This window comes from Canis lupus, chromosome 10 (assembly GCF_048164855.1).
Source record: "Canis lupus baileyi chromosome 10, mCanLup2.hap1, whole genome shotgun sequence".
NCBI lineage: Eukaryota > Metazoa > Chordata > Mammalia > Carnivora > Canidae > Canis > Canis lupus.
In genome coordinates, this window is record NC_132847.1 from 399,468 (window position 1) to 471,556 (window position 72,089).

Genomic DNA, 72,089 nt, shown 5'->3' on the forward strand with positions numbered 1-72,089 from the left:
TTATCTGAGTTGATTACAGTGACTTCAAACGGCGTTTTTCAAAGAGTGTAGCTAGTTTCTAACTCCCATGTACGAGTGGGTAGCAGACATCTGCCTCCCAGGCATACACACTTTTGAGATTTGAGCTTATGGCCTCCATTTCCCACATCCTGTCTGCAGGTAAACTTCACTGCAAACAGGCCTAGGCTCGATGGGTGACTGAAGCATTGTGAGAAGTAAGTCGAAATTCCCGGCACAGAAGACTAGTGCCTCCAAGCTCAATCCAGCGATTTCCTAGTAATTCCTGTCTTAGACAGGTGCTACATACTGAGTTCCATACATGAGAAGCTAGTTGAACCCCGTGTCCAAAAGCATCTCTCTTCTGAGAGTTGAGCTCACAACCTGTCCCTCACAGTTCCACAATGCCTGCAGAATGAGTTTTGAACATCTTCCGTAGAGACATTTGTCAGAAGCTTGTGAGAAACAGTGGAATAATGCAAGCTTCGTAGGTGTCTCCAGGTGCAGTAGAGTGGTATTCTTCGAAGGTCCTGTGTTAGAAGACTGCTATGGTCTCACGGCCATTAGAATGAAGCTAGTGGAAAGCTGGCTTCTAGGCTTGCTCACTTGTGAGAGCTGAGCTCAGGGCAGAACCCTCCCGAATCCTGCCTGCCCATAGTCATAGCTGCTAACATCCTTAAGTGAGGTGCTGGGAGAGGTTGGAGAAATGCAGGTGGAAGTGTCAGGACTGTACTCATGTGTACTGAGTTCAGTACAGGGATTGCCAACGTCCTTGTTCAATTAGAGTGTAGCTCGGGTATACCTCGCCTCGATAAGTGTCTAGCAGACATCGGCCTGCAAAGCATACACACTTCTGAGAGGTGAGCTTATGGCCTGTACCTCCACCATCCTGACTGCCTTTACGTTCCGCTTCCACAGCATTTCTTTGTATGCGGGACAGTAGCGGAGTGAGAACCAAGTGTCTGCCTTGTCAATTTCGTGCCTAGTGGACAGCTGCCTCCAAGGCATGCACACTCCTTTGGATTGAGCTTAGGACTTGAACCTCCCACATGCTGACCGCCTGTATGCTTCACTTCCAAAGGATTCCGTTCGATATGGGACGCATGTTTTGCAAGAGGCAAATCTGTCCTAGTTCAATCCAGCAACCTCTGAGGAATTCCTCCCTCAGATGGGATCTATATACTAACTTCCAAACCTGAGTGCCTAGCTGAAAGCTCTCTCTCTGGGCAACTTCCCTCTTGGAGATGAGCTGACACGCGGTCCTTCCCAGTTCCACACTGCCTGCAGATTCAGTTACGTGCATCCTCACTAGACATGTTTGTCAGAAGCACATGGGATGCAAGGGCCAGCTGCAGGCTTCAAAGTTGTGTCTCCAGGTGCAGTAAAGTGGTATTCATGGAACATCCTGAATTACAATGCTGCCACGTTCTCATGACTATCAGAACCCAGTTAGTAGAAAGCTGGCTTCGAAGTATGCCTCCTTTTGAAATCTGAGTTCAGGGCAGGACCCTCCTGCATCCTGCCTGCCCATATTTGTTGCTGCTATCATCCTTATGTTAGGTGTTGGGAAGGTTGGAGAAATGCAATTAGAAGTTTCAGGACTGTACTCACGTGTATCTGAGTACAATACAGCGATTGCCAATGTCCTTGTTCATTTAGATTGTAGCTGTGTATACCTAGCCTCGATACGTGTCTAGCAGATATTAGCCTGAAAAGCATACACACTTCTGAGAGTTGATCTTATGGCCTGTACCTCCCCCATCCTGACTGCCTGTACGTTCTGCTTCCACAGCATTTCGTTGTATGTGGGAGTGTAGCAGAGTGAGAACCAAGTGTCTGCCTTGTCAATTTCGCTCCTAGTGGACTTCTGCCTCCAAAGCATGCACACTCCTTCGGATTGAGCTTAGGACTTGAACATCCCACATGCAGACCGCCTGTACGCTTTGCTTGAAAAGGATTTCGTTCGATACGGGATGCAAGTTTTGCGAGAGGCAAATGTGTCTCCAGGCCTCCTCTCCGGGCCTCTGTGGTCTGACCACTTGGTGGCAGCGAGTGGTCTGTGTGAGGTCTGGGAATGGGATGTGGCCATGATTGTCATATGCACATCTGCGTGGTAGGTGCACCTGTGGGGATCAGAGATGGGGTGGGCGTCAACACCTCTGGCCTCCAGCGGGCAGTGCTGTGCTGCTCCCTGAGACTCGGGGCTGATGGGGGGAGCCCGGTGGGGACGCTGGTTCCTCTGGCCTGGTGCTGAGGATTCCGCCCTCTAGTCTGCACGCTCATCACAGAAGAGCTGCCAAGCCCCCGGGTCTCTGCTGCTTCTCTCAGAACCCTGCTTTCACTCTGCCCGTGTCTGAGTTTCTTTTGGTTTTGTTTTTATCTCAGACTGTTGTGCCCAAATTAGCGAATATGAGAAACCACCAAGAAGCTGATTCCGATGCAAACACACAAGGGATTATTTACAAGCTTGATCTTGTGTCCAAGTATACCCAACACAGCAGAGCAGGGACTTGGACCCCGAGGTGGGTTTTAGCTTAGTTTTAAGGGCTGGTCTGGGGACCTCCAGAAGGGCTGGAGCAATTCCTCAAGTTCTGTTTACATTTTGATATGGGACATTCAAGGACATTGAGCTCTGTTCTCATTCTAATAGGGGCTTCCTGCCCTTGGCTCGGGCTCAGTTTTGATTCAATTGTGGGGCTTTCTAGGACATTAAGCTGTAAACAGCAAAGGTTCCACACCTGGAAGGGGGACGTCACACTGTCCCTATTTGCTGAAGACGCGGTACTAGAAACAGGGAACTGGGGAACTTCCCTCTCAGAGATGAGCTCAAACGTGGTCCTCCCCTGTTCCACACTGCCTGCAGATACGGTTATGAACATCCTCACTAGACATGTTTGTCAAAAGCTCATGGGACGCAAGGGGCAAGCTGCAGGCTTCAAGGTTGTGTCTCCAGGTGCAATAAAGTGGTATTCATGGAACATCCTGAATTACAATGCTGCCATGTTCTCATGGCCATCAGAACGCAGTTAGTAGAAAGCTGGCTTCGAGGCATGCCTCCTTTTGAAAGCTGAGCTCAGGGCAGGACCCTCCCGCATCCTGCCTGCCCGTAGTCGTTGCTGCTAACTTCCTTATGTTAGGTGCTGGCAGAGGTTGGAGAAATGCAAGTGGAAGTGTCAGGACTGTACTCACGTGTATCTGAGTTCAATACAGCAATTGTGAACATATTGAACAATACGTTCCACCAAAACCTGTTAGAACTAAGGAGTGAGTTCAATAGTCACGGGACACAAACTGACCCTACAAATCAGAGTAGCCTTGGTGTGTCCTGACAATGAGCAGTCAGGAAGGAAATGAAGGACATGACGCCCTTCTCAGGAGCATCAAGGACAATAAATAATGAGACTGAAACAAAGGAGCACGAGTCTTGTCCACCGAGCCATACGAGGCTCTGGGAGGCCGGCCTGGGCTCGTGGGGTGGGAGCCTCATCTTGTGAAAATGTGCACAGTTCCTGAAGCCGCCCTCAGTTTCAATGTCATTCCTATCAAAATCATGGTGGCAGATCTTAGAAATAGGAAAAAAAAAACCGCATAACATCCAACCCCCACAACAAATGACCCCGGACAGCAAATCAGTACTGGAGAAGCATGACAGAGTGGGACGCAGCACTTTCCTATTTCAAAAGATGTCAAAGAGACACAGGATAAAGCAGTGTGGTTCTCGGGCCCCTGGCTGGCTCCGTCGGTTAAACATCCAACTCCTGACCTCACCTCTGGTCCTGATCTCAGGGGTCGTGAGTTCTAGCCCTGTGCTGGGCCATGGACGAGGCATGGAGCCTACTTAGACAAACCAAACCCACGGGGGGTGGTCCCGGCATAAGCTGAATGAGCAAAACAGAGTCCAGAAGGAAATGTGCTCTGATAGAACTGATTTTTTTAACTTAATTTAAACCCAATTAATTAACGTATAGTGTATAATACTTTCAGAGGAAGAATTCAGAGATTCACCAGTGGGAGACAACAGCAGTGCTCGTGACATCACATGAGCTCCTTCATGCTGTTCCCCTGTTATCCGCCCCCTCCAGCTACCCTCAGTTTGTTTCCTATCATTAAGAGTCTGTATTTCCTGTATCTGTTTTCATCTTATTTGTTTTTCCTTCCCTTCACAGTTGTTCATCTGCTTTGTTTCTTTAATTCCACCTATGAATGAAACCACACGGTCATTCTCTTTCCCGACTGACTTACTTCACTTAACATGATCCCTTTAGTTCTATCCACATCATTGCAAATGGCAAGATTTCCTTCTCTTTGATAGTTGAGTTCCATTCCTCTCTCTATGACCATCATCTATCTCCCATCCTCTTTATCCATCATCTGGCAGAGGGCACCGAGGTACCTCCCACAGTGTGACTACTGTGGACCCAGCTGCTGTGGACATTGGGGTGCAGGTGTCCTGAGTCTCACTGCATCTGTATCTTCGGAGTGAGCTCCAGGCCATTCACCTGCTGGTCGCAGGGCGGCTCTATTTGTAACTTCCTGAGGGGCCTCCACACTGTTTCCAGGGCGGCTGCACCAACCCGCGGTCCCGCCCACAGTGGAAGAGGGTTGAGTGAGTTTTGCAGGACGTGGTAAAAGTCTGATCCACATTTAATTTCACATCCTGTGGGCTCCAATTCCTTGTCCTTAAGTATTTCTGGGGAAGCCGGGTGTTGGGCTCCTTTTCAGTGAGATGTTTCCGAAGCTAACAGGCCCCAGCTGGAGCCTGAAAGGAGGCAGGTGTGGCCCCTAGAGCACCCGCTGACTCCTGCACAGTCTCCTGTAGCGCTTGAGCATCCCGCATGGGGCGCCCGAGCTCAGGCCCCGCCCATGGCATGCGCATGTGCAAGAGGCCTCCTCTGCCTGCACTAACAGGAGCCAGCCTGTGCTGGAGAGGCCTGTGGAAGACATGAGGATGCGTCTATGCTGATGAGCTGCAGCCTCCTCAGGACCCGTGGGGAGGCTTCAGGAAGAAGTGGGCCCACATTCACCCTGACAGGAGCCCTGAGCACCTCAGGACCCGCAGGGAGGTTTCAGGAAATTGTGGGCCCGCATCCACGCTGACAGGCGCCCCTGAGCAGCCTCACGACCCGCGTGGAAACTTCAGGAAGATATGGGCCCGCACCCACGCTGACAGGAGCCTCTGAGCCACCTCAGGACCTGTGGGGAGGCTTCAGGAAGATGTGGCGATGCGTTCACTCCGGCAGGAGCTCCCGGGCCCCTCAGGACATAAATTGAGGCTGCTGGAAGCTGGGGGCCGCATTCATGGTTACAGGAGCCCCAGCCTCCTAAGAACCCTCGGCAATGCTTTGGCAGGACTTGGGGCCACATGGACACAACAGGACGCTGAATTCCTCAGGACCCCTGGTGTAGACTTGGGGAAATATGTGGATGCGTCCATGTGGACAGAAGACCCCAGCCTTGTAACGGCCTGTGGTGAGGCCTAAGAAAAATGTGGGTGCCGCATCCACAGTGACAGGAGTCTCCAGCCTCCTCAGGACCCACTGTGAAGTTTTGGGAAGATTTGGGGCCACATCCATGCTGACAGGAGCCCCCAGCCTCCTCAGGTCTTATGGTGAGGCTTGAGGAAAATGTGGGGCCATGTCAATGCTGACAGGAACCCTGTCTTCCTCAGGACCTGCACTTTGGCTTCGGGACATTAGGGGCTGCGTGTATGCTGAGAGGAGCCCACAGCCTCCTCAGGACCCACGGTGAGTTTTCTGGGGGACATGGGGCCATGTCCAGGGTGACAGGAGCCCCCGGCCTCCTGAGGACCTGCTGTGAGGCTTCCAGCGGATGTGAGGCATAGTCCACAGTGACAGGAGACCCAGTGTCCTCAGGACCTGCTGACTATGCCTCAGGAACTCGTGGGACCACATCCGCACTCACAGGAGCCCGGCTTCCTCAGGACCCCTTGGAGGAATCTGGAGGAGCCATTGGGGTCACGTCCACATCAGAAAGGACTCCTCAGAACCACAGGGTAAGTGAAAGTGTAGAATGAATGGTAGGGTGAGGGGAGGGGAGGAAGTTGGTGGTTAGCCTTAGGTTAGATGTTAGGGGTTAGTGATTATGCTTATGGTTACAAATTAGAGGTTAGGAGAGGCATAAGGGTATTGTTCAGTGTTAAGAGTTAGGATGGGGTTAGGGTAAGGGACAGGATTTAGTGTTAGGGTTAGGGTTTAGGCTCTAGGGATTAGGGCAGGAGGTTAGGAGTTGGGATTAGGGTTATGGTTAGAGTTAGGGTTGGGCTTAGGTTTGCAGTTAGGGTTAGGGGTTAGGGTGTGAGTTATGGTTAGGGGTTAGAGTTAGGGGTTAGAGTTAAGGGTTAGAGTTAAAGTTAGGGCTAGGTTTAGGGTTAGGGTGAGGATTAGGATAGGGGTTAGGGCTAGGGTTAGGATTAGGGTTTAGTTAGGGTTTAGGGTTATGGTCAGGTCAGGGTCAGGGTACGGTTTTGGAAAAGGGTAAGATATAGGGTTAGGGAGTGGGTTAGGGGTTGGTTTTAGGGTATGGGTTAGGGTACAGTTTGGGGTATGAGATAGGATTAGTATTAGAGGGTTAGGGTTAGGGTACAGGTTAAGGTTAGGAATTGGATTTGAATAACTATTTTAAGGTTAGGGTTAGAGGTTAGGGTGGGTTAGATTTAAGGTAGGGGTCAGAGTTAAGGAAACCTAAGTTTAGGTGAACCTATGTTTAGTAGTTAGGGTGAGGGTTGGCAGAAATGTTCAGTGAATGTGTTTTGGTCTTGGGGTTTGTGTTTGGTTTTCAATTAGTGATGGATCTTGTTTAATGGTTAGGTTAACATTAGGATTAAGTGTAGGGTTAGGGTTATGTCTGTGTATGGTTAGAGTTTGGGTCTTGGCCTGTGCCTGCACTGGGACTCCTAGCATCTTGGGGCATTTAGTTTTATGTACTCTATTTAGGTTTTAGGGTCAAAGATAGCCTGACTCCACCAAGTCAGTGGCCTCCCCAGAGAATCAAAATCCAGGCCTCTGCTGGGGTGAGAATAGACATGCCAGCCTTCTCCAGAGCTGAGCTAAGGAGGGGATTTATGGTTCTAAAGACTATTTGGATTTTCAGTTGCCTTTCTGATTTTTTCTCTAGTGCATACATGTTTCATCAATACTACCTATTATTATTTTAAAGTTTTACTTGAATTCCTCTTTGTATACACAGAATGATATAGTTTCAGGTTTACCACATAGTGATTCAACCCTTGGATACAACGCCTGGTACTGGTCACAGGTGCCCTCCACTATCCCCATCACCTGATTCCCCATCCCCCTCACCTTCCTCTGGTATTTATTAGTTTATTCTCTGTGGTTAAGAGTGTGTTTTTTTGTTTGCTTCTCAAATCCTCCCCTCTGCCCCTTTGCCAGTTTGTCTGGTTTCTTAAAATTCACATGTGAATACAATTGTATGGTATTTGGTATCTGTCTTTCTCTGACTGACTGAGTTCATTGAGCATAAGTCCTTTCCACTTCTCCCACGTCATTGTAAATGGCTTCCTTTCATCGCTTCTGATGACCGAGTGATGTCACAGTGGGTATATTTACCACATCGTCTCTGCCCATTCATCAGTCAATGGACATCTGGGCTGTATCCACAGTTTGGCTGTTGTTGATTACGCTGCTACAAACACTGGGCTGCGTGTCCCACATGGAATCTACTAAACGACTTTTCTATCCTTGGGGTAAATACCTAGCTCTACAATTTTGGAATCGTAGGGTAGGTCTATTTTTAACTTCTTTTTTAATTTTTTTTTTATGATAGTCACAGAGAGAGAGGCAGAGACACAGGCAGAGGGAGAAGCAGGCTCCGTGCACTGTGAGCCTGACGTGGGATTCGATCCCGGGTCTCTAGGTTCGCGACATGGGCCAAAGGCAGGTGCCAAACCGCTGCACCACCCAGGGATCCCCTATTTTTAACGTCTCGAGGACCCCCCACAATGTTTTCCACAGTGGCTGCACCTGTTCCCATGCCCACCAGGAGTGTAAGGGGGCTCCCTCTTCTCTATTCCCTCAACAACACCTGTTGTTTCTTCTGTGGTAATTTCAGCCATTCTGACGGCTGTCAGGTGACATCTTATTGTGGTTTTCATTTGCATTTCCCTGATGATGGGTGACGTTGAGTGTCTTTCGGTGTCTGGTGGCCATCTGGATGTCTTGACAGAGACAAAGTCCATTCATGTCTTCTGCCCATCTGCAGTTGGATAATTTGTGTTTAGGATGCTGAGATTTATATTTGCTTTACGTATTTTGCATACTAACTGTTTATTGGATGTGTTGTTTACAAATATCTCCTTTCATTTTGTATGTTGCCTGTTAGCATTGGTTGTTTATTTCACTTTGCAGAAGCTTTTGAATTTGATGAAGTCCCAATAGTATTTTTGCTTTTGTTTCCCTCACCTCAGAGGCATATCTAGAAAGAAGATCCAATGGCCAACGTCAAAGACGTTGCTGCCTATCTTTTCTTCTTTTTATGGTTTCAGGTCTCACATTTAGGTCTTTCATCCATTTTGAATTTATTTTTTATATATATGGTGTAAGAAAGTGGTCCCGTTTCATTCTTCTGCATGTGGCTGCCTGGTTTTCCCAACACCATTTGTTCTTATCCTGGGGTCAGGTTTGTTGAAGAGACTGTCTTTGTGCCATTGGATATTCCTTGCTGCCTTGTTGTCGATTAATGGATCATAGAGTTACAGGTTTGTATCTTGTTTCGGCATTCCATTCTATTCTATTGATCTAAGCGTCTCCTGTTGGGAGATTATTGATTGCTGATTCAATTTCGTTATTGGTTATCTGTCTGTTCAAGTTTCTTATTTCTTCCCTTTTCATTTTTGCTATGTTATATATTTCCAGGAATTGATCTATTTCTTCCAGGTTCTAGGTTGCTGGCATATAATTTTTCATAATGCTCTCTTATAAACGCTTGTATTTCTCTAGTGTTGGTTGTTATTTCTCTTATCTCATTTGTGATTTTATTTGGGTCCTTTCTCATCATTTATCTTTTTTCTTTTTTAAAGATTTTATTTATGTATTCATGCGAGACACAGAGAGGCAGGGTATAGGCAGGGGGAAAATGAGGCTCCATGCAGGGAGCCTGATGTGGGACATGATTCCCCAGGACCCAAGGATCATGACGTGAGCGAAAGCAGATGCTCAACTACTGAGACACCCAGGTGCCTTGCTGATTCAATTCCTTTGCTAGTTATGGGTCTATTCACATTTTCTATTTCTTACTCTTTGAGATTTGCTCGTTTGCACATTTCTAGGGATCTCTCCAATTCTTCCTGGTCTCCCAGTTTGTTAGCGTATAATCTTTCATAGTATTCCCTTATAATTGTCTTATTTTCTGGTGTTGATTGTGATCTCGCGTCTCTTTTGTGATTTTATTTATTTAGTTCTTTTCTGTTTTCTTGTTGATAAGGCTGGCTAGGGCTTGATCCATTTTCTTAGTTATTTTGAAGAACCAGTTCTTAGTTTCATTATTCCATTCTACTGTTTTGTTGTTTCTGTATTGTTTATTTCTGCTCTCATCTTTATTTTTCCCTTCTTCTGTAGGCTTTAGGCTTTGTTTGCTATTCCTTTTCCAGCTCCTTTAGGTGTAGTGTTGGGTTGTGTATTGGAGACTTCTTGTTTCTTGAGGTAGGCCTGTATTGCTATCTACTTCCCTCTAAGGACTGTCTTTGCTACATCCTAGAGGTTTGAAGAAACATGTTTTCATTTTCATTTGTTTTAAATTTCCTCTTTAATTTCCTGGTTGCTCCATTCCTTCTCTAGTAGGATGATCATAATCTCCACGAGTTCTTGGTCTGTCCAAATTTTTTCTTACTGTCGACTTCGAGTTTCTTAGTGTCGTGGTCCGAAAATGTACATGGTGTTATACCATCCTTCTTGTACCTGTTGTACCTGTTGAGGGCTGATTTGTGGCCCATGATATGATCTGTTCTGTAGAATGTCCCATCTGCACTTGAAAGGAATGTGTATTCTGCTTTAGGATGAAATGTTCAGACTATATCTGTTGAGTCCCTGTGGTCCAGTGTGTCAAGGCTCTTGTTCCCCTCTTCATTTTCTACATAGACGATTGGTCCATTGTCATAAGTGGGTGTTAAAATCCCCTGTCATTGTATTATTATCAGTGTGTTCCTGTACATTTCTTGTTAATTGGTTTCTATATTTCAGTACTCCCATGTTGGCAGCATAAATATGTAGTTGTTTGATCTTTTTTTTAAAATAAATTTATTTTTTATTGGTGTTCAATTGACCAACATACAGAATAACACGCAGTGCTCATCCCGTCAAGTGTCCCCCTCAGTGCCCGTCACCCATTCAGCCCCACCCCCCTACCTCCTCCCCTTCCAGCACCCCTAGTTCTTTTCCCAGAGTTAGGAGTCTTTATGATCTCTCTCCCTCTCTGATATTTCCCAAACGTTTCTTCTCCATTCCTTATATTCCTTTCACTATTATTTATATTCTCCAAAGGAATGAGAACATATACTGTTTGTCCTTCTCCGATTGACTTACTTCACTCAGCATAATTCCCTCCAGTTCCATCCACGTTGAAGTAAATGGTGGGTATTTGTCGTTTCTAATGGCTGAGTAATATTCCATTGTATACATAAACCACATCTTTATCCATTCATCTTTCGATGGACACCGAGGCTCCTGCCACATTTTGGCTATTGTGGACATTCTGCTATAAACATCGGGGTGCAGGTGTCCCGGCGTTTCATTGCATCTGAATCTTTGGGGTAAATCCCCAATAGTGCAATTGCTGAGTCGTCGAGCAGGTCTATTTTTAACTCTTTGAGGAACCTCCACACAGTTTTCCAGAGTGACTGCACCAGTTCACATTCCCACCAGCAGTGTAAGAGGGTTCCCTTTTCTCCGCATCCTCTCCAACATTTGTGGTTTCCTGCCTTGTTAATTTTCCCCATTCTCACTGGTGTGAGGTGGTATCTCATTGTGGTTTTGATTTGTATATCGCTAAGGGCAAGTGATGCAGAGCATTTTTTCATGTGCATGTTGGCCATGTCAATGTCTTCCTCTGTGAGATTTCTCTTCATGTCTTTTGCCCATTTCATGATTGGATTGTTTGTTTCTTTGGTGTTGATTTTAAGAAGTTCTTTATAGATCTTGGAAACTAGCCCTTTATCTGAAAAGTCTTTTTCAAATATCTTCTCTCATGCTGTAGGTTGTCTTTTAGTTATGTTGACTGTATCCTTTGCTGTGCAAAAGCTTCTTATCTTGATGAAGTCCCAATAGTTCATTTTTGCTTTTGTTTCTTTTGCCTTCATGGATGTACCTTGCAAGAAGTTGGTGTGGCCAAGTTTAAAATGGGTGTTGCCTGTGTTCTCCTCTAGGATTTTGATGGACTCTTGTCTCACATTTAGATCTTTCATCCATTTTGAGTTTATCTTTGTTTATGGTGAAAGAGAGTGGTCTAGTTTCATTCTTCTGAAGGTGGATGTCCAATTTTCCCAGCACCATCTATTGAAGAGACTTTCTTCCAATGGATAGTCTTTCCTCCTTTATCGAATATTAGTTGACCATAAAGTTCAAGGTCCACTTCTGGGTTCTCTATTCTGTTCCATTGATCTATGTGTCTGTTTTTGTGCCAGTACCACACTGTCTTGATGACCACAGCTTTGTAGTACAACCTGGCATTGTGATGCCCCCAGATATGGTTTTCTTTTTTAAAATTCCCCTGGCTTTTCGGGATCTTTTCTGATTCCATACAAATCTTAAAATAATTTGTTCTAACTCTCAGAAGAAAGTCCATGGTATTTTGATGGGGATTGCATTAAACGTGTTCATTGCCTGGGTAACATTGACATTTTCACAAAATTAATTCTGCCAATCCATGAGCATGGAATATTTTTCCATCTCTTTGTGTGTTCCTCAATTTCTTTCAGAAGTTTTCTATTGTTTTTAGGGTATAGATCATTTACCTCCTTGGTTAGGTTTATTCCTAGATATCTTATGATTTGGGTGTAATTGTAAATGAGATGACTCCTTAATTTCTTTCTTCAGTCTCATTGTTAGTGTAAAGAAATGCCATTGATTTCTGGGCATTGATTTTGTATCCTGCAATGCTACCTAATTGCTGTATGAGTTCTAGCAACCTTGTGGGGGAGGGTTTTGGGTTTTCTAGGTAGAGTATCATGTCATCGGTGAAGAGGGAGAGTTTGACTTCTTCTTTTCCAATTTAAATGCCTTTAGTGTCTTTTTGTTGTCTGATTGCTGAGGCTAGGATTTCCAATACTATGTTGAATAGCAGTGGTGAGAGTGGACATCCCTGTCTTGTTCCTGATATTAGGGGAAAGGCTCCCAGTGTTGCCCCATTGAGAATGATATTTGCTGCGGGCTTTTCATAGATGGCTTTTAAGATGTTGAGGTATGTTCCCTCTATCCCTACACTCTGAAGTGTTTTGATCAGGAATGGATGCTGTATTTTCTCAAATGCTTTCTCTGCATCTAATGTGAGGATCATATGGTTCTTGTTTTTTCTCTTGCTGATGTGATGAATCACATTGATTGTTTTACGAGTGTTGAACCATCCTTGTGTCCAGAGGATAAATCCTACTTGGTCATGGTGACTAATATTCTTAATGTATTGTTGGATCCTATTGTCTAGTATCTTGTTGAGAATTTTTCCATCGATGTTCATCAGGGATATTGGTCTGTATTCTCCTTTTTCTGGGGTCTTTGTCTGGTTTTGGAATTAAGGTGATGCTGGCTTCATAGAACAAATTTGGAAGTACTCCATCTCTTTCTTTCTTTCCAAACAGCTTTAGTAGGATAGGTATGGTTTCTTCTTTAAACGTTTGATAGAATTCCCCTGGGAAGCCATCTGGTCCTGGACTTTTGTGACTTGGGAGGTTTTTGATGACTGCTTCAATTTCCTGACTGGTTATTGGCCTGTTTAGGTTTTCTATTTCTTCCTGTTCCAGTTTTGGTAGTTTGTGGCTTTCCAGGAATGCGTCCATTTCTTCTAGATTGCCTAATTTATTTCTGTATAGCCGTTCATAATATGTGTTTAAAATCGTTTGTATTTCCTTGTGTTGGTAGTGATCTCTCCTTTCTCATTCATGATTTTATTAATTTGAGGCTTGTGTTTCTTTTTTTTAATAAGACTGGCTAATGGTTTATGTATGTTATTAATTCTTTTCAAAGAACCAACTCCTGGTTTTGTTGATCTGTTCCACATTTCTTGTGGTCTCAATTTCCTTGAGGTCTGCTCAAATTTTAATTAAATATCTTATTCTGTTGGGTGTAGGATCTAGCTGCTGTTTTTTTCCCTAGCTCCTTTATGAGTAAGGTTAGCTTTTGTATTTTAGTTCTTTGCAGTTTTTGAATGGATGCTTGTATTGTGATGTATTTCCCCCTTAGGACTGCTTTTTCTGCATGCCAAAGATTTTGAATGTTTGTATCTTCATTCTCATTAGTTTCCATGAATCTTTTTAATTCTTCCTCAATTTCCTGGTTGACCCTTTCATCTTTTAGCAGGATGGTCCTAAACATTCCCGTGTTTGAAGTCCTTCCAAACTTCTTTTTGTGATTTAGTTCTAATTTCAAGGAATTATGGTCTGAGAATATGCAGGGGACGATCTGAATATTTTGATATCGGTTCAGACGCGATTTGTGATCTAGTATGTGATCTATTCTGGAGAAAGTTCCATGTGCACTTGAGAAGAATGTTTATTCAGTTCAGTTTGGATGTAAAGTTCTGTAGATATATGTGAAATCTATCTGCTCCAGTGTATCATTTAAAGCTCTCGTTTCTTTGGAGATGTTGTGCTTAGAAGACCTATCGAGGGTAGAAAGAGCTAGATTGAAGTCACCAAGTATAAGATAATTATTATCTAAGTATTTCTTCACTTTGGTTATTAATTGGTTTAAATATTTGGCATCTCCCGCATTCGGGGCATATTGTGGATTGTTAAGTCCTCTTGTGGGATAGATCCCTTAAGTATGACTTAGTGTCCCTCTTGAACTCTCACTACACTCTTTGGGTTAAATTTTAGTTTACCTGATTTAAGGATGGCTCTCCCTGCTTTCTTTTGAGGACCATTTGAATGGTAAATGGTTCTCCAACCCATTATTTTCAGATTGTACGTGTCCTTCTGTCTAATATGAGTCTCTTGTATACAGCAAATAGATGGGTCCTGCTTTTTTATCCAGTCTGAAACCCTGCGCCTTTGATGGGATCATTAAGCCTGTTCACGTTCAGAGTTACTATTGACAGATATGAGTTTAGTGTCATCATGATATCTATTCAGTCCTTGTTTTTGTGGATTGTTCCACTGAACTTCTTCTTAAAGGGGAATTTTAAGAGTCCCCCTTAAAATTTCTTGCAGAGCTGGTTTGGAGGTCACATATTCTTTCAGTTCCTGCCTGTCTTGAAAGCTCTTTATCTCTCCTTCCATTTTGAATGAGAGCCTGGCTGGATAAAGTATTCTTGGTTGCATGTTCTTCTCATGGAGGACCCTGAATATATCCTGCCAGCCCTTTCTGGGCTGCCAGGTCGCTGTGGAGAGGTCTGCTCCTCCCCATAAAGGTGAGGATTTTCTTGTCTCTTGCTGCTTTAAGGTCTTCTTTTTATCTTTGGAATTTGCAGGCTTCACTATTAAATGTCGAGGTGTTGGACGTTTTTTATTGATTTTAGGGGGGTATCTCTCTATTACCTGGATCTGAATGCCTGTTTCCCTTCCCAGATAAGGAAAGTTTTCTGCTATGATTTGTTCAAATACATATTCTGGCCCTCTGTCCCTTTCGGCACCCTCGGGACCCCCAATTACACATAGGTTTTTCTTCCTCAGGCTGTCATTTATTTCCCTTAATCTGTCTTCCTGGTCTTTTAATTGTCTGTCTCTTTTTTCCTCAGTTTCCCCTTTGCCATCAACTTGTCTTCTATGTCACTCACTCATTCTTCCACCTCGTTAACCCTTGTCATTAGGACTTCTAGTTTGGATTGCATCTCATTCAATTGATTTTTACTTTCTGCCTGATTGTATCTAAATTCTGCAGTCATGAAGTCTCTTGAGTCCTTTATGCTTTTTTCTAGAGCCACCAGTAGCTGTATCATAGTGCTTCTGAATTGGTTTTCTGACATTGAATTGTAATCCAGATTTGTAACTCTGTGGGAGAGAGGACTGTTTCTTTCTTTTGGGGTGAGCTTTTCTTTGTAGTCACTTTGTTCAGTGCAGAGTGGCCAAAAACAAGTTGTATTGGGAAAAGGAAAAAAAGGAGAGAAAGAAGGAAAGAGAAGAGAAAAAGGAAAAAGGAAGAAAAAAAGCAAAAAAAAAGAGAATAAAAGGAGAAGGAAAAAGAAAGAAAGAGGGGAAAGGGTGGGGAAGCAATCAGAAATTAAAAAAAAACATGGGGGAGTATCTTCTGAATCTGTATACTTTAAGTCCCTTGACTTTCCCTGGAACTCGTCCATCTAGCTGGTCTTCTGGGGGGAGCGGACTGTTGTGCTGATTTTCAGGTGTTAGCCCTATGGGGAGCTCCTCTCCACTTGCCTGGTGAAGCACTCAGTGGGGGTTGAATACCCCGTGACACCCAAGGAGGAACAACCCCAGTGGCAGCGGCCAGGTCTGAACACCTATATTCAGCCCCTGCAGTAACTCTGGAGCAGTCCATCTGCAGGGCCTGAAGGCTCTGGTGCAGGGGTGCTGATCTGCTCAGCTCTGGGCAGGAGCATCCTTGCTGTCCTGGGCCCTCCGGGCTGCTGCCTGTCCTGGGGGAGGCTGAATCCTGGGCTGTGTCCCGGCACCCTGTGCTCCGGGACCTGCGCTGTTGGATTCTTGCTCCCGGCCGGGCAGGCACCTGTCCACGGAGTCGCCATAGTCCCTCTGAGCTGCTCCTGGAGCCCCGCAGCCCTCTCCACATGGAGCCTTTTCCTCTGCCCTAGGCACCGCCACCTAGCTGCTCCCAGGGACCCGCAGCCCCCTCCGCACAGAGCCACTACTCGAGCCCCTCAGAGCTGCTCCTGGTTCAATGCATATGCCCTGTAGCCCGTAGGGAGCGTGGTGCACTCTCCTGGGAGTGCAGGTGTCTATTTGTGTTCCATGGAGCCCAAGGGTATCCCCGCACTCCTGGGGTCTTGTTCTGAATCCCTGCAGGCGCCATTCCCCCCTGGAAGAATGGTGTAGCTCCTGCTTCTCTGGGACAGAGCTCTCCTGCCCGGGGGGCACTCGCCGTGGCCTTAGCCTGGCTACTCGTGGGGCCCCTCCCCCTTGGATGCCTTTTGTTTCATTATTTCCTTTTCCCCGTCTTCCTACCTTGATAGAAGCGTAAACTTTTCTCACTGTAGCATTCTATCTGGTCTCTGTTTAAATCTCAGGCCGAATTCCTAGATTTTCAGGATGATTTGAAGTTTATCTAGGTAATTTGGTCAGGACAGGAGACTTGGGGACCCTACTCTTCCGCCATCTTGCCCCTCCTCCTGTATGTTGCTTTTTAGCTATGGTGTTTCCTTCACTTTGCAGAAGCTTTTCAATTTGATGAAATCCCAATAGTATTTTTGCTTCTGTTTCCCTCACCTCAGAGGCATATCCTGAAAGAAGATCCAATGGCCAACGTCAAAGACTTTGCTGCCTATCTTTTCTTCTTTGTATGGTTTCAGGTCTCACATTTAGGTCTTTCATCCATTTTGAATTTATTTTTTATATATATGGTGTAAGAAAGTGGTCCAGTTTCATTCTTCTGCATGTGGTTGCCTGGTTTTCCCAACACCATTTGTTCTTATCCTGGGGTCAGGTTTAGGGTTTCTTGAAGAGACTGTCCTTGTGCCATTGGATATTCCTTCCTTCCTTGTTGTCCATTAATGGATCAAAGAGTTACAGGTTTGTATCTTCTTTTGGCTTTCCATTCTGTTCTATTGATCTAAGCATCTCCTGTTGGGAGATCCCTGATTGCTGATTCAATTTCTCTGCTTGTTACTGGTCTGTTCAAGTTTCTTATTTCTTCATTTTTCATTTTTGCTATGTTATATATTTCTAGGAATTGATCTATTTCTTCCAGGTTCTAGGTTGCTGGCATATACTTTTTCATCATATTCTCTTATTATTGTTTGTATTTCTGTAGTGTTGGTTGTTATTTCTCTTTTCTCATTCGTGATTTTATTTGGGTCTTCTCATCCATTTATGTTTTTCCTTTTTTAAAGATTTTATTTATGTATTCATGAGGGACACAGAGAGGCAGAGGTATAGGCAGAGGGAAAATGAGGCTCCATGCAGGGAGCCTGATGTGGCACTTGATCCACCAGGATCCTGGGATCCTGACCTGAGCCAAAGCACATGCTCAACCACTGAGGCACACAGTTGCCTTGCTGATTCAATTCCTTTGCTACTTATGGGTCTGTTCACATTTTCTATTTCTTCCTATTTCAGTTTTGCTCGTTTGCACATTTCTAGGGATTTGTCCATTTATTCCAGGTCCCCCAGTTTGTTAGCATATAATCTTTCATATTATTCCCTTGAAATTGTCTAATTTTTCTGGTGTTGATTGTGATCACTCTTCTCTCTTTTGTGATTTTATTTATTTAGGTCTATTCTCTTTTCTCGTTCCTAAGGCTGGATTGGGTTTGATCCATTTTATTAATTATTTTGAAGAAATAGCTCTTAGTTTCGTTTCTCCATTCTAATTTTTTTTTATTTCTGTATTGTTTATTTCTGCTCTCATCTTTATTTTTTCCCTTCTTCTGTAGGCTTTAGGCTTTGTTTGCTATTCCTTTTCCAGCTCCTTTAGGTGTAGGGATAGGCTGTGTATTGGAAACTTCTTGTTTCTTGAGGTAGGCCTATATTGCTATGTACTTTTCTCTTTGGACTGCCTTTTCTACATCCCAGAGGTTTGGAGAAACATGTTTTCATTTTCATTTGTTTTAAATTTCCTCTTTAATTTCCTGGTTGCTCCATTCATTCTCTAGTAGGATGTTCATAATCTCCACGTATTTTTGGTCTGTCCAAATTTTTTCTTACTGTTGACTTCGAGTTTCATAGCATCATGGTCCGAAAAGGTACAGGGTGTGATATCAACATTCTTGTACCTGTTGTACCTGTTGAGGGCTGATTTGTGGCCCATGATATGATCTGTTCTGGAGAATGTCCCATGTGCACTTGAGAGGAATGTGTATTCTGCTTTAGGTTGAAATGTTCAGACTATATCTGTTGAGTCCCTGTGGTCCAGTGTGTCTAGGCTATTGTTCCCCTGTTGATTTTCTGCATAGACGATCAGTCCATTGCCATTACTGGGTAGGTGTTAAAATCCCCTGTCATTGTATCATTATCAGTGAGTTCCTGTACGTTTATTGGTAATTTGGTTCCATATTTAGGTACTGCCATGTTGGCAGCATGAATATTTAGTTGTTTGATCCTGATAGAGAGTTTTTTAAATTATGAAATAATGCCCTCCTTCATCTCTTCTTACAGTATTTTTTCTTTCTTTTTGAGATTTAAATATTTTATTTATTTATTCATGAGAGATACACAGAGGAGCAGAGGCAGAAACATTGGCAGAGGGAGAGACAGGCTCCCCAAAGGGATGCCAATGTGGGACTCGATCCTGGGATCCCAGGATCAACCCCTGAGCCGAAAGCAGATGCTCAACCACTAAGCCACCAGGTATCCCCCAGGGTTTGGTTTCAAATCTAGTTTGTCTAATATAAGTATTGGTCCTCCAGCTTTCTTTTCATAACCATTAGCGTGATAGATGATTTTCCATTCCCTGACTTTTCAAACTGCTGGTGTCTATAGGTCTAAGGTGAGCCTCTAGTAGGCAGCATACTGATGGATCTTGTTTTTTTAATAACAATTTTAGTTTTGAGAGCATGAGAGAGAGAGAGAGGCAGAAAATTAGGCAGAGAGAGAAGCATGCTCCCCACCAGGAGCACAATATGGGACTCGATCCCAGACTCCAGGATCACACCCTGAGTCAAAGGCAGAGGCTCAACCCCTTGAGCCACCCAGGCATCCCGGATCCTGTTTTTTAAGCCACTCTGACACCCTATATCTTTTGATTGGAGCATTTAGTATCAGCATTGAGAGTGCTTATTCAAAGATATGAACTTGTGCCTTGTTGTTAGTGGTAGAGTTGGTGTTTCTGGTGACGTTCTCTGGTCCTTTCTAGTCTTTGTTGCTTTTGGTATCCTTTTTCCCCCACTAGAAGAGTCCCTCTTAAAATTCCTTACTGGACTGGTTTAGCGGTCATGAACTCCTTTATACTTTGCCTGTCAGGGAAAATCTTTCTCTCTCCTTCTCTCCTGAATGACACACTTCCTGTAGAAAGAATTCATACAAATTGGACTCCAATAAAAAGAAAGTTAAAAACATAAAATAAATTTTTGCTCGTATGACTGAGGAAAATGGCATTTAGGAGGAAAAGCAGAACCTGAAAGGGAGAAGGACAGATTTCACCATCCTTAGCATTCACAGGGACCTGGTGTCCTTTCCTAAGGGGGCCCCCCCTCCGTAGGATGTTTCCTGCTCCTCTGCGCTCCTTTTTGGAACCCAGCAGGCACATCTCCGTGCCTCCAGCACCTCTGCAGTCGTGGTTTATAGCGTCTTCCATGTATCCTACTGGGGACCACGGCGTCATGTATGTAACCATCCAGCTGCTGTTTGACAGCATTGGGGTGATTCTGACTTTTGTTCGTTGTGGGGTGTGTGTTTGTCTATCACATGAATCTATCACGTGTAGCTATTGGATCCTCTGGCTGGGTAACCCAAACACCGAAATGGTTGGTACAACATCATTTCTGGTGCTGACGCTGGGTGGCTAGCTGGGCTCTCCTGACTGACCCGGGGCTTGCTCCTGCGGTGAATTTCAGTTGGAGGTTCAGCTGAGGTGGAAGGACTGGCTCGGCCAAATTACCATGTCCGACAATGGGTCTCGCCAAGTGCCGGCTGCTTCTCTTCTCGCCGATGCCTCTCCAGCAGGGAGTCAGACCTCAGGGCAACCCTGGGGGGAGCTCCTGAGGATTCGGGTACCCGTGGCGGGTAACCCTGGGGCTGCCTGTGTGTGGAGGTCGGGGTGGGGACGGGGCTGGGGTTCTTTGGTCCCCTGTGCTGCCTGGCTTTCAGGCCGAACCCCATGCTCACCCAGCCCTTACTTACTAGGGCTAGGAGGGTGCCATCCACATGCTCGTGTGAGAGATCCAGCACCACAAGGTGTGCACGCTGAGTCCACCTGGTGAGCATTGCCCAGGTGGATGAGCTGCAAGTTGGGACACAGGAAATTTAATAAAAATCCCCTACCCCTGGACAAGCAGCGCCGGACTGATTCCATTTTGTGCTACACCCGCCACCTCCCCTCTGACCCCCACATGACCTGCTTATGGCTTAAGGTGCTGCCCCACCCGAGTCAAACAGCTGGGCACACCCTAATCAGAAATTGGCTCATAACAATGTAACCCTGCTTTGTGCCCCCCAGAACTGTGAGCCAATTCTGACCAAAGTAATAGGCCAGCTCAAGTGGATACTATAGGCTAAGGTGTAATTCAATCAGGCACTTGCATGTGGACCAACATGACTGTGCAAATTTCTGCATATCCCACAGTCCACTGCCCCTACAAAGCTGCTATGCCTTTTAGTCTCAGAGTCCAAGTCCCTGCTCCGCTGTGTCGGGTGCACTTGGACCCAAGCTACAGCTTGTAGAGAAACCCTCAGGAGTTTGCATTGGTGTCAGCTCATTGGTGGTTACTCAGATTCGCAGTCTTGGGCACAACACAAGGGCCTGCTGTCCTGACGTCCCTTCCACGGCCACTCTGAGAGCCCCACAGGCCTTCAGTGCCCCAGGCACACTGGCACGGGGATGCAGGGAGGGGAGTACATGCCCCGGAACCGGGCCAGCCCCGGCCCCCTGGACAGAGGGAGCACAGACATCACCCGTCGCTTTTCACAGACCCTGGTGATCTGAGGCTCCTTGGCTGTCACTCTGTCCCAGGCCTTCCTGGCCCATGGGGCACAGGCTGAGTCCCAGTATAGTGTGTGGGGTCCTGACCCTGGCATCTAGCCGCCCCTGGAAGGCACGTGGGGACGTCAGCTGTGCCTTGCAGTGCCCATGCAGGGGCTGTTGGGGCCTGGGTGGTGCCCCCTCCTCCTCTCTGTGGGTCTCTCCACGCCCCGTACACAGAGTTCTGGGAGACACAGAAACCGGCTGGCTGTGCATTTTCACACCACAATACTTTATTGACATTCTACAGCAAACGGGCTCAGAGTCGAGGGTGCATGCCTTCCCCTGGGAAGGGAGACCATTCTGTCCCTTAGGGGAGGGCAAGAATCACATGGGTGTGGGGCAAGTGCTGGAGTCCCCCACGGGGGAGCATGTGTGGACTCCGGGTGGGGGCGTGTGTCCTGAGGTTTCAGCATGAGAGATGGTTGTGAGGACAGCAGAGCTGACCTTGACCTGCAGCTCATGGGTTCCTGCGCTGGGTCCCCACAGGGCAGGTGGACCCTGGTCATGGGGCTCCTGTGGCCCCAGAACCTGGAGGAGCCTGCCTCCTGGTGTGGGTGCAGGTAGGGTCAACCGGCCTACCTCTGCTCTCCCCAACCTTGGGTGTCCCGGGATCCCCAGGGCTGCCCTTGGTCAACGATCTGGATCTGTGGGGCACCCCCAGGGCCCAGGAGTCCACATCCAGCTGTGAGAAGGCTCGCTCAGTGTAGGGCCAGAATCCAGGGCTGGACAGGGCCATGGGGGGCTGGATCCCACTAGTCTTTTTGTTGGGCCTGTTGCAGGGTCTCAAATCACCCCCACCTTCACAGAGCCTGGGGCTAGGCCAGCCCAGATCCCCCTGGGTTATGGGCTGGTGTCCTGTGAAGGATGTGCCGCCCTCAGAGGGGACAGTGCATCCTCTGCACCACTCACCTGCACACACCCTGTCGGGGGCTCCTTGTCTTCGCTCCTCCCTGCAACCCCTAGGTACTCTATGAGACCCCCGGGCTTCTAATGGGAGCAGGGTATTGAGAGATCCCCGGGGAGGCTGAGCATGTCCCACAGGGGGCACCTGCACCGGGTCCTTGATGGGGGCTCATGGTGTGGGGGTGGATGGTATGGGGGCATGGTGTTGGGGTATAGTGTGGGTGGGGATTGTGTGGGGCTGTGTGGGTTTGATTGGGATGGTGTAGGTGGGATGCCATGGGGAATGATGATGTAGGGGGATGGAGTGGGAGTGGGGAATGAGGGGGATGTCATGGGGGCCTGCGGACACAGGGCATCCCCTTCCTCTAAGATGCACAAGGAGACGTCTACACTTAAAGGCAACTCCAGTCTGGGGTTTGCTGAGACACCTGTCCCTGGGGCGGGGTGTGGTCAGTGCAGGACCCTGGCTGGACCGGGGGCATTATCTGGGGTTCATCATACTATGTGTGTTTTCAAATTGCAAAATGTCTCAAATTAAATGCATAGAATTTAGAAATATATAAATCACCAAGAGTGGGCGTCACTCTGACCCGTCCGACACTCATGGAATCAATGTGTGTCCTGGTCCAGCCGTGGCCATGCCGCCTGGCCCCCAGGTCTGGTTCCTGCCCCCCACGTCCCCCACCTCATCCCCTGCTACTCAGAGGACCGTCCCTCTCCCCTTTGGGGTTCAGCTCCCATGGCAAGCACTGGAGACCCCATCCTAGTGGCCTCATGTCCGAGGCCCTGGGGGTGGGGGCACAGAGGTCATCCCCAACACCCTACCATGGAGCGGTGTGTTGTTGGCTGCTGTTCTGCCCCCCGCCTCAGAAGCCCCGTTTTCCCTACCCAGACTCCCCTGGTCCTCCACTGGGTCCTGATCCCCCCCTGGCCCCTGAACCTCACCCTACCCCGTAGTAGTCCCAAAATATGATGTGACTGGTGCACATCCTGTTGACGTCCAGGTCCACCTGAGTGATGTTCCTGGAGGAGACCAGGTCCTCCTCTTTCATTTCCTGTGGGAAAACCTGGGAGGAGGAGCTGGCATCAGAACACAGACCCCGACCTGTCACCAGGTGCTCTCCTGGGCAGGGAGCCCTGGGGCCACCATGGGAGTGTGTCCTGCCGAAACCCCCTTCCATTGCCTGGGAGGCCGGGGATGGTGGGAGTGCCCACCGTGCCCATGGAACTGTGTGAGGGCCTGTGCCCAGCTGTGGTGGGTGGGGAGGTGACTGAGGGTCAGCCTGGGTGGGAGGGGACAGGAGGTCAGTCCAGGTGGGGAGGGGTCATTCGGGTGTTGTGTCCAAGATTGCGAATCCGAGAAACCACTAAGGAGCCGACACTTATGCAAACACACGTGGGTTATTTTACAAACTCAAGCAAGGGTCCAGGTATACCCCACACAGTGGAGCAGGGACTTGGACCCCGAGGAGGGTTTTAGCTTAGTTTTAAGGGCTGGTCTCAGGGACCTCCAGAAGGGCTGGAGCAATTCCTCAAGTTCTGTTTACATTTTGATATGGGTCCTTCAAGGGCATTGAGCTCTCTTCTCATTCTAATTGGGGCTTCCAGCCCTTGGCTTAGGCTCGGTTTTTATTCTATTGTGGGGCTTTCTAAGACATTAAGCTGTCAACTTTTGTTTTATTCCAGTAACTGAAGTAATGCAAATTTCAGCTCTTCTTCACAGGGGCCTGGGATTGCTGGACGTGTGCTAATACTGAACTTAAAGTAGAATGGCCATAATGTTCTCGGCCTCCACGCATCCCGTCCTGTCCTATCTAGCTCATTCCCCCCTCCCTGGACCTCCTAAGAGAGACATTGCAAATGACCTCAGCCTGGCAGCCTGTGTTCGGGGACAGGCCCAGGGATTTGGGATCAGGAAGACCTGGGGCGCTGACGTCCCGGCAGTGCAGCAGGATTAGATGCTGCAGAATCTTATTCCCTAAGGCTATCTTGACAACTGACTTTGTACATAGAAAAGTTCTCCTTTGTCTTTAAAACTTGAGGAGTGATTTAAAGCATTTTTTCTCTGCCCATCTGATTTCTCAGATTCTAATCCGAGACGTATTTCCTGTTAATAAGGATAATTTACTATCCATAGTCCTATGTTTAAAATATTCTGACACAAGTAATTCAGAGGGATGAGGCTTTCTCATCTATTTCTTCACCGCTCAGTCATTCATCAGGAAATGAATCTTTATGGATTTGGAAATAATTGAGAGACATTAGTACCAATGGTCCTATTATTAAGTGACGGATTCTTCCCAGAGATTCTTCCCCTGTTTCAACTGACACTGAAACACTGTGAACTCTTTGGAAGACAAATGTCAAGGAAATAAATGTTATACATTGCTAATTTTAAATGCACTTGCAATATGGTGTCTATTGTACTAGAAGTATTTTTATCTGATTTTTGCTATTTATTATCCTTTCCTGCTTTTCAGGTTGAAGAGTCATTATACGTGTTCATAAGTGTTTTTCTTTCCTTCTGATATAAAATTCTTACTATGTTCCCATCGAAGGAAATCTTTAAGAATAAGGCAAAAGTTAATTCAACGATTCTTAAAATGTCTTCACACTGGAACCTGATTCATTTAAGTCAATTTTCAAATTAAATCTTATTTCTTAGAAAGAAAACAAAGCTTCATAGGGAAATTAAGAAGATAGTACAGAGAATTCTCATGCACTTGCACTCAATTTCTCCAATTATTGATATCTTATATCAGTACGGTACAAATATTAGCTAATGAATCAATATTAAAATATTTTCAATAACCAAAGACCATACTTTATCAGATTTGCTTAGTTTTTGCTAAGTCACCATCCCTTATATCACACTCCATTTGTCCTCATGTTTTCTTAAGCTCCTCTGGATTGTGACAGTCTTTCAGCCTTTCCTTGCTGTTGGTGAACTGGAAAACTTTGAGAAGTAGAGTATTTTGTAAAATTTGAGTTGAGATATGTCTGTTGTTTATCTCATGATTGAACTCTTTTTGTGGATTCTATACAGAGATATACTGCCATTTTTATTATATCATATAAAGGATAGATACTATCAACATGATTTATCATTCTTGGTATAGATCTGATCATCTTGCTGAGGTAGTGTTAGGTTTCTCCATAGTAAAGTCATTCTTTATTGTTATTATTATTATTATTATTATTATTATTATTATATTATAATTATTAAGTTTTTCATAATATATTTTGTAGAAGGAAGTTACTATGTGTATTCCACACATAAGAGTGGGAAGCTATGCTCATGTACTTGAGTGTGGAATGTCTGCACATAAGCTTTCTTGTTTTTAAGGCTTCCACTTGGGACTGCATCTCAGTTATAGCATTTTTAATGTTGGCCTGACTAGATTTTACTTCTTTTATTTCTACAGTAAGGGATTCTCTAGTTTTCTGTTGTGCTCTTTTTCCAGCCCAGATGCTATCTTTATAATCATTGTTTTAAACTGTAGTTAGACATCATATATTTGTATTGATGGACTTCCTGGCTGTGAGTACTACCTCATGATTTTTATGGAGGTGAATTTCTCCATCTCATTATTTTTTCCAGAAATAGAAAGTAGGAAGAAGGAAGAAAAGAAAAACCAAGAAAAACAATAACTGCCCTCCCCCCCAAAAATCACCAGATTATTTTGGCTTGGTTGTTAAAAGATTCTAAATCCCAAAATAAGAAACAAAATTAAAGTACCATGAAACTAAAAATAAGAAATATATAAGGTACATACATAAAAATGAAAATAAGGCAATTTATAAAATAGAATCAAAGAAACTAAATGAAAATAAAGCACAAAGTACAAAGGAAGCTAGACCCTACTTTCCAGGCAGAGCTGAATCTCTGCAGCTTCTGTGGTCTGACACCTTGGTGGCAGGGAGTGGTCTGTGCGGGGTCTGAGGATTGGCCATGGCAGTGATGTCAGGTGCACATCTGACTGCTGTGTCAGAGGCGGGTTGGGTGTCAGCCCTTCTGGCCTCCAGCGGGCAGTGCTGTGCTGCTCCCTGAGACTCGGCGCTGATGGGCGGGATGCGGGTGGGGACGCTGTGTCCTCTGGCTCTGGGGCGGAGCATTCCACCCCCCAGTCTGCAGGCCCTCCACAGAAGGGCACCCAAGCCCCCGGGTCTCCGCCGCTTCTCTCGGAACCCTGCTTTCACTCTGCCCGCATCCGAGCTCCTTTTGGTTTTGTTTTTTTATCTCAGACTGTTGTGCCCAAGATTGCGAATCTGAGAAACCACCAAGAAGCCGATTCCGATGCAAACACATGTGAGATTATTTACAAGCTCGATCTTGTGTCGAAGTATACCCAACACAGCGAAGCAGAGACTTGGTCCCCGAGGAGGGTTTTAGCTTAGTTTTAAGGGCTGGACTCAGGGACCTCCAGAAGGGCTGGAGCAATTCCTCAAGTTCTGTTTACATTTTGATATGGGCCCTTCAAGGGCATTGAGCTCTGTTCTCATTCTAATAGGGGCTTCCTGCCCTTGGCCTGGGCTCAGTTTTGATTCAATTGTGGGGCTTTCTAGGACATTAAGCTGTAAACAGCAAAGGTTAACTCATGGAAGGGGGACGTCACACTGTCCCTATATGCTGAAGACGCGGTACTAGAAACAGGAAACCCGAGAGCCTCCACCAAAACCTGTTAGAACTAAGGAGTGAGTTCAGTAAAGTCAGGGGACACAAACTGACCCTACAGAGCAGAGTAGCCTTGCTGTGTCCCGACAATGAGCACTCAGGAAGGAAAGGAAGGACATGAAGGCCTTCTCAGGAGCATCAAGGAGAATAAATAATGAGACTGAACCAAAGGAGCACAAGACTTGTGCACTGAGCCATACCAGGCTCTGGGAGGCTGTCCTGGTCTTGTGGGGTGGGACCCTCATCTTGTGAAAATGTTCGCAGTTCCTGAAGCTACCCTCAGTTTCAATGTCATTCCTATCAAAATCATGGTGGCAGATCTTAGAAATAGGAAAGAACCACCCATAACCTCCATCCCCCCCAAGAAATGCCCTGAACAGCAAATCAGTATTGGAGAAGCATGACATAGTCTGACCCAGCACTTTCTATTTCAAATGATATCACAGAGACACAGGATAAAGCAGCGTGGTTCTTGGGCCCCCGCGTGCTCCATCAGTTAAGCATCCGACTCCTGACCTCACCTCTGGTCCTGATCTCAGGGGTCTTGAGTTCTAGCCCTGGGCTGGGACATGGATGAGGCGTGGAGCCTACTTAGACAAACCAGACCCATGGAGGGTGGTCCCGGGATAAGCTGAATGAGCAAAACAGAGATTCCAGAAGGAAATGTGCTCTGATACAACTGATTTTTTTAACTTAATTTAATTTAAACCCAATTAATAAACGTATAGTGTATTATACTTTCAGAGCAAGAATTCAGGGATTCACCAGTTGGAGATAACAACAGTGCCCGTGACATCACGTGCCCTCCTTCATGCCGGTCCCCTGTTATCCCCCCCCCTTCCAGGACCCTCAGTTCTGTTCCTATCATTAAGAGTCTGTATTTCCTGCATCTGTTTTCATCTTATTTGTTTTTCTTTCCCTTCACAGTAGTTCATCTGCTTTGCTTCTATAATTCCATCTATGAATGACACCACATGGTCATTCTCTTTCCCGACTGACTTACTTCACTTAACATTATCCCTTTATTTCTATCCACATCATTGCAAATGGAAAGATTTCCTTCTCTTTGATAGCTGAGTACCATTTCTCTCTCTATGACCATCATCTATCTCCCATCCTCTTTATCCATCATCTGCCTCAGGGCACTGAGGTCCTCCCACAGTGTGGCTACTGTGGACCCGGCTGCTGTGGACATTGGGGTGCAGGTGTCCCAAGTCTCAGTGCATCTGTATCCTCGGAATGAGCTCCAGGCCGTTCACCTGCTGGTCGCAGGTCAGCTCTATTTGTAAATTCCTGAGAGGCCTGTACACTGTTTCCAGGGCGGCTCTACCAACCTGCGGTCCCGCCCACAGTGGAAGAGGGTTGAGTGAGATTTGCAGGAAGTGGTAAAAGTCTGGTCCACATTTTATTTCGCATCCTCTGGACTCCAATACATTGTCCTTAAGTATTTCTGGGGAACCCGGGTGTTGGGCTCCTATTCAGTGAGATGTTTCTGAAGCTAACAGCCCCAGCTGGAGCCTGAAAGGAGGCAGGTGGCGCCCATGGAGCACCCGCTGCCTCCTGCACAGCCTCCTGCAGCACCTGAGCGTCCCACAGGGAGCGCCCAAGACCAGGATCTTCCCAAGGGGCACGCATGCACAGTAGGGCTCCTCTGCCTGCACTAACAGGAGCCAGCCTGTGCTGGGGAGGCCTGAGGATGACGTGGGGATGTGTCTATGCTGATGAGCTGCAGCCTCCTCAGGACCCGTGGGGAGTCTTCAGGGTGAAATTGGGCCACATTCATGCTGACCGGAGCCCCGGTCTCCTCTGGACGCGCAGTGAGGCTTTTGGAAAATGTGGGCCCGCATCCACCCTGACATGAGCCCCTGGGCCGCCTCAGGACCTGCGGGGAGGCTTCAGGAAGATGTTGGCCCTCATCCACGCCTACCGGAGCCCTGAGCCACCTCAGGACCTGCGTCGAGGCTTCAGGAAATTGTGCGCCCGCATCCACGCTGACAGGAGTCCATGAGCAGCCTCAGGACCTTCAGGGAGGTTTCAGGAAGATATGGGCCCCCATCCACGCTGACGGAGCCCCTGAGCCGTCTCAGGACCTGAGAGGAGGCTTCAGGAAGATGCGGCGCTGCGTCCACTCTGACAGGAGCTCCCGGGCCCCTCAGGACATAAGTTGAGGCTGCTGGAAGCTGGGGGCCGCATTCATGGTTACAGGAGCCCCGGCCTCCTCAGAACCCTCGGTGATGCTTCGGGAGGACTTGGGGCCACATGGACACAACAGGACGCTGACTTCCTCAGGACCCCCAGTGTAGACTTTCGGAAATATGGGGATGCGTCCATGCGGACAGAAGACCCCAGCCTTGTCAGAGCCTGTGATGAGGCCTAAGAAAGATGTGGATGCCGAATCCACACTGACAGGATTCTCTGGCCTCCTCAGGATGCACTGTGAAGGATTGGGATGATTTGCGGCCACGTCCATGCTGACAGGAGCCCCCAGCCTCCTCAGATCTTATGGTTAGGCTGAGGAAAATGTGGGGCCACGTCAAGACTGAGAGGACCCCCGTCCTCCTCAGGACCTGCACTTTGGCTTCGGGACACATGGGGCTGCGTCTAGGCTGACAGGAACCCACAGCCTCCTCAGGACCCACGGTGAGTTTTCAGGGGACATGGGGCCATGTCCAGGCTGACAGGAGCCCCCGGCCTCCTGAGAACCTGCTGTGAGGCTTCCAGAGGATGTGAGGCATAGTCCACGGTGACAGGAGACCCGGTGTCCTCAGGACCCGCTTACTATGACTCTGGAACACGTGGGGCCACGTCCGCACTCACAGGAGCCCAGATTCCTCAGGAAACTCTGGAGGACTCTGGAGGCACCTTTGGGGGCCACGTCCATGTCAGAAGGGACTCCTCAGAAACATAGAGTAAGTGAATGGGTAGAATGAATGGTAGGGTCAGGGGAGGGGAGGCAATTGGTGGTTAGGCTTAGGTTAGATGTTAGGGGTTAGTGATTATGCTTATGGTTACGGATTAGAGGTTAGTGTGAGGGATAAGTGTAATGGTCAGTGGTTAGGAGTTAGGATGGGGGTTTGGGTTAGGGACGGGAGTTAGAGTTAGGGTTAGGGTTATACTTTAGGATTTAGGGCAGGAGGTTAGGAGTTGGGGTTTGGATTATGGTTAGAGTTAGGGTTGGGCTAGGTTTGCAGTTAGGGTTAGGGGTTAGGATGTGGGTTAGGGTTAGGGGTTAGAGTTAAAGTAGGGGTAGGTTTAGGGTTAGGGCAAGGGTTAGGTTTAGTGTTTGGTTAGGGTTTAAGGTTAGAGTCAGGTCAGGGTCAGGGTACGGTTTTGGAAAAGGGTAAGAGAGAGTTAGGCAGTGGGTCAGGGATTAGTTTTAGGGTACGGGTTAGGGTACAGTTTGGGGTATGAGATAGGATTAGTATTAGAGGGTTAGGGTTAGGGTAGAGGTTAGGGTTAGGAATAGGATTGGAGTACATTAAGTTAAGGTTATTGTTAGAGGTTAGCGTTAGGGTTAGATTTAAGGTAAGGGTCAGGGTTAAGGGTTTAGAATAGGTTTAAGAGTTAGGGTGAGGGTTGGCAGGAAGGTTCAGTGAATGTGTTTCGGTCTTGGGGTTTGTGTTTGGTTTTTGATTAGTGATAGTTCTTGTTTTAGGGTTAGGTTAACATTAGGCTTAAGTGTAGGGTTAGTTATGTCTTTGTATGGTTAGAGTTTGTTTCTTGTCATGTGCCTGCACTGGGACTCCTAGCATCTTGGGCAGTTTAGTTTTATGCACTCTATTTAGGTTTTGGGTTCAAAGATAGCCTGACTCCACCAAGTCAGTGGCCTCCCCAGAGAATCAGTATCCCGGCTTCTGCTGGGGTCAGAATAGGTATAGCCGGCTTCTCCTGAGCTGAGCTAAGGAGGGGATTTGTGGCTCTAAAGACTCTCTGTTTGGATTATCAGTTGCATTTCTGATTTTATCTCTTCTGCGCACATGCTTTCTGTATACTACCAATTATTATTTTAAAGTTTTACTTGAATTCCTCTTTGTAAACTCAGTATGATATAGTTTCAGATTTACCGCATAGTGATTCAACCCTTGGATGCAATGCCTAGTACTGGTCACAGGTGCCCTCCACTATCCCCATCCCCTGATTCCCCATCCCCCCCACTTTCCCCTGGTATTTATTAGTTTATTCTCTGTGGTTAAGAGTGTGTTTCTTGGTTTGCATGTCTCATCCCCACCTTCGCCCCTTTGCCAGTTTGTTTGGTTTCTTAGAATTCACATGTGAATGCAATTGTATGGTATTTCGTATCTTTCTCTGACTGACTGTGTTCATTTAGCATAAGTCCTTTCCACTCCTCCCACATCATTGTAAATGGATTCATTTCATCCCTTCTGATGACCAAGTGATGTCGCAGTGTGTATATTTACCACATTGTCTCTGCCCATTCATCTGTCTATGGACATCTGGGCTGTATACACAGTTTCGCTGTTGTTGATAATGCTGCTACCAACACTGGGCTGCGTGTTCCCCTTCGAATCTACTAAATTACTTTTGTATCCTCGGGGTAAATACCTAACTGTGCAATTTTGGAATCGTAAGGTAGCTCTATTTTTAACTTTTAATTTTTTTTTATGATAGTCACAGAGAGAGAGGCAGAGACACAGGCAGAGGGAGAAGCAGGCTACATGCACCGGGAGCCCGACGTGGGATTCGATCCCGGGTCTCCAGGATCATGCCCTGGGCCAAAGGCAGGCGCCAAACCACTGCGGCACCCATGGATCCCCTATTTTTAACTTCTCGAGGACCCTCCAGACTGTTTTGCACAGTGGTGCACCTTTATTTATGTATTCATGAGAGACACAGAGGCAGAGGTATAGGCAGAGGGAAAATGAGGCTCCATGCGGGGAGCCTGATGTGGGACGTTATTCCCCATGACCCCGGGATCATGACCTGCCAAAGCAGATGCTCCACCCCTGAGGAACCCAGGTACCTTGCTGATTCAATTTCTTTGCTCGTTATGGGTCTGTTCATATTTTCTATTTCTTCCTATTTCAGTTTTGCTCGTTTGCACATTTCTAGGGATTTGTCCATTTTTTCCAGGTCTCTCAGTTTGTTAGCGTATAATCTTGCATAGTATTCCCTTATAATTGTCTAATTTTTCTGGTGATTGTTATCTCTCTTCTCTCATTTGTGATTTTATTTATTTAGGCTTTCTTTCTCTTTTCTCGTTGATAAGCCTGGCTAGGGCTTGATCCACTTTCTTAATTATTATGAAGAACCAGCTCTTAGTTTCGTTATTCCATTCTACTGTTTTGTTTTTTCTGCATTCTTTATTTCTGCTCTCATCTTTATTTTTCCCTTCTTCTTAGGCTTTAGGCTTTGTTTGCTATTCCTTTTCCAGCTCCTTTAGGTGTAGGGTTCGGTTGTGTATTGGAGACTTCTTGTTTCCTGACGTAGGCCTGTATTGCTATGTACTTCCCTCTTAGGATTGCCTTTCTACATCCCAGAGGTTTGGAGAAACATGTTTTCATTTTCATTTGTTTTAAATTTCCTCTTTAATTTCCTGATTGCTCCATTCATTCTCTAGTAGAATGTTCATAATCTCCACATATTTTTGGTCTGTCCAATTTTTTTTCTTACTGTTGACTTCGAGTTTCATAACGTCATGGTCCGAAAATGTACAGGGTGCGATATCAACCTTCTTGTACCTGTTGTACCTGTTGAGGGCTGATTTGTGGCCCATGATATGATCTGTTCTGGAGAATGTCCCATGTGCACTTGAAAGGAATGTGTATTCTGCTTTAGGTTGAAATATTCAGACTATATCTGTTGAGTCCCTGTGGTCCAGTGTGTCAAAGCTATTGTTCCCCTGTTGATTTTCTGCATAGACGATCAGTCCATTGCCATAAGTGGGTGGGTGTTAAAATCCCCTGTCATTGTATTATTATCAGTGAGTTCCTGTACGTTTGTTGTTAAATGTCTTCTATATTTAGGTACTCCCATGTTGGCAGCATATTTAGTTATTTGAACTTTTTTTAAATAAATTCATTTTTTTTGGTGTTCAATTTACCAACAAACAGAATAACACACAGTGCTCATCCTGGCAAGTGCCCCCCTCAGTGCCTGTCACCCATTCACTCCCACCCCCTGCCCTCCTCCCTTCCAGCTCCCTAGTTCGTTTTTCAGAGTTAGGAGTCTTTATATTCTGTCTCCCTTTCTGATATTTCCCACACATTTCTTCTACATTCCCTTATATTCCCTTTCACTTATTTATATTAACCAATTGAATGAGAACATACATTTGTCCTTCTCTGATTGACTTACTTCACTCAGCATAATACCCTCCAGTTTCATCCACGTTGAAGCAAATGGTGGGTATTTGTCGTTTCTAATGGCTGAGTAATATTCCATTGTATACATAATCCACATCTTCTTTATCCATTCATCTTTGAATGGACACCATGGCTCCAACCACAGTTTCCCTATTGTGGACATTCCTGCTAAAAACAGGAATGTCCCGGCGTTTCATTGCATCTGAATATTTGAGGTAAATCCCCAACAGTGCAATTGCTGGGTTGTAGGGAAGGTCTATTTTTAACTCTTTGAGGAACCTCCACACAGTTTTCCAGAGTGGCTGCACCAGTTCACATTCCCACCAACAGTGTAAGAGGGTTCCCTTTCCTCCACATCCTCTCCAACATTTGTGGTTTCCTGCCTTGTTAATTTTCCCCATTCTCACTGGTGTGAGGTGGTTCTCTTTGTGGTTTTGATTTGTATTTCCCTGATGGCAAGTGATGCAGAGCATTTTTTCATGTGCATGTTGACCATGTCAATGTCTTCCTCTGTGAGATTTCTGTTCATGTCTTTTGCCCATTTCATGATTGGATTGTTTGTTTCTTTGGTGTTGAGTTTAAAAAGTTCTTTATAGATCTCGGAAACTAGCCCTTTATCTGATGCGTCTTTTTCAAATATCTTCTCCCATTCTGTAGGCTGTCCTTCAGTTTTGTTGACTGTATCCTTTGCTGTGCAAAAGCTTCTTATCTTGATGAAGTGACAATAGTTCATTTTTGCTCTTGTTTCTTTTGCCTTCGTGGATGAATCTTGCAAGAAGTTACTGTGGCTGAGTTCAAAATGGGTGTTACCTGTGTACTCCTCTAGGATTTTGATGGACTCTTGTCTCACATTTAGATCTTTCATCCATTTTTTTTTTTTTTTTTTTTTTTTTTTTTTTTTTTTTTTTTTTGATCTTTCATCCATTTTGAGTTTATCTTTGTTTATGGTGAAAGAGAGTGGTCTAGTTTCATTCTTCTCCATGTGGATGACCATTTTCCCACCACCACCTATTGAAGAGACTGTCTTTCTTCCAATGGATAGTCTTTACTCATTTATCGAATAGTAGTTGACCATAAAGTTCAGGGTCCACTTCTGGGTTCTCTATTCTCTTCCATTGATCTATGTGTCTGCTTTTGTGGCAGTACCACGCTGTCTTCATGACCACAGCTTTGTAGTACACCCTGAAATCTGGCATTGTGATGCCCCCAGATATGGTTGTCTTTTTTAAAATTCCCCTGGCTATTCGGGGTCTTTTCTGATTCCACACAAATCTTAAAATAATTTGTTCTAACTCTCTGAAGAAAGTCCATGGTATTTAGATTGGGTTTGCATTAAACATGTACATTGCCTGGGTACAATTGACATTTTCACAATGTTAATTCTGCCAATCCATGAGCATGGAATATTTTTCCATCTCTTTGTGTCTTCCTCAATTTCTTTCAGAAGTGTTCTATTGTTTTTAGGTTATAGATCATTTACCTCCTTGGTTAGTTTTATTCCTAGGTATCTTATGATTTGGGTGCAATTGTAAATGGGATTGACTCCTTAATTTCTCTTTCCTCAGTCTCATTGTCAGTGTATAGAAATGCCATTGATTTCTGGGCATTGAGTTTTTATCTTGGAACGCTACCAAATTGCTGTATGAGTTCTAGCAATCTTGGGGTGGAGGCTTTTGGGTTTTCTAGGTAGAGTATCATGTCATCAGAGAAGAGGGGGTGTTTGAGTACTTATTTGCCAATTTGAATACCTTTAATGTCTTTTTGTTGTCTGACTGCTAAGGCTAGGACTTCCAGACTATGTTGAATAGCAGTGGTGAGAGTGGACATCCCTGTCTTGTTCCTGATATTAGGGGAATGGCTCCCAGTGCTGCCCCACTGAGAATGATATTTGCTGTGGGCTTTTCCTAGATTGCTTTCAAGATTACAAGAAATATTCTGTCTCTCCCTATGCTCTGAAGTGTTTTGATCAGGAATGGATGCCCTATTTTGTCAAATGCTTTCTCTGCATCTAATGTGATGATCATATGGTTCTTGGTTTGTCTCTTGCTGATGTGTTAAATCACATTGATTGTTTTACGAGTGTTGAACCAGCCTTGTGTTCCGAGGATAAATCCTACTTGGTCATGCTGAATAAATTTCTTAAAGTCCTTTTGGATCCTATTGGCTAGTATCTTGTTGAGAATTTTTGCACCCATGTTCATCAGGGTTATTGGTCTGTAATTCTCCTTTTTGGTGTAGTCTTTGTCTGGTTTCGGAGTTAAGGTGATGCCGGCCTCCTCGAACAAATTTGGAAGTACTCTATCTGTTTCTATCTTTCCAAACAGCTTTAGTAGGATAGATGTGGTTTCTTCTTTAAACGTTTGATAGAATTCTCCTGGGAAGCCATCTGGCGCTGGACTTTTGTGTCTTGGGAGGTTTTGGATGATCAATTCCTCCCAGGTTATTGGCCTGTTTAGGTTTTCTATTTCTTCCTGTTCCAGTTTTGGTAGTTTCTGGCTTTCCAGGAATGCGTCCATTTCTTCTAGATTGCCTAATTTATTGGTGTATGGCTGTTCATAATATGTTTTTAAAATCGTTTGTATTTCCTTGGTGTTGGTAGTGACCTCTCCTTTCTCATTCATGATTTTATTAATTTGAATATTTTCTCTCTTCCTTTTAATAAGGTTGGCTAATGGTTTATCTATCTTATTAATTCGTTCAAAGAACCAACTCCTCGTTCCGTTGATCTGTTCCAGAGTTCTTCTGGTCTCGATTTCCTTGAATTCTGCTTGAATTTTAATTAACTCTATTCTTCTGTTTGGTGTATGATCTATCTGCTTTTTTTTTCTCTAGCCTCTTTATGTGTAAGGTTAGCTTTTGTATTTGTGTAGTTTCCCGTTTTTTAATAGATGCTTGTATTGTGATGTTTTTCCCCCTTAGGACTGCTTTTGCTGCATCCTAAAGATTTTGAACGGTTGTATGTCCATTCTCATTAGTTTCCATGAATCTTTTTAATTCTTCCTTAATTTCCTGGTTGACCCTTTCATCTTTAACAGGATGGTCCTTAACCTCCACGTGTTTGAAGTCCTTCCAAACTTCTTCTTGTGATTTAGTTCTAATTTCAAGGCATTATGGTCTGAGAATATGCAGGGGACCATCCCAATTTTTTGGTATCGGTTCAGACTCTATTTGTGACCCAGTATGTGGTTTATTCTGGAGAAATTTCCATATGCACTTGAGAAGAATGTGCATTCAGTTGAGTTTGGATGTAAAGTTGTGTAGATTTCTGTGAAATCCATCTGGTCCAGTGTATCATTTAAAGCTCTCGTTTCTTTGGAGATGTTGTGCTTAGAAGACCTATCGAGGGTAGAAAGAGCTAGATTGAAGTCACCAAGTATAAGTGTATTATTATCTAAGTATTTCTTTACTTTGTTTATTAATTGGTTTAAATATTTGGCAGCTCCCACATTCGGGGCATATATATTGAGGATAGTTAAGTCCTCTTGTTGGATAGATCGCTTAAGTATGATTTAGTGTCCCTCTTCATCTCTCACTATAGTCTTCGGGGTAAATTTTAGTTTATCTGATATAAGGATGGCTACACCTGCTTTCTTTTGAGAACCATTTGAATGGTGAATGGTTCTCCAACATTTAATTTTCAGATTGTAGGTGTCCTTCTGTCTAAAATGAGTCTCTTGTAGACAGCAAATAGATGGGTCCTGCTTTTTTATCCAGTCTGAAACCCTGCGCGTTTTGATGCGGTCATTAAGCCCATTCATGTTCAGAGTTTCTATGGACAGATATGAGTTTAGTGTCATCATTATATCTATTCAGTCCTTGTTTTTGTTGATTGTTCCACTGAACTTCTTCTTAAAGGGGAATTTTAAGAGTCCCCCTTAAAATTTCTTGCAGAGCTGGTTTGGAGGTCACATATTCTTTCAGTTCCTGCCTGTCTTGGAAGCTCTTTATCTCTCCTTCCATTTTGAATGAGAGCCTTGCTGGATAAAGTATTCTTGGTTGCATGGTCTTCTCATTGAGGACCCTGAATATATCCTGCCAGCCCTTTCTGGCCTGCCAAGTCTCTGTGGAGACGTCTGCTGTTACCCTTATGCTCCTCCCCATAAAGGTCAGGGATTTCTTGTTTCTTGCTGCTTTAAGGATCTTCTCTTTATCTTTGGAATTTGCAAGCTTCACTATTAAATGTCGAGGTGTTGGACGGTTTTTATTGATTTTAGGGGGGTATCTCTCTATTTCCTGGACCTGAATGCCTGTTTCCCTTCCCAGATTAGGAAAGTTTTCTGGTATGATTTGTTCAAATACTTATTCTGGCCCTCTGTCCATTTTGGTGCCCCCAGGAACCCCAATTACACATAGGTTTTTCTTCCTCAGGCTGTCGTTTATTTCCCTTAATCTGTCTTCCTGGTCTTTTAGTTGTCTGTCTCTTTTTACCTCAGTTTCTCTCTTTGCCATCAACTTCTCTTCTACATCACTCACTCGTTCTTCCACCTTCTTAACACTCATTGTTAGGACTTCTAGTTTGGATTTAATCTCATTCAATTGATTTTTCATTTCGGCCTGATTGGATCTAAATTCTGCAGTCATGAAGTCTCGTGAGTCCTTTATGCTTTTTTCTAGAGCCACCAGTAGCTGTATCATAGTGCTTCTGAATTGGCTTTCTGACATTGAATTGTAATTCAGATTTTGTAACTCTGTGGGAGACAGGACTGTTTCTGATTTTTTATTTTGAGGTGAGGTTTTCCTTCTAGTCATTTTGCTGAGTGCAGAGTGGCCAAAAACAAATTGTATTGGGAAAAGGAGAAAAAGAGAGGAGAGAAAGAAGGAAAGAAAAGAGAAAAAGAAAAAAGAATAAAGGAAGAAAGAAGAAAAAAGGGAATAAAAGCAGAAAGAAAAAGAAACGGGGGAAAAAGGGTGGGGGAAGCAATCAGGAATAAAAAAAAACATGGGGGAGTATCTTCTGATTCTGTATACTTTAAATCCCTTGACTTCCCCCTGGAACTTGTCTGTCTAGCTGGTCTTCTAGGGGAGGGTCTGTTGTGCTGTTTTCAGGTGTTAGCACTTGGGGGAGCTGCTCTGTCACCTGCCTGGTGCAGGGCTCAGTGGGGATAGTTTATCCTGTGAGGCCCAAGGAGGAACAACCCCAGTGGCAGCGGCCACTTCTGGAAACCTGTATTCAGCCCCCGCAGTAACTCGGGAGCAGTCCATCTGCAGGGCCTGGAGGCTCTGGGGTGGGGCCGCTGATCTGCTCAGCTCTGGGCAGGAGCGTCCTTGTTGTCCTGGGCCCTCCGGGCTTCTGCCTGTCCTGGGGGAGGCCAAATCCTGGGCTGTGTCCTGGCGCCCTGTGCTCTGGGGCCTGTGCTGTTTGATTCGCGCTCCTGGCTGCGCAGCCGCCTATTCCCAGAGCTGCCTCCCAGCCCCTCTGAGCTGCTCCTAGTCACGCAGCCCCCTCAGGGAGCCGCCACCTGAGCACCTCCGAGTTGCTCTCAGAGCCACGCAACACCCACTGCACTGAGCCCCTTCCTCTGCCAGAGGCACCGCCGCCAAGCTGCTCCCGGTGCATGCAACCCCCTACACGCAGAACCCTGCCCAAGCCCCTCTGAGCTGCTCCCAAGTCAGTGCATGTGCCCTGCAGCCCTTAGGGAGCGTGGTGCACTCTCCTGGGAGTGCAGGTGTCTGTTCGTGTCCCAGGGAGCCCGTGGATATCCCCGCCCTCCTGGGGTCCTGCTCTGAATCCCTGCAAGCGCCATTCCACCCAGGAAGATTGGTTCAGATCCTGCTTCTCTGGGACAGAGGTCTCCTGACCAGGGGGCACTCGCCCTGTCCTTTGCCCGGCTCCTCGTGGGGCCCCTCCCACTTGGATGCCTTTTGTTTCTTTATTTCTTTTTCCCGTCTTCCTACCTTGATAGAAGCGCGAACTTTTCTCACTGTAGCATTTGATCTGTTCTCTGTTTAAATCTCAGGCCGAATTCCTAGATTTTCAGGATGATGTGAAGGTTATCTAGGTAATTTGGTGAGGACAGGTGACTTGGGGACCCTACTCTTCTGCCATCTTGCCCCTGCTCTTGTATGTTGCCTTTTAGCTTTGGTTGTTTCCTTCACTTTGCGGAAGCTTTTCGATTTGATGAAGTCCCAATAGAATGTTTGCTTTTGTTTCCCTCACCTCAGAGGCATATCTAGAAAGAAGATCCAATGGCCAATGTCAAAGACTTTGCTGCCTATCTTTTCTTCTTTGTATGGTTTCAGGTCTCACATTTAGGTCTTTCATCCATTTTGAATTCATTTTTTATATATATGGTGTAAGAAAGTGGTCCAGTTTCATTCTTCTGCATTTGGCTGCCTGGTTTTCCCAACACCATTTGTTCTTATCCTGGGGTCAGGGTTAGGGTTTCTTGAAGGGTCTGTCTTTGTGCCATTGGATATTCCTTCCTGCCTAGTTGTCCATTATGGGTCATAGATACATGTTTGTATCTTGTTTTGGCTTTCCATTCTGTTCTATTGATCTAAGCGTCTCCTGTTGGGAGAACCCTGATTGCTGATTCAATTTCTTTTCTGGTTAACTGTCTGTTCAAATTTCTTAATTCTTCATTTTTCATTTTTGCTATGTTATATATTTCTAGGAATTGATCTATTTCTTCCAGGTTCTAGGTTGCTGGCATGTAATTTTTCATCATATTCTCTTATAATTGTTTGTATTTTTCTAGTGTTGGTTGTTATTTCTCTTTTCTCATTTGTGATTTTATTTCGGTCCTTTCTCATCTTTTTATCTTTTTTCTTTTTTAAAGATTTTATTTATGTATTCATGAGAGACACAGAGATGCGTAGGTATAAACACAGGGAAAATGAGGCTCCATGTGGGGAGCCTGATGTGTGACTTGATTCCCCAGGACCCCGGGATCATAACCTGAGCCAAAGCACATGCTCAACCACTGAGGCACCCAGGTGCCTTGCTGATTCAATTCCTCTGCTAGTTATGGGTCTATTCACATTTTCTATTTCCTCCTATTTCAGTTTTGCTTGTTTGCACTATTCTAGGGATTTGTCCATTTCTTCCAGGTCTCCCAGTTTGTTAACATATAATCTTTCATAGTATTCCATGATGATTGTCTTATGTTTCTGGTGTTGATTGTGATCTCTCTTCTCTCTTTTGTGATTTTATTTATTTAGGTCTTTTCTCTTTTCTCATTGATAAGGCTGGCTAGGGCTTGATCCATTTTATTAATTATTTTGAAGAACCAGCTCTTAGTTTCGTTATTCCATTCTACTGTTTCTGTATTGTTTATTTCTGCTCTCATCTTTATTTTTTCCCTTCTTCTGTAGGCTTTAGGCTTTGTTTCCTATTCCTTTTCCAGCTCCTTTAGGTGTAAGGTTAGGTTGTGTATTAGAGACTTCTTATTTCCTGAGATAGGCCTGTATTGGTATGTACGTCCCTCTTTGGACTGCCTTTGCTACATCCCAGAGGTTTGGAGAAACAAGTTTTCATTTTCATTTGTTTTAAATTTCCTCTTTAATTTCCTGGTTGCTCCATTCATTCTCTCGAAGGATATTCATAATCTCCACGTATTTTTGGTCCATCCAAATTTTTTCTTACTGTCGACTTCAAGTTTCATAGCGTCGTAGTCAATAATGTACAGTGTCTGATATCAACCTTCTTGTACCTGTTGTACCTCTTGAGGGCTGATTTGTGGCCCATGATATGATCTGTTCTGGAGAATGTCCCATGTGCACTTGAAAGGAATGTGTATTTTGCTTTAGGAAGAAATGTTCAGAAAATATCTGTTGAGTCCCTGTGGTCCAGTGTGTCAAGGCTATTGTTCCCTTGTTGATTTTCTGTATAGACGATCGGTCCATTGCCATAAGTGGGTAGGTGTTGAAATCCCCTGTCATTGTATTATTATCAGTGAGTTCCTGTACGTTTATTGGTAATTGGATTCCATATTTAGATACTCCCATGTTGGCAGCATAAATATTTAGTTGTTTGATCCTGATAGAGAGTCTTTTTAACTATGAAATAATGCCCTTCTTCATCACTTCTTACAGTATTTGTTCTTTCTTTTTTGAGATTAAATATTTTCTTTATTTATTCATGAGAGATACACAGAGAAGCAGAGGCAGAAACATAGGCAGAGGGAGAGAGGCTCCCCAATGGGATGCCAATGTGGGACTCGATCCTGGGATCCCAAAAACACACCTTGAGCTGAAGGCAGATGCTCAACCACTGAGCCACCAGGTGACCCCCAGCGTTTGGTTTCAAATCTGTGTGTCTAATATAAGTATTGGTCCTCCAGCTTTCTTTTCATAACCATTAGCGTGATAGATGATTTTCCATCCCCTGACTTTCAATGTGCTGTTGTCTATAGTTCTAAGGTGAGCATCTACTAGGCAGCATACCGATGGACCTTGTTATTTTAATAACAATTTTATTTTTGAGAGCATGAGAGAGAGAGAGAGAGAGAGAGAGAGAGAGAGAGAGAGGCAGCAATTTAGGCCAAGAGAGAAGCAGGCTCCCCACCAGGAGCCCAATATGGGACTCGATCCCAGACTCTAGGATCACACCCTGAGTCAAAGGCAGAGGCTCAACCCCTGAGCCACCTAGGCATCCTGGATCCTGTTTTTAAAGCCACTCTGATACCCTATATCTTTTGATTGGAGCATTTAGTATCAGCATTCAGAGTGCTTATTCAAAGATATGAACTTTGTGTCTTTGTTTTACCCGTAGAGTTGGTGTTTCTGGTGACGTTCTCTGGTTTTCTAGTCTTTGTTGCTTTTGGTCTCTTCTACCCCCAATAGAATAGTCTCTCTTAAAATTCCTTACTGGACTGGTTTAGCGGTCATAAACTCCTTTATACTTTGCCTGTCTGGGAAAATCTTTCTCTCTATCCTGAATGACACCCTTGCTGAAGAAAGAATTCATACAAATTGGACTCCAATAAAAAGAAATTTAAAAACATAAAATAAATTTTTGCTATTATGATTGAGAAAAATGGCATTTAGGAGGAAAAGCAGAAGCTGAAAGAGAGGAGGAAAGATTTCACCCTCCGTTGCCTTCACAGGGAACTGGTGTCCTTTCCTAGGAGGGCCCCCCCCCGTAGGATGCTTCCTGCCCCTCTGCGCTCCTTTTTGGAACCCAGCAGGCACATCTCCGTGCCTCCAGCACCTCTGCAGTCATGGTTTATAGCGTCTTCCAGGTACCTATTGGGGACCATGGCGTCGTGTATGTAACCATTCATCTGCTATTTGACAACATTGGTGGGATTCTGACTTTTGTTGGTTGTGGGGTGTGTGTCTATCAAATGAAGCTATCACGTGCAGCTATCGGATCCTCTGGCTGGGTAACCCAAACGCCGAAATGGTTGGTACAACATCATTTCTGGTGCTGGCACTGGGTGGTTAGCTGGGCTCTCCTTGCTGACCCGGGGCTTGCTCCTGTAGTGAATTTCAGCTTAGGGTCAGCTGAGGTGGAAGGTCTGTCTCGGCCACATTCCCATGTCCGGCAATGTGTCTTGACGAGCGCCGACTGCTTCTCTTCTCCCCGATGCCTCTCCAGCAGGGAGTCAGATCTTGGGGCTGCCCTGGCGGGAGCTCCTGAGGAGCCCGGTGCCCATGGCAGGGAGCCCTGAGGCTGCCTGTGTGTGGAAGTCGGGGTTGGGACGGTGCTGGGGTTCTTTGGTCCCCTGTGCTGCCTGGCTTTCAGGCCGAGCCCCATGCTCACCCAGCCCCTACTCACTAAGGCGAGGAGGGTGTCCTCCACAGGCTGGTGTGATAGATCCAGCACCACAAGGTGTGCACGCTGAGTCTACCTGGTGAGCGTTGCCCAGGTGCGTGAGCTGCAAGTTGGAACACAGGAAATTTAACAAAAATCCCCTACCCCTGGACAAGCAGAGCAGGACTGATTCCATTTTGTGCTATTCCCGCCACAACCCCTATGACCCCCAAATGACCAGCTTATATCTTAAGGTGCTGCCCCACCCAAGTCAACCTGCTGGGCACACCCTAATCGGAAATCGGCTCATAACAATGTCACCCTACTTTGTGTCCCCCAAAACTGCGCACCGATTCTACCAAAGTAATAGGCCAGGTCAAGCGGATCCTATAGGGTAAGGTGTAATTCAATCAGCCACCTGCGTGTGGACCAACATGACTGTGCAAATTTCTGCATATCCCACAGTCCACTGACCCTATAAAGCTGCTATGCCTCTTAGTCTCGGGGTCCAAGTCCCTGCTCCGCTGTGTCAGGTGCACTTGGACCCAAGCTCCAGCTTGTAGAGAAACCCTCGGGAGTTTGCATCGGTGTTGGCTCCTAAGTGGTTTCTCAGATTCGTAGTCTTGGGCACAACACAAAGGCCTATTGTCCTGACATCCCTTCCAGGGCCACACTGAGCGCCCCACAGGCCCTCTGTGCCCCAGGCACACTGGCATGGAGATGCGGGGAGGGTAGTACATGCCCCGGAACCAGGCCAGCCCTGGCCTCCTGGACAGAGGGAGCACAGACCTCACAGGTCAATTTGCACAGACCCTGGTGACCTGAGGTTCCCTGGCTGTCACTCTGTCCTAGTCCATTCTGGCCTACGGGGCACAGGATGAGTCCCAGTATAGTCTGTGGGGTCCTGATCCTGGCATCTGTCCGCCCCTGGAAGGCACATGGGGACATCAGCAGTGTGTGGCTTGTGGTGCCCCTGCAGGGGCTGTTTGGGGCCCGGGTGATGCCTCCTCCTCCTGTCTGTGGGTCTCTCCATGCCCCGTGCAAAGAGTTCTGGGAGACACAGAAAAGGGCTGGCTGTGCATTTTCACACCACAACACTTTATTGACTTTCTACAGTAAACGGGCTCAGAGCCGTGGGTGCGCGCCTTCACCTGGGGAGGGAGACCTTTCTGTCCTTTACGGGAGGACAAGAATCACATGGGTTGAGGGTCGAGTGCTGGAGTCCCCCACCTGGAGCATGTGTGGACTCCGGGTGGGGGCATGTGTCCTGAGGTTTCAGCCTGAGAGACGGTTCTGAGGACAGCAGAGTTGAACTGGACCTGCAGCTCATGGGCTCCTGCGCTGGGTTCCTGCAGGGCAGCTGGACCACGGCCTCGGGCCCCCTGGGGCCCCAGTATCTGGAGGAACCTGCCTCCTGGTGTGGGTGTGGGTGGGGCCCACTGGCCTACCCCTGCTCTCCCCACCCTGGGGTGTACCGGGATCCTCAGGGCTGCCCTAGGTCTGCGACCTGGATCTGTGGGTCATGCCCAGGGCCCAGGAGGCCACATCCAGCTGTGAGAGGGCTCGCTCAGCATGGGGCCAGAATCCAGGGCTGCACAGGGCCATGGGGGGCTGGAATCCATTCATCCTTGTGTTGCCATGGGGGGACCCAAATCAACTCAGCCCCCACAGATCCTGGTGCCAGGGAAGCCCAGGTCCCACTGGGTTAGGGGCTGTTGTCCTGTGCAGGGTGTGTCACCCTCCAGGAGGGAGAGTGGGCGGAGGCAGGGCACAGTGGGTTCTTTGCACTCACCTACACCCACTCTGTTGGAGACTCCGTGCCTTCCCTCCTCCCTGCAACCCCTGTGTGCTCTATTGAACACCCGGTCTTCTGATGGGAACAGGGTATCCAGAGAACCCCAGGGAGGCTGAGCATGTCCCACAGGGGGCACCTGCACCGGGTTTGCTGGGGGCCGATGGTGTGGGGTTGATGGTGTGGGACTAGGGGTATGATGGTGGTGGAGTGTGGGGGATGGTGGAGGGGGGATGGTGTTGTGGTGTAGTGTGGGTTAGGATTGTGTGGGGCTGTGTGGCTGTGAGGGGGATGGTGTTTTATGGAATGCCATTGGGGATTATGATGTAGGGGGATGATGTGGGGGTGGGGAATGAGCAGGATGGCGTGGGGGGCCTGTGGACACAGGGCATCCCCTTCCTCTAAGATGCACAAGGAGACGTCTACCATTAAAGGCGACCCCAGTCTGGGGTTTGCTGTGACACCTGCCCCTGTGGCACCTTGTGGTCAGTGCAGGGCCCTGGCTGGACCGGGGTCATTATCTGGGGGTCATCATACTATGTATGTTTTCAAATTGCAAATTGCCTCAAATGAAATGCATAGAATTTAGAAATATATAAAGCACCGAGAGTGGGTGTCACTCTGTCCCGTCCAACCCTCATGGGATTGATATGTGTCCTGCTCCACCCGCGGCCATGCCTCCTGGCCCCCAGGTCTGGTTCCTGCCCCCCTCTTCCCCCACCCCATCCCCTGCTTCTCAGGGTGCCATCCCTCTCCCCTTTGGGGTTCAGCTCCCATGGCAACCACTGGAGACCCCATCCAATTGGCCTCCTCATCTCTGAGGCCCCGGGGTTGGGGGCATGTGGGTCATCCCCATCACCCTATCATGGAGCAGTGTGTTGTTGGCTGCTGTTGCTCCCCCCGGCTTCAGAAGCCCCGTTTGCCCTGCCCTGAAGCCCCCAAGCCTCCCCTGGGACCCCTAAGCCCCCTGGCCCAGCAGCCTCACCCGACCCCCTAGCAGGCCCAAAACATAGTGTGGCTGCCGAACGTCTTGTTGACGTCCAGGTCTACCTGCGTGATGTCCCTGGAGGAGACCAGGGCCTCCTCCTTCATTTCCAGTGGGAAAACCGGGAAGCAGGAGCCCACGTCAGAGACACAGACCCCAACCTGTCACTAGCTGCCATGCTGGGCAGGGAGCCCTGAGGCCACCATGGGAGTGGGTCTGCTGAAACCTCCTGCCTTTCCCTGGGAGGCCGAGGACGGCGGGAGTGCCCACCGAGCCCATGGGACCTGTGTGAGGGCCTGTCCCAAGCTGTTGTGGGTGGGGAGGTGACTGAGGGTCAGCCTGGGGTGGAGGGGATGTGCGGTCAGCCCAGGTGGGGAGGGGACATGGAGGTTTTGTGCCCAAGATAGCAAATCTGAGAAACCACTGAGGGGCCTACACCGATGCAAACACACGATGGTTGATTTCCAAACTCGAGCTTGCGTCCAAGTACACCCGATACAGCGGAGCATGGACCTGGACCCCGAAGTGGGTTTTAGCTTAGTTTTAAGGGCTGGTCTCAGGGACATCCAGAAGGGCTGGAGCAATTCCTCAAGTTCTGTTTACATTTTGATATGGGGCCTTCAAGGGCATTGAGTTCTGTTCTCATTCTAATATGGGGCTTTATTAGACTTTAAGCTGTAAGCTGTTTTTTTCTTTTTTTCCTGTAACTGAAATAATGCAAATTTTAGCTCTTATTCACAGGGGCCTGGGAAGGCAGTACTCGTGCTAACAGTGAACTTAAAGTGGAACTGCCTCAATTTTGTCAGCCTCCACACAGACAAGATACTGAAGTTTAAAACTCCAAATTTTAGGGGCTGCCCTGGTGGAGACCTGTGCTCTTCCTGCCCAGGAAGGTGTCCTCCCACTCCTGGCCTTTGCTGGTCTGTCCCAGGAATGCGGTCCCGTGACTGCACAGGGGTTTGCAGCTTATGGCCACACAGGGCAGACAGCTGGCCCAAGTCCTGCTGTTCTCAGCCTCGTTCCCGCTCCTGTGCCTGGGAACAGTTGGTGCCACCATCCTTGGGACCCGTGGGATCCTGAGCCCACCCTGTCACTCCAGGGACTGCCCCTGACTTCTCTACCTGAACACCTTAAGGCTGGTGTGTCCCCCACTCTAGGAGACTTCTGAAAGTTCACATTTTGTGCTCTGCTGCATAATATTGTGTGTAGAACCATCAGCTGGCTCCCTGCCCTTGTGGGATCAGGGGCTATGTCTCCCCAAGATAAACTGATTGATTTTTTTTAAGATTTTATTTTTCTGTAATCTCTACAGCCAACATTGGGCTTGAACATGCTACCCCAAGAACAAGAGTCCCATGTTCTTACAAACCACACCGAGCCGGTTAGGCTCCCTTTGATTGATTGATACATGTTAATTGAAGCAGGGGTGTTGCATGTGTCAGGGCAGAAAAGCCCACGCTTTGAGGTGTGGTGGAGTCATTTGACCTTGATCAATGTGAAAGAAACCATAGCTTCCCTGGGAGCCCAGGGAGCAGGGACCACATACTTGAAAATTTGATAATTTCCTTTTCTGTAGTAGTTATTTTACTGACTATTTAAAGTGCTATTCAATGGTAAATGTCAATCTAGGATTGGGATACAGTGAGAACGTTCTAGGATTTGGAGGTTACTAAAGCTCCCCATCATGGACTCAATGTTCCAGTTCAATGCAGAGATAGGCAATGAAGCAAAGAGTTATAAAACATGGGACTGGGGTGCCTGGCTGTCCTGGTTGGGGTATCTTGAACTCAGGGTTATGAGTTTGAACACCATGTTGGGTATAGACAGGACATAAAATTAAAATAGTTAGGGGATCCCTGGGTGGCGCAGCGGTTTAGCGCCTGCCTTTGGTTCAGGGCGCGATCCTGGAGACCCGGAATCGAATCCCACATCAGGCTCCCAGAAGCAGGGAGCCTGCTTCTCCCTCTGCCTGTGTCTCTGCCTCTCTCTCTCTCTCTCTCTCTCTCTCTGTGACTACCATACATAAATAAATTTAAAAAATAGTTAACAAATAATAAATGGATGAAAAAATAAAGCATGATATCAAAGGTAAGTGCTTGCTTATGTCTCACCTGCGACCTATTCTTGATCACCCCACTTGCACTACATGGCCCAGATGACGTCCTCCACAAGGGACAGTCCTGCCCGAGTGGAAGTGGGTGTCTTTCGTTGTAAGACCTGTGGTTCCCCTCGTTCTGCAGGGAGAGAAGAGTCATGAAGGCACGAGTTCGGGGGATCAGCATACACCTAGAAAATGATCGTTTCTGAACCCGGTAGCCAGAGCTCAGCCTCCTTTTAGGACTGGATATCATAAAGAAGCCTCTTTGGTCATTGGTTTGGATGCAGGGTGGAGGTAAACTAGAATTAGGAAGAACAATGGAGGAGGAAATCCAGAAGCTGAAAGAGAGGAGGAAAGATTTCACAATCCGTAGCCTTCACAGGGACCTGGTGTCCTTTCCTAAGAGGGGCCCCCCCATTGAAGTATGCTTCCTGCCCCTTTGCTCTCCTTGTTGGAACCCAACAGGCACATCTCTGTGCCTCCAGCACCTCTGCAGTCGTGATTTATAGTGTCTTCCATGTATCCTATTGGGGACCACAGCGTTGTGTATGTAACCATTCGACTGCTGTTTGACAACATTGAGGGATTCCGACTTTTGTTGGTTTCAGGGTGTGTGTGTGTGTGTCTATCACATGCAGCTATCACGTGCAGCTATCAGATCCTCTGGCTGGGTCACCCAAACACCGACATGGTTGGCACAACATCATTTCTGGTGCTGGTGCTGGGCAGCTTGCTGGACTCTCCTGGCCCACCCGGGGCTGACTCATGCAGTGACTTTCCGCTGGAAGGTCAGCTGAGCTGGAAGGTCTGGCTCGGCCACATTTCCATGTCTGGCAGTGGTTCCCGCTGAGCGCCAGCTGCTTCTCTTCTCCCCGATGCCTCTCCAGCAGGGAGCTGGACCTCGGGGCCACCCTAGGGGGATCTTCAGAGGCGCCGGGTGCCCATTACGGGGAGCCATGGGGCAGCCTGTGTGTGGGAGTAGGGGTGGTGATGGGGCTGGGGTTCCTGGGTCCCCTATGCTGGCTGGCATTCACGCCAAGCCCCATGCTCACCCAGCCCCTACTCACTAGGGCGAGGAGGGTGCCCTCTACACACTGGTGTGAGATCCAGCACCACAAGGTGTGCACACTGAGTCCACCTGGTGAGGGTGGCCCAGGTGCATGAGCTGCAAGTGTGGGACCCAGGAAATTTAACAAAAAGCCCCTACCCAAGGACAAGCAGAGCAGGACTGATTCCATTTTGTGATACACCTGCCACCTCCCCTATGACCCCCACATAACCTGCTTATGTCTTAAGGCGCTGCCCCAACCTAGTCAAGCTGCTGGGCACACCCTAATCAGAAATCGGCTCATAACAATGTAACCCTGCTTTGTGCCCGCCAAAACTGCACGCCAATTCTGACCATAGTAATAGGCCAGGTCAAGTGGATCCTATAGGGTAAGGTTTAATTCAATCGGCCACCTGCGTGTGGACCGACACGACTGTGCAACTTTCTGTGTATCCCATGGGCCACTGGCCCCTTTAAAGCTGCTACACTTCTTAGTCTCAGGGTCCAAATCCCTGCTCCACGGCCATGCCGCCTGGCCCCCAGGTCCGGTTCATGCCCCTCATGTCCCCCATCCCATACTCTGCTTCTCAGGGGGCAGTCCCTCTCCCCTTTGGGGTACAGCTCCCATGGCAAGCCCTGGAGGCCCCATCCTAGTTGCCTCCTCATCCCCGAGGCCCCGGGGGTGTGGGCATAGAGGTCATCCCCAACACCCTACCATGGAGCGGTGTGTTGTTGGCTGCTGTTTTGCCCCCTGCCTCAGAAGCCCCGTTTTCCCTACCCAGAATCCCCCGGTCCTCCCCTGGGTCCTGATCCCCCCTGGCCCCTCAACCTCACCCTACCCCGTAGTAGTCCCAAAATATGATGTGACTGCTGAGCGTCCTGTTGACGTCCAGGTCCACCTGCGTGATGTCCCTGGAGGAGACCAGGGCCTCCTCTTTCATTTCCTGTGGGAAAACCGGGAGGAGGAGCTGGCGTCAGGGACACAGACCCCCGACCTGTCACCAGGGAGCAGGGAGCCCTGGGGTCACCATGGAAGTGTGTCCTGCCAAACCCTCCTTCCTTCCCCTGGGAGGCTGGGGAGAGCTGGAGTGCCCACCGTGCCCGTGGAACTGTGTGAGGGCCTGTGCCCAGCTGTTGTCAGTGGGGAGGTGACTGAGGGTCAGCCTGGGTGGGAGGGGACAGAGGTCAGTCCAGGTGGGGAGGGGTCATGCGGGTGTTTTGCCAAAGATTCCGAATCCGAGAAACCACTAAGGCGCAGACACCGATGCAAAGACACGAGTGTTGATTTCAAAACCTGAGCGTGGGTCCAGGTATACCCCACACAGTGGAGCAGGGGCTTGGACCCCAAGGAAGGTTTTAGCTTAGATTTAAGGGCTTGTCTGGGGACCTCCAGAAGGGCTGGAGCAATTCCTCAAGTTCTGTTTACATTTTGATATGCGTCCTTCAAGGGCATTGTGCTCTCTTCTCATTATAATTGGGGCTTCCAGCCCTTGGCTTAGGCTCAGTTTTTATTCTATTGTGGGGCTTTCTAAGACATTAGCCGGAAACTTTTGTTTTTTTCCAGTAACTGAAATAATACAAATTTCAGCTCTTCTTCACAAGGGCCTGGGACTGCTGGACCTGTGCTAATACTGAACTTAAAGTAGAATGGCCGTAATGTTCTCGGCCTCCACACATCCTGTCCCGTCCTATCTAGCTCATGCCGCTCTCCCTGGAGCTCCTAAGAGAGAAATTGCAAATGACCTCAGCGTGGCAGCCTGTGTTGGGGGACAGGCCCAGGTATTTGGGATCAGGACGACCTGGGGCACGGTGGTCCCAGTTGTGCAGCAGGATTCCATGCTGCAGACTCTTTTTCCCTAAGGCTATCTTTTTTTTTTAAATTTTTTTATTTATTTATGATAGTCACAGAGAGAGAGAGAGAGAGAGAGAGAGGCAGAGACACAGGCAGAGGGAGAAGCAGGCTCCATGCCCCGGGAGCCTGATGTGGGATTCGATCCCGGGTCTCCAGGATCACGCCCTGGGCCAAAGGCAGGCGCCAAACCGCTGCGCCACCCAGGGGTCCCCCTAAGGCTATCTTGACAACTGACTTTGTACATAGAAAAGTTCTCCTTTGTCTTTAGAAGTTGAGCAAGTTAAGCATTTTTTCTCTGCCCATCTATTGCTCAGATTCCAATCTGAGACATATCCTGTTAATAAGGATAATTTACTATCCATGGTACTATGGTTAAAATATTCTGACACAAGTAATTCAGAGGGATGAGGGTTTCTCATCTCTTTCTTCACAGCTCAGTCACTCATCAGGAAATGCATCTTTATGGATTTGGAAATAATTGAGAGACATTAGTACCAATGGTCCTATTATTATGTGAAGGATTCTTCCCTGAGATTCTTCCCCTGTTTCAACTGACACTGAAACACTGTGAACTCTTTGGAAGACAAACGTCAAGGAAATAAATGTTATGCATTGCTAATTTTAAGTGCACTTGCAATATGGTGTCTATTATAATAGAAGTATTTTTATCTGATTTTTGCTATTTGTTATCCTTTCCTGCTTCAGGTTGAGGAGGCATTATACATGTTCATAAGTGTTTTTCTTTCCTTCTGATATAAAATTCTTACTTTGTTCCCATGGAAGGAACTCTTTAAGAATAAGGCAAAAGTTAATTCAACGATTCTTAAAATGTCTTCACACGGGAGCCTGATTCATTTAAGTCAATTTTCAAATTAAATCTTATTTCTTAGAAAGAAAACAAAGTTTTATAAGGAAATTGAGAATATAGTACAGAGAATTCTCATGCACTTGCACTCAATTTCTCCAATTATTGATATCTTATATCAGTACGGTACAAATATTAGCTAATGAATCAATATTAAAATTTTTCCAATAACCAAAGACCATACTTTATTCAGATTTCCTTAGTTTTTGCTAAGTCTCCATTCCTCATATCACACTCCATTTGTCCTCATGTTTTCTTAAGCTCCTCTGGATTGTGACAGTCTTTCAGCCTTTCCTTGTTGTTGGTGAACTGGAACACTTTGAGAAGTAGAGTGTTTTGTAAAATTTCCCTCAGTTGGGACATGTCTGTTGTTTATCTCATGATTGAACTGTTTTTGTTGATTATATACAGAGATATACTGCTATTTTTATTACACCATATAAAGGATCGACACTATCAACATGATTTATCAGTCTTGGTATCGATCTGATCATCTTGCTGAGGTAGTGTTTGTCAGATTTCTCTGTAGTAAAGTGATTCTTTATTATTATTATTACTACTAATATTATTATTATTATATTATCATTATTATTTTAAGTTTTTCATATTATATTTTGTAGAAGGAAGTTACTATGTGTATTCCACACATAAGAGTGGGAAGCATGCTCATGAACTTGACGGTGGAATGTCTGCACAAATTGTTTGAAAATCTTCTACATGGGAGATTTCTTTTCCCTCTGGGTTTGTTTGTTTCTTTTTCAAAGATGCTATTTATTTATTTGAGAAAGAGAGGAGTGAAAAACATGTGCTAGAGGGGCAGAGGGCAAGGGAGAAGCAGGTTCCCTGCTGAACAGGGAGCCTTCCTTGGACCTGGATCATGATCCGACTCTAAGGCAGAAGCTTAACAGACTGAGCCACCCAGGTGCCTGTCTGTCTTTCTTTCTTTCTTTCTTTCTTTCTTTCTTTCTTTCTTTCTTTCTTTCTTTCTCTTTCTTTCTTGCTTTCTTTCTTTCTTTCTTTCTTTTTTTGTTAATAATAAATTTACTTTTTATTGGTGTTCAATTTGCCAACATACAGAATAACTCCCAGTGCTCATCCCGTCAAGTGCCCCCCTCAGTGCCCATCACACATTCACCCCCACCCCCGCCCTCCTCCCCTTCCATCACCCCTAGTTCGTTTCCCAGATTTAGGAGTCTTTATGTTCTGTCTCCCTTTCTGATATTTCCCCCACATTTCATCTCCCTTCCCTTATATTCCCTTTCACTATTATCTATATCCCCCAAGTGAATGAGAACATACAATATTTGTTCTTCTCCAATTGACTTACTTCACTCAGCATAATACATTCCAGTTCCATCCACGTTGAAGGATATGGTGGTTATTTGTCATTTCTAGTGGCTGAGCAAGGCCCACCTTTTCACTCTCTTCATCTTCTGAGTCTCCCATGATATGAATGCTATTGTTTTAATAAGTGGCTGAGTTTCCAAGTCTGTGTTTGTGGTCCATAACCTTCCTTGTTTTTAAGGCTTCCACTTGGGACTGCCTCTCAGTTATAGCATTTTTAACATTGGCCTGACTAGATTTTAGTTCTTTTATTCCTACAGTAAGGGATTCTCTAGTTTTCTTCTGTGCTCTTTTTCTAGCCCAGATGCTATCTTTATAATCATTGTTTTAAACTGTAGTTAGACATCATATATTTGTATTGATGGACTTCCTGGCTGTGAGTACTATCTCGTGTTATTTTATGGAGGCGAATTTCTCCATCTCTTTATTTTTTCCAAGAAAAGAAAGAAGGAAGAAAAAGAAAAACAATAAAAACTGCCCTCCCAAAAAAACCACCAGATTATTTTGGCCTGGTTGTTAAAAGATTCTAAATCCCAAAATAAGAAACACAATTAAAGTACCATGAATCTAAAAATAAGAAATATATAAGGTACATACATAAAAATAAAATAAGGCAATTTATAAAATAGAATCAAAGAAAATAAATGAAAATAAAGCACAAAGTACAAAGGAAGCTAGACCATACTTTCCAGGCAGAACTGAATCTCTGCAGCCTCTGTGGTCCGACACCTTGGTGGCAGCGAGTGGTCTGTGCAGGGTTGGGGATTGGCCATGGCACTGATTGTCAGGTGCACATCTGCCTGGGAGATGCACCTGCGGGGTCAGAGGCGGGGTGGGCTTCAGCACTTCTGGCCTCCAGTGGGCAGTGTTGTGCTGCTCCCTGAGACTGGACGCTGATGGGCGGGATGCGGGTGGGGTCTCTGGGTCCTCTGGCTCTGAGGCTGGGCATTCCGCCCTCCAGTCTGCATGTCCTCCACAGAAGATTCCCCAAGCCCCCGGGTCTCCACCGCTTCTCTCAGAACCCTGCTTTCTCTCTGCCCGCATCCGAGCTTCTTTTGGTTTTGTTTTTTTATCTCAGACTGTTGTGCCCAAGATTGCGAATCTGAGAAACCACCGAGAAGCCGATTCCGATGCAAACACACGAGGGACTATTTACAAGCTCAATCTTTTGTCCAAGTATACCTGACACAGCGGAGCAGGGAACTGGACCCCGAAGTGGGTTTTTGCTTAGTTTTAAGGGCTGGTCTCAGGGACCTCCAGAAGGGCTGGAGCAATTCCTCAAGTTCTGTTTACATTTTGATATGAGGCCTTCAAGGGCAGTGGATCTTTTCTAATAGGGGCTTCCTGCCCTTGGCCTGGGCTCAGTTTTTATTCTATTGTGGGGCTTGCTGTGTCCAGACAATGAGCAATCAGGAAGGAAATGACGGACGTGAATCCCTTCTCAGGAGCATCACAGAGAATAAATAATGAGACTGTACCAAAGGAGTACAAGACTTGTGCACTGAGCCACACTAGGCTCTGGGAGGCCGTCCTGGGCTCATTGGTTTGGAGCCTCATCTTGTGAAAATGTCTGCAGTTCCTGAAGCCACCCTCAATTTCAATGTCATTCCTGTCAAGTCATGGTGGCAGATCCTATACATAGGAAAAAAAACCCAAAACATCCAACAGCCCCCACAAATGACCCCGGAGAGCAAATCAGTATTGGAGAAGCAGGACAGAGTGGGACGCAGCACTTTCCTATTTCAAACGATGTCACAGGGATCCCTGGGTGGCGCAGCGGTTTGGCACCTGCCTTTGGCCCAGGGCGCGAACCTGGAGACCCAGGATCGAATTCCACATCGGGCTCCCAGTACATGGAGCTTGCTTCTCCCTCTGCCTGTGTCTCTGCCTCTCTCTCTATCATAAGTAAATTAAAACATTAAAAAAATATTTTAAAAAAATAATAAAGCAAACGATGTCACAGAGACAAAGGATAAAGCAGTGTTGTCTTCGGGACTCTGCCTGGCTCTGTTGGTTAAGCATCTGACTCTTGACCTCACCTCCGGTCCTGATCTCGGGGCTGTGAGTTCTAGCCCAGGGCTGGTCCATGGACGAGGCCTGATGCCTACTTAAACAAACCAGACCCACGAGGGTGGTCCCAGCATAAGCTGAAGGAGCAGAACAGAAAGTCCAGTAGGAAACGTGCTCTGATACAACTGATTTTTTAACTTAATTTAATTTAAAGCCAATTAATTAACGTATAGTGTATTATACTTTCAGAGGATGACTTCAGGGATTCACCAGTTGGAGCTAACAGCAGTCCTCGTGACATCACGTGCCCTCCTTCATGCTGGTCCCCTGTTATCCCCTCCCCCGTCCCCTCCCTTGCAGTGACACTCAGTTTGTTTCCTATATATAAGAGTCTGTATTCCCTGCATCTGTTTTCATCTTATTTGTTTTTCCTTCCCTTCACAGATGTTCATCTGCTTTGCTTCTTTAATTCCACCTATGAATGACACCACACGGTCATTCTCTTTTCCGACTGACCTATTTCACTTAAGATGATCCCTCTACTTCTATCCAAGTCATTGCAAATGGCAAGATTTCCTTCTCTTTGATAGCTGAGTACCATTCCTCTCTCTATGACCATCATCTATCTCCCATCCTCTATCCATCATCAGTCAGAGGGCATCGAGGCTCCTCCCACAATGTGACTACTGTGGACACGTCTGCTGTGGACATTGGGGTGCTGGTGTCCCAAGTCTCACTGCATCTGTATCTTCGGAGTGAGCTCCAGGCCGTACACCTGCTGGTCGCAGAGGGGCTCTATTTGTAACTTCCTGAGGGGCCTCCACACTGTTTCCAGGGAGGCTGCACCAGCCCGCTGTCCCGCCCACAGTGGAAGAGGGTTGAGTGAGTTTTACAGGACGTGGTAAAAGTCTGGTCCACATTTCATTTCGTGTCCTTTGTGCTCCAATTCCTTCTCCTTAAGTATTTTTGAGGAAACCGGGTGTTGGGCTCCTTTTCAGTGAGATGTTTCCGAAGCTAACAGGCCCCAGCTGGAGCCTGGAAGGAGGCAGAGGTGGGCCCAGGGATGGGCAGGTGCCTCCTGCAGAGCCTCCTGTAGCGTCTGAGCATCCCGCAAGGGGCGCCCGAGCCCAGGCCCTGCACAGGGGACACTCATGCGCAGTAGGCCTCCTCTGCCTCCAGTAACAGGAGCCAGCCTGTGCTGGGGAGGCCTGAGGAAGATGGGGGGACACATCCACGCTGATGAGCCACAGCCTTCTCAGAGCCTGTGGGGAGTGAGTCTTCAGGGGGATACTGCTGACAGGAGTCCCAGTCTCCTCACGACACACGGTGAAGCTTCAGGAAGATGTGGGTCCACATCCACCCTGACAGGAGCCCCTGGACCGCTTCAGGACCTCCCAGGAGGCTTCAAGAAATAGTTGAACCACACCCACCCTGAGAGGAGCCCCTGGGCTGCCTCAGGACCCGCGGGGAGGCTTCAGTAAGATGTGGGCCTGCATCCACGCTGACAGGAGCCCCTGGGCTGCCTCAGGACCCGCGGGGAGGCTTCAGTAAGATATGGGTCCGCATCCACGCTGACAGGAGCCCCTGGGCCACCTGAGGTCATGCGGGGAGGCTTCTGAAACATGAGGCGCCGCGACCACTCTGGCAGGAGCTAATGGGCCCCTCAGGACATAAGTTGAGGCTTCTGGAAGCTGGGGGCCGCATCCACAGTGACAGGAACCCCGGCCACCTTAGAACCTGCGGTGACGCTTCAGGAGGACGTGGGGCCATGTCCACACAACCAGACGCTGATGTCCTCAGGACACCCGGTGTAGACATTGTGAAATATTGGGATGCGTCCATGCGGACAGAAGACCCCAGGCTTGTCAGAGCCTGTGGTGAGGCCTAAGAAAAATGTGGATGCCGAATCCACACTGACAGGAGTCTCTGGCCTCCTCAGGACCCACTGTGAATGATTGGGATGATTTGGGGCCACGTCCATTCTGACAGGAGCCCCCAGCCTCCTCAGGTCTTATGGTGAGGCTGAGGAAATTCTGGGGCCACGTCAAGACTGAGAGGACCCCCATCCTCCTCAGGACCTGCACTTTGGCTTCGGGACACATGGGGCTGTGTCTAGGCTGACAGGAACCCCAGCCTCCTCAGGACCTGCGGTGAGTTTTCAGGGGACATGGGGCCATGTCCAGGCTGACAGGAGCCCCCGGCCTCCTGAGAACCTGCTGTGAGGCTTCCAGAGGATGTGAGGCATACTCCACGGTGACAGGAGACCTGGCGTACTCATGACCCGCTAACTATGACTCTGGAACACGTGGGGCCACGTCCACACTCACAGGAGCCCGGCGTCCTCAGGACCCCCTGGAGGACACTGGAGGCGCCATTGTGGGCCTCGTCCATGTCAGAAGGGACTCCTCAAAACCATAGGGTAAGTGAATGGGTAGAATGAATGGTCAGGGGAGGGGAGGCAGTTTGTGGTTAGGCCTAGGAGTTAGTCATGTTAGGGGTTAGTCATAATGCTTATGGTTATGGATTAGAGGTTAGGGTGAGGGATAAGGATAAGGGTAAGTGGTTAGGAGTTACGATGGGGGTTTGGGTTAGGGACAGGAGTTAGAGTTAGGGTTAGGGTTTAGACTTTAGGGATTAGGGCAGGAGATTAGGAGTTGGGGTTTGGGTTTGGTTGGGCTAGATTTGCAGTTAGGGTTACAAGTTAGTGTGTGAGTTAGGGTTAGTGTTTAGGGTTAGGGGTTAGAGTTAAAGTTAGGGCTAGGTTTAGGGTTAGGGTGAGGGTTAGGTTTAGGATAGGGGTTAGAGCTAGGGTTAGGTTTAGTGTTTGTTTAGGGGTTAGGGTTAGAGGCAGGTCAGGGTCAGGGTACGGTTTTGGAAAAGGGTAAGAGAGGGTTAGGCAGTGGGTTAGGGATTAGTTTTAGGGTACAGTTTAGTGTAGAGTTTGAGGTATGAGATAGGATTAGTATTAGAGGGTTAGGGTTAGTGTACAGGTTAAGGTTAGGATTAGGAATTGAGTACATTAAGATAAGGTTAGGGTTAGAGGTTATGGTTAGGGTTAGATTTAAGGTAAGGGTCAGGGTTAAGGGTTTAGAATAGGTTTAAGAGTTAGGGTGAGGGCTGGCAGGAAGGCTCAGTCAATGTGTTTCGGTCTTGGGGTTTGTGTTTGGTTTTTGATTAGTGATAGTTCTTGTTTAAGGATTACCTTAACATTAGGCTTAAGTGTATGGTTAGGGTTATGTCTGTGTATGGTTAGAGTTTGTGTCTTGGCATGTGCCTGCACTGGGACTCCTAGCATCTTGGGTAGTTTAGTTTTATGCCCTCTATTTAGGTTTCAGGTTCAAAGATAGCCTGACGCCACCAAGTCAGTGGCCTCCCCAGAGAATCAAAATCCAGGCTTCTGCTGGGGTGAGAATAGGCATGGCAGGCTTCTCCTGAGCTGAGCTAAGGAGGGGATTTGTGGCTCTAAAGACTGTTTGGATTTTCAGTTGCCTTTCTGATTTTATCTCTTGTGTGCACATGTTTCCTCTATACTACCAATTATTATTTTAAAATTTTACTTGAATTCCTCTTTGTAAACACAGTATGATATAGTTTCAGGTTTACCACATAGTAATTCAACCCTTGAATACAACGCCTGGTACTGGTCAGAGGTGACCTCCACTATCCCCATCCCCTGATTCCCCATTCCCCCCACCTTCCTCTGTTATTGATTAGTTTATTCTCTGTGACTAAGAGTGTGTTTTTTTTTTTTGTTTGTTTGCTTCTCTCATCCTCCCCTCTGCCCCTTTGCCAGTTTGTTTGGTTTCTTAAAATTCACATGTGAATGCAATTGTATGGTATTTGGTATCTGTCTTTCTCTGACTGAGTTCATTTAGCATAAGTCTCTTCCACTTCTCGCACGTCATTGTAAATGGCTTCATTTCATCCTTCCTGATGACCGAGTGATGTCGCAGTGTGTATATTTACCACATCGTCTCTGCCCATTCATCTGTCGATGGACATCTGGGGTGTATACACAGTTTTGCTGTTGTTGATAATGCTTCTACCAACACTTGGCTGCGTGTTCCTCTTCAAATCTACTAAACTACTTTTGTATCCTCGGGGTAAATACCTAGCTGTGCAATTTTGGAATCGTAGGGTAGCTCTATTTTTAACTTCTTCTTAAAAAAATTTTTTTTTATGATAGTCACAGAGGGAGAGGCAGAGACACAGGCAGAGGGAGAAGCAGGCTACATGCCCCGGGAGCCCGACGTGGGATTCGATCCCGGGTCTCCAGGATCAGGCCCTGGGCGAAAGGCAGGCGCCAAACCACTGCACACCCAGGGATCCCCTATTTTTAACTTCTCGAGGACACTCCAGACTGTTTTCCACAGTGGCTGCACCTTTATTTATGTATTCATGAGAGACACAGAGAGTCAGAGTTATAGGCAGAGGGAAAATGAGGCACCATGTGGGGAGCCTGATGTAGGACGTGATTCCCCCAGGATCATGACATGAGCCAAACCAGATGCTCAAACACTGAGGCACCCAGGTGCCTTTCTGATTCAATTTCTTTGCTAGTTATGGGTGTGTTCATATTTTCTATTTTTTCCTATTTCAGTTTTGCTCATTTGCACATTTCTAGGGATTTGTCCATTTCTTCCAGGACTCCCAGTTTGTTAGCATATCATCTTTCATAGTATTCCCTTATAATTGTCTAATTTTTCTGGTGTTGATTGTGATCTCTCTTCTCTCATTTGTGATTTTATTTATTTAGGTCTTTTCTCTTTTCTCGTTGATAAGGCTGGCTAAGGCTTGATCCATTTTATTAATTATTTTGAAGAACCAGCTCTTAGTTTTTTTATTCCATTCTACTGTTTTGTTTTTTTCTTCATTGTTTATTTCTTCTCTCATCTTTATTTTTTCCCTTCTTCTGTAGGCTTTAGGCTTTGGTTGCTATTCCTTTTCCAGCCTATTGGGCGTAGTGTTAGGTTGTGTATTGGAGGCTTCTAGTTTCTTGAGATAGGCCTGTATTGCTATGTACTTCCCTATTAGGATTGCCTTTGCAACATCCCAGAGGTTTGGAGAAACGTTTTCATTTTCATTTGTTTTAAATTTGATCTTTAATTTCCTGGTTGCTCCATTCATTCCCTAGTAGGATGTTCATAATCTCCACGTATTTTTGGTCTGTCCAATTTTTTGTCTTACTGTCAACTTCGAGTTTCATAGAGTCATGGTCTGAAAATGTACAGGGTGTGATATCAACCTTCTTGTACCTGTTATACCTGTTGAGGGCTGATTTGTGGGCCATGAATATTTTGGGTAAATCCCCAAGAGTGCAATTGCTGGGTTATAGGGCAGGTCTATTTTTAACTCTTTGAGGAACCTCCACACAGTTTTCCAGAGTGGCTGCACCAGATCACATTCCTACCTACATTGTAAGAAGGTTCCCTTTTCTCCGCATCCTCTGCAACATTTGTGGTTTCCTGCCTTGTTCATTTTCCCCATGCTCACTGGTGTGAGGTGGTATCTCATTGTAGTTTTGATTTGTATTTCCCTGAGGCAAGTGATGCACAGCATTTTCTCATGTGCATGTTGGCCATGTCTATGTCTTCATCTGTGAGATTTCTGTTCATGTCTTTTGCCCATTTCATGATTGGATTGTTTGTTTTTTTGGTGTTGATTTTAATAATTTTTTATAGATCTAGGAAACTAGCCCTTTATCTGGTATGTCATTTGCAAATATCTTCTCCCATTCTGTAGGTTGTCTTTGAGTTTTGTTGACTGTATTTATGCTGTGCAAAAGCTTCTTATCTTGATGAAGTAACAATAGTTCATTTTTGCTTTTGTTTCTTTTGCCTTTGTGGATGAATCTTGCAAGAATTTACTGAGGCCGAGTTCAAAAAGGGTGTTGCCTGTGTTCTCCTCTAGGATTTTGATGGACTCTTGTCTCACATTTAGATCTTTCATCCATTTTGAGTTTATCTTTGTGTATGGTGAAAGAGAGTGGTCTAGTTTCATTCTTCTGCATGTGGATGTCCAATTTTCCTACCACCATCTATTGAGAGATTATCTTTCTTCCAATGCATAGTCTTTCCTCTTTTATCGAATATTAGTTGACCATAAAGTTCAAGGTCCACTTCTGGGTTCTCTATTCTGTTCCATTGATCTATGTGTCTAATTTTGTGTCAGTTCCACACTGCCCTGATGACCACAGTTTTGTAGTACAACCTGAAATCTGGCATTGTGATGCCCCCAGATTTGGTTTTCTTTTTTAAAATTCCCCTGGCTATTCGGGGTCTTTTCTGATTCCACACAAATCTTGAAATAATTTGTTCTAACTCTCTGAAGAAAGTCCATGGTATTTTGATAGGGATTGCATTAAACGTGTACATTGCCCTGGGTAACACGACATTTTCACAATATTAATTCTGCCAATCCATGAGCATGGTATATATTTCCAACTCTTTGTGTCTTCCTCAATTTCTTTCAGAAGCGTTCTATAGTGTTTATGGTTTCGATCTTTACCTCCTTGGTTAGGTTTATTCCTAGGTATCTTATGCTTTTGGGTGCAATTGTAAATGAGATTGACTCCTTAATTTCTCTTTCTTCAGACTCATTGTTAGTGTATAGAAATGCCATTGATTTCTGGGCATTTATTTTGTATCCTGCAATGCTACCAAATTGCTGTATGAGTTCTAGCAATCTTGGCATGGAGGCTTTTGGGTTTTCTAGGTAGAGTATCATGTCATCGGTGAAGAGGGAGAGTTTGACTACTTTTTGGCCAATTTGAATGCCTTTAATGTCTTTTTTGTCTGATTGCTGAGACTAGGACTTCCAGTACTATTTTGAATAGGAGTGTTGAGAGTGGACATCCTTGTCTTGTTCCTTATCTTAGGGGAAAGGCTCCAAGTGCTTCCCCATTGAGAATGATATTTGTTGTGGGCTTTTCGTAGATGGCTTTTAAGATGTCGAGGATTGTTCCCTCTATCCCTACGCTCTGAAGTGTTTTGATCAGGAATGGATGCTGTATTTTGTCAAATGCTTTCTCTGCATCTAATGAGAGGATCATATGGTTCTTGTTTTTTCTCTTGCTGATATGATGAATCACATTGATTGTTTTACGAGTGTTGAACCAGCCTTGTGTCCCAGGGATAAGTCCTACTTGGTCATGGTGAATAATTTTCTTAATGTATTGTTGGATCCTATTGGCTAGTATCTTGTTGAGAATTTTTGCATCCATGTTCATCAGGGATATTGGTCTGTATTCTCCTTTTTGGTGGGGTCTTTGTCTGGTTTTGGAATAAATGTGATTCTGGCTTCATAGAACGAATTTGGAAGGACTCCATCTCTTTCTATTTTCCAAACAGCTTTAGTAGGATAGGTATGGTTTCTTCTTTAAATGTTTGATAGAATTATCCTGGGAAGCCATCTGGCCCTGGACTTTTGTGTCTTGGGAGGTTTTGGATGACTCCTTCAATTTACTCTCTGGTTATTGGCCTGTTCAGGTTTTCTATGTCTTCCTGTTCCAGTTTTGGTAGTTTGTGGCTTTTCAGGAATGCGTCCATTTCTTCTACATTGTGTAATTTATTTCCGTATAGCTGTTCATAATATGTTTTTAAAACCGTTTGTATTTCCTTGGTGTTGGTAGTGATCTCTCCTTTCTCATTCATGATTTTATTAATTTGAGTCTTCTCTCTCTTCTTTTTAATAAGACTGGCTAATGGTTTATGTATGGTATTAATTCTTTCATAGAACCAACTCCTGGTTTTGTTGATCTATTCCACATTTCTTCTGGTCTCTAATTCCTTTGAGGTCTGCTCGAATTTCAATTAACTCTATTATTCTTTTGAGTGTAGGATCTATCTGCTCTTTTTTTCTCTAGCTGCCTTATGAGTAAGGTTAGCTTTTGTATTTCCATTCTTTCCAGTTTTTGAATGGATGCTTGTATTGTGATGTATTTCCCCCTTAGGACTGCTTGTGCTGCATCCCAAAGATTTTGAACGGTTGTATCTTCATTCTCATTAGTTTCAATTTCCTGGTTGACCCTTTCATCTTTTAGCAGGATGGTCCTTAACCTCCACGTGTTTGAAGTCCTTCCAAACTTCTTGTTGTGATTTAGTTCTAATTTCAAAGCATATGGTCTGAGAATATACAGGGGACGGTTTGAATCTTTTGGTATCAGTTCAGATGCGATTTGTGACCCAGTATGTGGTCGATTCTGGAGAAAGTTCCATGTGCACTTGAGAAGATCGTTTATTCAGTTCAGTTTGGATGTAAACTTCTATAGATTTCTGTGAAATCTATCTGCTCCAGTGTATCATTTAAAGCTCTCGTTTCTTTGGAGATGTTGTGCTTAGAAGACCTATCGAGGGTAGAAAGAGCTAGATTGAAGTCACCAAGTATAAGATAATTATTCTCTAAGTATTTCTTCACTTTGGTTATTAATTGGTTTAAATATTTGGCAGCTCCCACATTCGGGGCATATATATTGAGGATTGTTAAGTCATCTTGTTGGATAGATCCTTTAAGTATGATTTAGTGTCCTTCTTCATCTCTCACTACAATCTTCGGGGTAAATTTTAGTTTACCTGATATAAGGATGGCTACCCCTGCTTTCTTTTGAGGACCATTTGAATGGTAAATCGTTCGCCAACCCATTATTCTCAGATTGTACATGTCCTTCTGTCTAATATGAGTCTCCTGTAGACAGCAAATAGTTGGGTCCTGCTTTTTTATCCAGTTTGAAACCCTGCACCTTTGATGGGGTCATTAAGCCTGTTCACGTTCAGAGTTACTATCGACAGATATGAGTTTAGTGTCATCATTATATCTATTCAGTCCTTGTTTTTGTGGATTGTTCCACTGAACTTCTTCTTAAAGGGGAATTTTAAGAGTCCCCCTTAAAATTTCTTGCAGAGCTGGTTTGGAGGTCACATATTCTTTCAGTTCCTGCCTGTCTTGGAAGCTCTTTATCTCTCCTTCCATTTTGAATGAGAGCCTTGCTGGATAAAGTATTCTTGGTTGCATGTTCTTCTCATTGAGGACCCTGAATATATCCTGCCAGCCATTTCTGGCGTGCGTGGTCTCTGTGGAGAGGTCTGCTGTTACCCTTATGCTCCTCCCCATAAAGGTCAGGATTTTCCTGTCTCTTGCTGCTTTAAGGATCTTCTCTTTACCTTTGGAATTTGCAAGCTTCACTATTAAATGTCGAGGTTTTGGATGGGTTTTATTGATTTCGGGGGAGATCTCCTATTTCCTGGATCTGAATGCCTGTTTCCGTTCCCAGATTAGGAAAATTTTCAGCTATGATTTGTACCAATACATATTCTGGCCCTCTGTCCATTTCGGCACCCTTGGGAACCCCAATTTCACATAGGTTTTTCTTCCTCAGGCTGTCATTTATTTCCCCTAATCTGTCTTCCTGGTCTTTTAGTTGTCTGTCTCTGTTTTCCTCAGTTTCCCTCTTTGCCATCAACTTGTCTTCTATGTCACTCACTCGTTCTTCTACCTCATTAACCCTGGTCATTAGGACTTCTAGTTTGGATTGCATCTCATTCAATTGATTTTAATTTCGGCCTGATTGGATCTAAATTCTGTAGTCATGAAGTCTCTTGAGTCCTTTATGTTTTTTTCTAGAGCCACCAGTAGCTGTATAATTGGTGTTCTGACATTGAATTGTAATCCAGATTTGTAACTCTGTGGGAGAGCGGACTGTTTATTTCTTTTGAAGTGATGTTTTCCTTCTAGTCACTTTGCTCAGTGCAGAGGGGCCAAAAAGAAGTTGTATTGGGAAAAGGAGAAAAAGAGAGGAGAGAAAGAAGGAAAGAGAAGAGGAAAATAAAAGGAAAAAGGAGGAAAAAAGCAAAAATGAGAATAAAATGAGAAAGAAAAAGCAAGAAAGGGGGGAAATGGTGGGGAAGCAATCAGAAATTAAAAAAAAAACATGGGGGAGCATCTTCTGATTCTGTATACTTTAAGTCCCTTGACTTCCCCTGGAACTTGTCTGTTTAGTTGGTATTGTGGGGGAGGATCATATTGTGCTGATTTTCAGGTGTTAACCCTTGGGGGAGCTCCTCTCTCCCTGCCTGGTGAAGCGCTCAGTGGGGCTTGTTTACCCCGAGACACCCAAGGAGTAACAACCCCAGTGGCAGCGGCCAGATCTGAAAACTTGTATTCAGCCCCCGCCGTAACTCTGGAGCAGTCCATCTGCAGGGCCTGGAGCCTCCGGTGTGGGGCTGCTGATCTGCTCAGCTCTGGGCAGGTGCGTCCTTGCTCTCCTGGGCCCTCCAGGCCTCTGCCTGTCCCGGGGGAGGCCGAATCCTGGGCTGTGTCCCGGAGACCCATGCTCTGGGGCCTTTGCTGTTGGATTCTCACTCCCACCTGCGCAGCCGCCTCTCCACAAAGCCGCCGCCCCAGCCCCTATGAGCTGCTCCTGGAGCCGCGCAGCCCCCTCCACACGGAGCCTCTTCCTCTGCCCTAGGCACCTCCGCCTAGCTGCTCCCAGGGACCTGCAGCCCTCTCCACAGAGAGCCACCGCCTGAGCCCCTCAGAGCTGCTCCTGGGTCAATGGTTAGAGTTTGGGTCTTGGCATGTGCCTGCACTGGGACTCCTAGTATCTTGGGCAGTTTAGTTTTATGTACTCTATTTAGGTTTTGGGTTCAAAGATAGCCTGACTCCACCAAGTCAGTGGCTTCCCCAGAGAATCAAAATCCAGGCCTCTGTTGTGGTCAGAATAGACATGGCAGGCTTCTCCTGAGCTGAGCTAAGGAGGGGATTTGTGACTCTAAAGACTGTTTATTTGATTTTCAGTTGCCTTTCTGATTTTATCTCTTGTGTGCACATTTTTCATCAATACTACCAATTATTATTTTAAAGTTTTACTTGAATTCCTCTTTGTAAACACAGTATGATATAGTTTCAGGTTTACCACATAGTGATTCATCCCTTGGATACAATGCCTGGTACTGGTCACAGGTACCCTCCACTATCCCCATCGCCTGATTCCCCATCCCCCTCACCTTCCTCTGGTATTTATTAGTTTATTCTCTGCGGTTAATAGTGTGTTTTTTTATTTGCTCTCTCATCCCCCCCTCCGCCCCTTTGTCAGTTTGTTTGGTTTCTTAAAATTCACATGTGAATGCAATTGTATGATATTTGGTATATGTCTTCCTCTGACTGAGTTCATTTAACATAAGTCCTTTCCCCTTCTCCCACATCATTGTAAATGGCTTCATTTCATCCCTTCTGATGACCGAGTGATGTCGCAGTGTGTATATTTACCACATCGTCCCTGCCCATTCATCTGTCGATGGACATCTGGGCTCTATACACAGTTTCACTGTTGTTGATAATGCTGCTACCAACACTGGGCTGCGTGTTCCTCTTTGAATCTACTAAACTACTTTTGTATCCTCGGGGTAAATACCTTGCTATGCATTTTGGAATCATAGGGTAGCTCTATTTTAACTTCTTCTTTTATATTTTTTTTTATGATAATCACAGAGAGAGAGGCAGAGACACAGGCAGAGGGAGAAGCAGGCTACATGCACCGGGAGCCCGACGTGGGATTCGATCACGGGTCTCCAGGATCACGCCCTGGGCCAAAGGCAGGCGCCAAACCACTGCAGCACCCAAGGATCCCCTATTTTTAACTTCTCAAGGACCCTTCAGACTGTTCCACAGTGGCTGCAACTTTACTTATGTATTCATGAGAGACAAAGAGAGGCAGAGTTATAGACACAGGGAAATTGAGGCTCCATGCGAGGAGCCTGATGTGGGACTTCATTCCCCAAGACCCCGGGATCATGACCTGAGCCAAAGCACATGCTCAACCACTGAGGCACCCAGGTGCCTTGCTGATTCAATTCCTTTGCTAGTTATGGGTCTGTTCACATTTTGTATTTCTTCCTATTTCAGTTTTGCTCATTTGCACATTTCTGGGGATTTGTCCATTTCTTCCAGGTCTCCCAGTATGTTAGCATATAATCTTTCATAGTATTCCCTTATAATTGTCTAATTTTTCTGGTGTTGATTGTGATCTCTCTTCTCTCATTTGTGGTTTTATTTATTTAGGTATTTTCTCTTTTCTCGTTGATAAGGCTGGCTAGGGCTTGATCCATTTTCTTAATTATTTTGAAGAACCATCTCTTTGTTTCGTTATTCCATTCTACTGCTTTGTTTTTTCTGTATTGTTTATTTCTCTTCTCATCTTTATTTTCCCCCTCTTCTATAGGCATTAGGCTTTGTTTGCTATTCCTTTTCCGCTCCTTAAGGTGTAGGGTTAGGCTGTGTATTGGAGACTTCTTGTTTCTTGAGGTAGGCCTGTATTGCTATGTACTTCCCTCTCAGGACTGCCTTTGCTACATCCTAGAGGTTTGGAGAAACATGTTTTCATTTTCATTTGTTTTAAATTTCCTCTTTAATTTCCTGGTTGCTCTATTCATTCTCTAGTAGGATGTTCATAATCTCCACATATTTTTGCTATGTCCAAATTTTTTCTTACTGTCGACTTCGAGTTTCATAGCGTCGTGGTCCAAAAATGTACAGGGTGTGATATCAACCTTCTTGTACCTGTTGTACCTGTTGAAGGCTGATTTGTGGGCCATGATATGATCTCTTCTGGAGAATGTCCCATGTAAAACTGAAAGGAATGTGTATTCTTCTTTAGGATGAAATGTTCAAACTATATCTGTTGAGTCCCTGTGGTCCAGTGTGTCAAGGCTATTTTCCCCTTGTTGATTTTCTGTATAGATGATCGGTCCATTGCCATAAGTGGGTGTTAAAATCCCCTGTCATTGTATTATTATCAGTGACTTTCTGTATGTTTGTTGTTAATTGGTTTCTATATTTAGGTACTCCCATGTTGGCAGCATAAATATTTAGTTGTTTGAACATATTTTTAAAAATAAATTTAATTTTTATGGTGTTGAATTTACCAACAAACAGAATAACACCCAGTGCTCATCCCCGCAAGGGCCCCCCTAGTGCCCTTCACCCATTCACCCGCACCCCCCGCCCTCCTCCCCGTAAAGCATCCCTAGTTCCTTTCTCAGAGTTAGGAGTATTTATGTTCTGTCTCCCTTTCTGATATTTCCCACATGTTTCTTCTCCATTCCCTTAAATTCCCTTTTCTATTATTTATATTCTCCAAATGAATGAGAACATACACTGTTTGTCCTTCTCGGATTGACTTACTTTACTCAGCATAATACCCTCCAGTTTCATCTACGTTGAAGCAAATGGTGGGTATTTGTCGTTTCTAATGCCTAAATAATATTCCATTTTATACATAAACCTCATCTTCTTTACACTTTCATCTTTCAATGGACACCAAGGCTCCTTCCACAGTTTGGCTAATTTGGACATTCTGTTATAAACATCAGGGTGCAGGAGCCCCAGCGTTTCCTTGCATCTGAGTCTTTGGGGTATATTCCCAAAAGTGCAATTGCTGGGTCGTCGAGCAATTCAATTTTTATCTCTTTGAGGAACCTCCACTCACAATATTAATTCTGCCAATCCATGAGCATGGAATATATTTTTCCATCTCTTTGTGTCTTCCTCAATTTCTTTCAGTGGCGTTCTATAGTGTTTATGGTTGAGATCCTTTACCTCCTTGGTTAGGTTTATTCCTAGGTATCTTATGATTTTGGGTGCATTTGTAAATGAGATTGCCTCCTCAATTTTTCTTTCTTCAGCCTCATTGTTAGTGTATTGAAATGCCATTGATTTCTGGGCATTGATTTTGTTTCCTGCCATGCTACCAAATTGCTGTATGAGTTCTAGCAATCTTGGGGGGGAGGCTTTTGGGTTTTCTAGGTAGAGTATCATGTCATCAGCGAAGAGGGAGAGTTTGACGTCTTCTTTGCCAATTTGAATGCCTTTAATGTCTTTTTGTTGTCTGATTGCTGAGGCTAGGACTTCCAGTACTATATTGAATAGCAGTGGTGAGAGTGGACATCCCTGTCTTGTTCCTGATCTTAGGGGAAATGCTCCCAGTGCTTCCACATTGAGAATGATATTTGCTGTGGGCTTTGTGTAGATGGCCTTTATGATGTTGAGGAATGTTCCCTCTATCCCTACGCTCTGAAGTGTTTTGATCAGCAATGGATGCTCTATTTTGTCAAATGCTTTCTCTGCATCTAATGAGAGGATCATATGGTTCTTGGTTTTTTTCTTCCTGATACGATGAATCACAGTGATTGTTTGAAAGTGTTGAACCAGCCTTGTGTCCCGGGGATAAATCCTACTTGGTCATGGTCATTAATTTTCTTAATGTATTGTTGGATCCTATTGGCTAGTATCTTGTTGAGAATTTTTGCATCCATGTTCATCAGGGATATTGGTCTGTAATTCTCCTTTTTGGTGGGGCCTTTGTCTGGTTTTGGAATGAAGGTGATGCTGGCCTCATAAAAAGAATTTGGAAGTACTCCATCTCTTTCTATCTTTCCAAACAGCTTTAGTAGGAGAGGTGTGGTTTCTTCCTTAAACGTTTGATAGAATTCCCCTGGGAAGCCATCTGGCCCTGGACTTTTGTGTCGTGGGAGGTTTTGGATGACTGCTTCAATTACCTCCCTGGTTATTGGCCTGTTTAGGTTTTCTATTTCTTCCTGTTCCAGTTGTTAGTTTGTGGCTTTCCAGAATTGCGTCCATTTCTTCTAGATTGCCTAATTTTTTGGTGTATAGCTCTTCATAATATGTTTTTAAAATCGTTTGTATTTCCTTGGTGTTGGTAGTGATCTCTCCTTTCTCACTCATGATTTTATTAATTTGAGTCTTCTCTATCTTCTTATTAATCTGGTTGGCTAATGGTTTATCTATCTTATTAATTTGTTCAAAGAACCGTCTCCTGGTTCTGTTGATCTGTTCCACATTTCTTCTGGTCTCGATTTCCTTGAGTTCTGCTCGAATTCTAATTAAGTCTCTTCTTCTGTTGGGTGTAGGATATATCTGTTGTTTCTTTCTAGCTCCTTTATGTGTAAGGTTAGCTTTTGTATTTGAGTTCTTTCCAGTTTTTGAATGGATGCTTGTATTGCGATGTATTTCCCCCTTAGGAATGCTTTTGCTGCATCCCAAATATTTTGAACGGTTGTATGTTCATTCTCATTAGTTTCCATGTATCTTTTTAATTCTTCCTTAATTTCCTGGTTGACCATTTCATCTTTTAGCAGAATAGTCTTTCACCTCCATGTGTTTGAGGCCCTTCCAAACTTATTGTTGTGATTTAGTTCTAATTTCAAGGCATTATGCTCTGAGAATCTGCAGGGGATGATCCCAGTCTTTTGGTATCAGTTCAGACCCGATTTGTGACCCAGTATGTGGTCTATTCTGGAGAAAGTTCCATGTGCAATTGAGAAGAATGTGTATTCAGTTGAGTTTGGATGTAAAGTTCTGTATATATCTGTGAAATCCATCTGGTCCAGTGTATCATTTAAAGATCTCATTTCTTTGGACATGTTGTGCTTAGAATAACTATCAAGTATAAAATGGGCTAGATTGAAGTCACCAAGCATAAGATATGTATTATCTAAGTATTTCTTCACGTTTGTTATTTTTTGGTTTAAATATTTGGCAAGTCCCACATTTGGGGCATATATATTAAGGTTCATTAACTCCTCTTGTTGGATAGATCCTTTAAGTATGATGTGTCTCTCTTCATCTCTCATTTCAGTCTTTGGGGTAAATTTTAGTTTATCTGATATAAGGATGGCTACCTCTGCTTTCTTTTGAGGACCAAAATGGTAAATGGTAAATGGTAAATGGTGAATGGTAAATGGTTCTCCAAACTTTTATTTTCAGGCTGTAGGTGTTCTTCTGTCTAAAATGAGTCTCTTGTAGACAGCAAATAGATGGGTCCTGCTTTTTTATTCAGTCTGAAACCCTGCGCCTTTTGATTGGGTCATTAAGCCCGTTCACGTTCAGAGTTACTATCGACAGATATGAGTTTAGTGTCATCATGATATCTCTTCAGTCCTTGTTTTTGTGGATTGTTCCACTGAACTTCTTCTTAAAGGGGAATTTTAAGAGTCCCCCTTAAAATTTCTTGCAGAGCTGGTTTGGAGGTCATATATTCTTTCAGATCCTGCCTGTCTTGGAAGCTCTTTATCTCTCCTTCCATTTTGAATGAGAGCCTTGCTGGATAAAGTATTCTTGGTTGCATGTTCTTCTCATGGAGGACCCTGAATATATCCTGCCAGCCCTTTCTGGGCTGCCAGGTCGCTGTGAAGAGGTCTGCTGTTACCCTAATGCTCCTCCCCATAAAGGTCAGGGATTTCTTGTCTCTTGCTGCTTTAAGCATCTTTGGAATTTGCAAGCTTCACTATTAAATGTCGAGGTGTTGGACGCTTTTTATTGATTTCATGGGGGGATCTCTCTATTTCCTGGATCTGAATGCCTGTTTCCCTTCCCAGATTAGGAAAGTTTTCAGCTTGGATTTGTTCAAATACATATTCTGGCCTTCTGTCCCTTTCAGTGCCCTCGGTACCCCCAATTACACATAGGTTTTTCTTCCTCAGGCTGTCGTTTATTTCCCTTAATCTGTCTTCCTGGTCTTTTAATTGTCTGTCTCTGTTTTCCTCAGTTTCCCTCTTTGCCATCAACTTGTCTTCTATGTCACTCACTCGTTCTTCCACCTCGTTAACCCTCATCGTTAGGACTTCTAGTTTGGTTTACATCTCATTCAATTGATTTTTACTTTCTGCCTGATTGGATCAAAATTCTGCAGTCATGAAGTCTCTTGAGTCCTTTATGCTTTTTTCTAGAGCCACGAGTAGCTGGATAATAGTGCTTCTGAATTGGCTTTCTGACATTGAATTGTAATCCAGATTTTGTAACTCTGTGGGGAGAGGATTGTTTCTGATTCTTTCTTCTGAGGTGAGGTTTTCCTTCTAGTCATTGTGCTCAGTGCAGAGTGGCCAAAAACAAGTTGAATTTAGAAAAGGAGAAAAAGAGTAGAGAGAGAATGAAAGAAAAGAGAAAAAGAAAAAAAGAAAAAAGGAAGAAAAAAGGAAAAAAGAGAATAAAAGAGAAAGAAAAAGAAGGGAGAAAAAGGGTGGGGGAAGTAATCAGAATTAAAAAAAATTTGGGGGAGTATTATCTGATTCTGTATACTTTAAGTCCCTTGACATCCCTTGGAACTTGTCCGTCTAGCTGGTCTTCTGGGAGAGGGGCCTGTTGTGCTGATCTTCAGGTGTTAGCCCTTGGGGCAGCTCCTCTCCCCCTGCCTGGTGTAGCGCTCAGTGGGGGTTGTTTACCCCGTGAAGCCCAAGGAGGAACAACCCCAGTGACAGTAGCCAGGTCTGAAAACCGGTATTCAACCCCCACAGTAACTCCAGAGCAGTCCATTTGCAGGGCCTGGGGGCCTGGGGTGGGGCTGCTGATCTGCTGAGCTCTTGGCAGGAGCATCCTTACTGTCCTGGGCCCTCCGGGCCTCTGCCTGTCCCGGGGGAGGCCAAATCCTAGGCTGTTTCCCAGCGCCCTGTTTTTCGGAGCTGGTGCTGAGGATTCTCGTTCCCAGCTGTGCAGCCACCTCT